Consider the following 72089-nt stretch of genomic DNA (forward strand, 5'->3'; position numbering starts at 1 on the left):
GGCAGCCAGTGCAGGGAGCAGAGAATTACCTTTAAACACGAATGTATCTATAGGACAAAGACATTGTTACACTGAGATATGCAGTGATCGGATGAAAGATTTTTCATAGCTGAACTTTTTCTGTAGTCTGCCATATACTAAGCTAAGTGTAATATTTTTAACACAAGTATAGTCAAACTTCTCATCAGTTGCTTCTTTAATAAGCTGCTTTTTACACACTAAAAGAAAAGGAGTACTTGTGGCACCTTAGAGACTAACAAATTTATTTGACCATAAGCTTTCATGAGCTACAGCTCATTTCATCGGATGTATTCAGTGGAAAATATAGTGGGGAGATTTATATACATAGAGAACATGAAACAATGGGTGTTACCATACACACTGTAACCAGAGTGATCACTTAAGATGAGCTATTACCAGCAGGAGAGCCAGGGTCGGGGGGGGGGGGGGGAAGGAACCTTTTGTAGTGATAATCGAGGTGGGCCATTTCCAGCAGTTGACAAGAACGTCTGAGGAACAGTGGGGGATGAGGGTGGGGGAGGGGAGGAATAAACATGGGGAAATAGTTTTACTTTATGTAATGACCCATCCACTCCCAGTCTCTATTCACGCCTAAGTTAATTGTATCCAGTTTGCAAATTAATTCCAATTCAGCAGTCTCTCGTAAACCACAAGATGGCAGTACAGGAATATGCATCTATATTATTACACCTAACACAAATCTTATATCTCCCTGAATGTATTTTTTTTCTCCTCCTACCAACGGGACATATTGATGGTTAAGAAATATACTTTCTAAGGTGCAATCAGAAGCATCCTCATTAGAACACCACTTGCAATATGAAAATGGATATTGTCCCTTTAAGATGAGAGTGATCCTATGTGGTATCCTACAAGATTGAAGGGGAAGCATAAAGGACAGGGACCTGTGTGGGTGGAGCTCCCTGCCTCTCGAGGGGCAGCACATAGAATAGACTCCTCTGAGAAGTACTTAGCACAGATGTACAAGGGTCAGCTCTAGGGGTGATATTCTCCTAAACCTGGCTCCTATCAGCCAAGCTCTGTCCACTGAAGACACCAAAAAGAGACATGAGCAAAGCTGGTTGAAATTTTTCATCCTAAATTTATTTTGGCCAAAAAAAAATGCCTTTTTAAAACATGATTTTGGTGTTTTTGTAAAAAATTCGTTGACGCTGGCAACAGTTTTAGTTTCTCATGAAAACTGTTGTGACATCACTCATTGTTTGCACTCATTTGACAACCTGTGGCAGGGTAGTCTGTCCCCTGAAGGATAGTGGGGTCTAGGGGTCAGTCCACCCTGACCCACGGTGTGGCCCTTTAAGATTTTGGGAGATATTATGAATGCAAGATCCTAGGAAATAAAAGATACTAGTAAAGAGGAAATGGTTCCAGGAATAAGTAATGTTTAGGACAGTGGTTCCCAAACTTGTTCCGCCGTTTGTTCAGGGAAAGCCCCGGCGGGCCGGGCTGGTTTGTTTACCTTCTGCGTCCGCAGGTTCAGCCAATCGCAGCTCCCACTGGCCACGGTTCGCTGCTCCAGGCCAATGGGAGCTGCTGGAAGCAGCGGCCAGTACGTCCCTCGGCCTGTGCAGCTTCCAGCAGCTCCCATTGGCCTGGAGCAGCAATCTGTGGCCAGTGGGAGCCGCAACTGGTCAAACCTGCGGACGTGGCAGTTAAACAAATCGGCCCGGCCTGCCAGGGGCTTTCCCTGCACAAGCAGCGGAACAAGTTTGGGAACCACTGGTTTAGATGAAAAAAAACATTACTGTGTCTTTAAAGGACCAGGACTAGGAGCCTTGCTGAGTTGGTGGGACAGCCCCATCCCTCTTTCTCAGCCAATTGGGATGAGTTCTGGAAAAGGGATGAGCATATATGCTGCCTCCTCCCTCATAGCATAGCAAGGAGATACCAGCAGGAGGTGGGTCTACCTTGGGGGTGGGCAAACATTTTGGCCTGAGGGCCACATCTGGGTATGGAAATTGTATGGTGGGCCATGAATGATCACGAAATTGGTGGGTTGGGGTGTGGATGTGGGTGAGGGCTCTGGCTGGGGGTGCAGGCTCTGGGGTGGGGCCAGAAATGAGGAGTTCAGGGTGTGGGAGGGGCTCTGGGCATGGCAGGGGATTGGGGTGCTGGAAGAGGTGCAGGATCCCCCTGGGGGTGTGGGCTCTGGGTTGGGGATGAGGGGTAGGGGGTGCAGGAGGGTGCTCCAAGCTGGGACCAAGGGGTTTGGAGGGCAGGAGGGGGATCAGGGCTGGGGTCGGGGCATGGGGAGAGGCTCGGGGTGCAGGCTCCGGGCAATGCTTACTTCAAGCAGCTCCCGGAAGCAGAGGCATGTCCCCCTTCTGGCTCCTACGCAGAGGCTGTAGGTTCCTGGCCAATGGGAACTGCAGAGGCTGCGCTTGGGATGGGGGCAGTGTGCTGAATCCCCTGGCGGTCCCTATACATAGGAGCTGGAGGGGGGGATATGCTACTGCTTCCAGGAGCCGTGTGGAGCCACAGCATGCATGGAGCAGAGCAAACCCCCAACCCTGCTCCCCAGTGGGAGCTCAAGGGTCAGATTAAAATGTCTGAAGGGCTGGATGCAGCCCCTGGGCTGTAGTTTGCCCACCCCTTGTCTACCTGCTAAGCCTCCTGAACCAAAAGGTAAAGACCTTGATTATGGAAAGGGCCTAGCTGGAGGAAAAGCTGGCTGAAGCCTTCCAGGTGGCCTGAAGTACCACCCAGCTCCTGGGGCTTACTAGTGTTCTTATATGGACCCGGAGTGAATGTGAGATACTGAAAGAAGTGCTTTGCACTCTGTGTATATATATATATTAAAAAAAAAAAAGTTAATAAATCAAACCCTACGAAGGGGATATTTTGTCTGAAATAAACTGAGCTGGGTAGTTGGAAGAATCGCAGCAGCTGCAGAGGGCAGTGCACTGAAATGACCATTAGGAACCATGGGGTGTAGTTGAGGGTGGTGCCTGCTCAAACAGCCATAAGGATTGGGTTTTTCCCCCCTCCCACATCATTGTAATTAGAGTTTGGCAAATAATTGTGGGTTTTGTTGTTGTCTCTTTGCCCAGCAACCTGTAAAATCAGGAAAGTATTTGTCTCAGTTCCAGAAATGTTTGGAATTTGTCAGCAAAACTGAAAAAGTCCATTTTCGGCCAGTAAACTGCGTGTGTGTGTGTGTGTAGACATAACCTTTAGCCCAGTGGTTAGGGTACTTGCCTCAGATTGGGAGGTTGGAATCCCTACTCCAAAGTAGAAAAGGAGGACTTGTGGCACCTTAGAGACTAACCAATTTATTTGAGCATAAGCTTTCGTGAGCTACAGCTCACTTCATCGGACTTGCATCCGATGAAGTGAGCTGTAGCTCACGAAAGCTTATGCTCAAATAAATTGGTTAGTCTCTAAGGTGCCACAAGTCCTCCTTTTTCTTTTTGCGAATAGAGACTAACACAGCTGTTACTCTGAAACCTGTACTCCAAAGTAGAGACTGAGACTTGGATTGCTTTCCTTCCTGGGTGAGTGCTTTAACCACCAGGGCTATTGGCTATTTTATTGAGGGAGGGTTTCTCAATCTCTCTTGTTGAAGTTATTCTACTTTGTACAAATATCTAAATATTCATTGGGCCAAAGGGCAAGTGAGTGACTGTATAGCCTGGTGATTAAGGCATTCACCTAGGAGGTATGCCTCTGAGTCAGGCAGAGAGAGGGAGGCTTCCAACTTGCATGAGAATACTCCAGTTAATCACTAGCTGAGTATACACCCTGAGGCACGTGACTTTTGTGGAAATTGCCATTTGGCATCCTTGCACACGCTGAGCCGGAGGAGGATTTATCCCTGCACCAGGACAGGCATGGAAGGCAGGCAGTTTGCCTTTTCTCTCTTCAGAGATAGTCAGAGCCTGCAGGTATGGGCTCCACTTCAGTTTAGGGTAGCCCTGAGGGTGCTCTAAATTGTGCCCTTGCTGCCATGGCCATATGGGACTTTGCTGAGATACAATTACCAAGGTGCTGCTGCAAACCTGCCACACCCCTTGTGAGTTCAGAGCGGCTCCCTCTCTCACCTTTGGCCCATCCCCACTCTGTCCACTTTCAGGAATGCCCCCTGACACTTGAGCTCCTAGGAAGACCGTGCATTCACTGCATATGCAAGTCTATGACCTGGTCCAAAATACAAAGTTTTGCTAACATAGCTATGGCAGCTAGGGATGGGAAAAAATTACATCCCTTAGCTGGCACAGCTGTGCAGGTAAAACCCCCAGTCTAGACATAACTGTGACAGATATTGCAACTGAATGCAATATCTGTGGGGACCATTTTGTGTTAAATGTAGACATGTTTTATCTATGAATAGTGTGAATAACTCCAAGGGGGAGGGTTGCCACAGCTTTACCAGGAAGTAAAACCAGTAAGGTGATTAAGGGGAATTATTAGATTGTAAACACCTTCAGAGAGGTGCCATCCCCTGTGGGCTTGTGTATGCTGGTTCAAACTGTGTTTTCGAGAAAACAGACAAAGAAAGGGCTTTTGATATAAAAAGCTGGGTTTAAACTGACTCAGGGCTTTCTTTCTGATCCTGCAAATGGACAGGCCCTTCTGTCTAATCGCTCCAAACCTTGCAGAACATTTGGAAAGACTTTGGTCTACTCACGCCCCCTAAGGCTGAGGGATGATCTCTGCTAAGCTTTTAGCATGTGCCTAGGGACTTTTGATTTGATACATGTTTTCTGTGTAATGCTTTTATCTTGAGAATAAAGGTGCTTGCTTAGAAAGAACTGTGTGGTAATTTGTAACGGTTGACAATACATTGTTCATTGCCCTCAGAGAAGGAAGCAAAGCACAGACACTGTTTTTTTAGGCAGGCTGGCTGGCTGAGAATATTGTCATGTAAGGCAGAGTGATGTGCAACCTTAAAATCCTAGTCAGGATAGCAAGGGATACAGGTAACCTTAACAGGGAGCCAGAAACCTTAACTGGGTGCTCTCGAGAGATCCTGAAATTGCAACAGCAACATAGCGTAGGTTACTATGCCAGCAGAAAGAAAAAGAGTACTTGTGGCACCTTAGAGACTAACCAATTTATTTGAGCATGAGCTTTCGTAAGCTACAGCTCACTTCATCGGATGCATCCTTCAGTTGGCTTATGCTGCATCTCCACTAGGAGGCTCTGCCAACAAAAGCTTTTGTTGTGTAGAGATGGCCTGTGAGTCTCATTTCTCTCCTCTCTGTGATCTCCTCTTCTTTTTGATTCACTCCCTCCTTCACACATTTCATTTCTACTCCAGTGGAGATAAACTGACCCATCCATTCCTTCCCACCCCCAAAACTTTGGGTTCAGTATAGGGCTAGTCCTTTCAGTATAGTATACTAAGCTACATCATTCTTCTTGTTTTATTTGGTTAGTGTCAGACTTCTTCTTTTGAAACCTCTAGATGGCTAGGGCTTTATTTAAGGTGTTATGTTTGTAAACACCAGACCCACAGGTCAAACTCAACAAAACATTACCACTTCTGTCATATTAGGAGTGTTACCGGTATGACATAAGAGGCTAATCCAGCTGTCCCTGTTGCTGCCCTGATGTGAAGACATTGTCCGGGGGGATTTGGGCTTTGTTTTGGATTTGTTTGGCTCAAGTTTGTTCTGTTTTGTTCACCTGTTTGTATTCTTTTTTTATAACTTCCAATTTCTTACGGGGTGACTCCTCCAGTTGAAAATGATCTGTGTTCATTTTGGTGCCTGCTGTCTGAGAATGATATTTCATGTCTTCATCAGCGTGAATTTGATTGATAACACCATGCCTTGCAAGAGGCAAAGCTAAAACATAAAGGGGTTCTATGCTATCTGACAAAGGAGCAGTCAAGTGAGAACTCATTTGCAAGAGAAGCTGAAATAATATTCACTTTCTCTTTAGCTGAACACCATAATACTGTTGCTGCAACAGATAATTTCAGGTGTCTCCTAGATTTGAAGACTGTAGAAGCTTATGTGTGTGCTCAAACCAAAGCATCCTCTATACACATCCTGCAGTCATCTTATTTTGGAATGAAGTCATTGTTCTTCCGCCTTTTTGTGGGTGGAGGCAATGATCAAGGCACTGAAAAATGAATCCTATTACAGCATGCTCATTTGATGTCAAATAAGTCTGCTACAAGTTTCTAAATGTTCTTAACCAAGGAGAGCATTGCTGCTACTATGTTCACTGCAATGTCAAATACTATAGAAAAGCGTTCTATCCCATGGGGTAAACATTTTAGTGCATCAGTGAATATGGAAAAGCACAAATCAATCTAGGCAAAATACCTTGACAGCAAATGTCTGTTTTATGGGGTTGTCCATGCCCATATGGCGCCCAATGCAGCTTTACGAGCTCCATCTACTTTCTGTATCCAAATTAAGAAATGTGATTTGGAGGAGCTGTTCATAGATGTATTCTTCTGGTGTGATTACTCATCCAAAAGAGAATTTCTATGCTGAATTCTGTAAGTGGATTTTTCTGTGCACCAACCCATGCTGAAGTAATCAGTCCTGTCAGATGGCTTGGGCTGGCAACATATTTGACTTGACTTAGTGTAAAGAATGATGCACTGCATTCCTGTATTTTATCAACATCTGATGGTGATAGAGCCAGCGAAGCCAGGCTGCAGAGATTTATATGAAGCTTTGAGAACATGATGACTAGACTATGTTGCTTTTTTTTTTTGCATGCATCTTTCCTTGCTTTTTTTTAAACTTTCAATCTCTTGCTGCAAAAGGAAGTCCCAGTTATTTGTCTCTGATATGACAGACCCAGTTATTCATGTCTGATATGATGGACCTAGTGGCTTTTCTTCTCAGTAGATTACCTAAAGCTCATGTGTTTCCTTCTTTCAATAAAAACCCAGATGCTAACTTGATAGAGCTGGCACCAAGATGATAGAGACAGGCAATCTCTCTCTCTTTCTCTCCAGGAGATGAGAATTTTTTTTTTCCTGAGCAGTTTGCTGGAGTATGGTATGCTAAAGGTGCTGCCTGTCCAGGATGCAGTTCAGAAGCATGCAAAGGTGTTCAGTATCTTAGAAAAGCAGAGATATATGTACCACAGTAAGCTGTTGAACCTTTCTACCAACAAAAGCAACAAGATTTTTGACATATTGTATTACTGGTTTGGAACAGGAATTTGTCAGTTGTCAAGTAAATGATATCAAAGACACTTCTGCCAAAGGTCAAGAAGCAGCAGCCTTAGAGCAAAGATTGCCAGTGGAGATGTTATCACATCCAGACTAAATGTATTGTTTTCATCTTGAGAAAGAATTGGTTATACATAGTACTCAGAGAAGCAAGTTTAATCTACCTCTGAAGTTTGCCAGGCTTGTGTTCACCTTCCCACACAATAATGCAGAAGAATGGGTGTTTCCCAAGCACAGCTAAGAAGAAATCAGAGTTTTAATGAAGTGTGTCTCGTGATCAGACATTTTCACCAATCCTAACATTCTAGATCAGGGTCGGCACACTTTTTGGCCTGAGGGCCACATCTAGGAATAGAAATGGTATGGCGGGCCATGAATGCTCACAAAATTGGGGTTGGGGTGCAGGAGGGGGTGAGGGCTCTGGAGTAAGGGGGTGGAATGCGGGAGGGTTCAGGGCTCCAGCTGGGGGTGTGGGCTCTGGGGTGGGGCTGGGGATGAGTAGTTTGGGGTGTAGGAGGGTGCTCCGGGCTGCAACCAAGGGGTTTGGAGAGAGATCAGGGCTAGGGCAGGGGGTTGGGAGGCAGGCTCTGGGGCGGGCCTGGGGATGAGAGGCTTGGGGTGCAGGAGGTGCTCGGGGATGGGAGGGGTTTGGAGGGTGGGGGGGATCAGGTTTGGGGCAGGGGGTTGGGACACGGGGAGAGGCTCAGGGGTGCAGACTCCGGGTAATGCTTATGTCAAGCAGCTCCCAAAAACAGTGGCATAGCCCTTCTCCGGCTCCTATATGGAGGCGCGGCCAGACAGCTCTGCACGCTGCCCCGTCTGCAGGCATGCGCCCCTGCAGCTCCCATTGGCCATGGTTCCCGGCCAATGGGAGCTGCGGGGGCGGCGCTTGGGGCAGGGACAGAGTGCAGAGTGGAGCCCCCTAGCTGCCCCTATGCACAGGAGATGGAAGGGGGCAATGCCACTGCTTCCAGGAACAGCCCCTGACCCTGCTCCCTGGCTGGAGCTCAAGGGCCAGATTAAAACGGATGGTGGGCTGGATCCAGCCCGCGGGCTGTAGTTTGTCCACCCCATTCTAAATTAATCAGCCACACATTGAACCCTGTTTATAAGTATGATTCATTGGAGAATGACAAGTAACAAGCTAGAAAAGCGTCTTCGGAGTACAGCAAGACACATAACTAAAACAATGTAGCCATTAATACCTGAGCTTTGTATTTCAGAACATTTAAAATGTGATTGTGCTTTGAAAAGGAACACTATAAATATGGCACCTTCTTCCTCAACAAATCTGCTCCGTGTGTGTATTCAGCATTGTAGCTGCTTACTTTGGAGAACAAAATAAGTTTCCTTTTGTTAGTACTGCAGAGCCAAGACAGCTCTGGGAGAGTGAGTGACTGAGACCCAGGGAACTCTTTGTGCTAGTGTTACAGGGATTCCCTCGGTCTGGGATCAACATACTATTTTGCCAAAGAGTGTCATGTAAGGTCTCTAATGAAGACCTGTTTCAGAGAAGCAGCCGTGTTAGTCTGAATCCGCAAAAAGAAAAGGAGGACTTGTGGCACCTTAGAGACTAACCAATTTATTTGAGCGTAAGCTTTCGTGAGCTACAGCTCACTTCATCCGATGCATACAGCGGAAAATACTGTGGGGAGATTTTATATACACAGAGAACATGAAACAATGGGTATTACCTACAGATTGTAACAAGAGTGATCAGGTAAGGTAAGCTATTACCAGCAGGAGAGTGGGGGGGGGAGGGAAACGGGAACCTTTTGTAGTGATAATCAAGGTGGGCCATTTCCAGCAGTTGACAAGAACATGTGAGGAACAGTGGGGAGGGGAGGATAGTTTTACTTTCTGTAATGACACATCCACTCCCAGTCTCTATTCCAGCCTAAGTTAATTGTATGCCACTTTTAGGTCTGTAATCGAGTGACCAAAGAGATTGAAGTGTTCTCCGACTGGTTTTTGAATGTTATAATTCTTGACGTCTGATTTGTGTCCATTTATTCTTTTACGTAGAGACTGTCCAGTTTGGCCAATGTATATGGCAGAGGGGCATTGCTGGCACATGATGGCATATATCACATTGGTAGATGTGCAGGTGAATGAGCCTCTGATAGTGTGGCTGATGTGATTAGGCCCTGTGATGGTGTCCCCTGAATAGATATGTGGACACAGCTGGCAACGGGCTTTGTTGCAAGGATAGGTTCCTGGGTTAGTGTTTTTTGTTGTGTGGTGTGTGGTTGCTGGTGAGTATTTGCTTCAGGTTGGGGGGTTGTCTGTAAGCAAAGGCCTAATCACATCAGCCACACTATCAGAATAAACCCATCAAAGGCTATCCTGGCTGGGAGTAAAGATCGTGAACTTCTAGAGCTTTATCTGGGGGGCAGAAGAACCCAGAGTTATCGTTCATAAGAGGAGGCAGGCTGCCAGCAAACTCGGCCTGTTGAGAGAGGGGTCTCAGATATCCTGGATGTCTTCCGCAGTTTCCACAGTGTGCATCCGATGAAGTGAGCTGTAGCTCATGAAAGCTCATGCTCAAATAAATTGGTTAGTCTCTAAGGTGCCACAAGTCCTCCTTTTCTTTTTACAGTGTATATATTGTCCCTTGACATTTAGAACTCAGTCTGTGTGAATGGAATCTACTTTGGGGCATGTGACAGGATGAAGAAACCCTGTCCCTAGGCTGGCAGGAAACAGTTAATCCCCTTAATCTGAAAAGGGACCCAACTCTCTCTTTTGTGCAGAGACATTCAGGAGGCAGTGGAAAGAGTACCTCCCCTAAAAGAGTGCATTTGGTGTGGGAGAAGAGATTGAGAAGATGGGAGTTAACTAGCTGAGAGAAGGCAGATCTCCTGTGAACTCTGAGGGCTGAGAGCCCAGGACTGAAACTTTATTTGTTTTCTTTGGGAACTGGCTCCAATACACGACTCTTTATTTTAACCATAGGCTGAGGGGAGTTTTCTTGTTCAGTTTGCGCTTTATAGGGTCCTGTTTTGTTGCAGTTCTTCAGTGATGTTCTAAAACCAACCCTCCCAGCCAGCGCCATGTGTCCTCTCCCTGAGTTGTGATTGGTGTGTCTCTTGTCCCCAGATGAACTGACTGCAGGGTGGATGAGAGCTAAACTATCATTAGATTTAGTAGAAAGCTAAACACCGCCATGCTAAAGTCTGGAGTGAGCTTAACCCTTTACGTTTATGTGTCTTTAGAACACAGGATGCAGTAGATTCAAAGTTGCATCATTTTATGTGAATGAAATATAGCATTTTCATGACGCTTAAAGAGGGTGATTTGCCTTGTGTTAATGGAACCATACAATGCTTCGTGCAAGTGGCTGCTATGCTAAGTGCTGGGTATTTTCTGTGTTTTATTTTTAATGAAAAAGCTACATATATGGCAACAGACTCTTAACAAGAAACTCATAAAAGTTTGCCAGTTCCAGAAGGACTCAAAACAAAGCGAAAATAATAAAAAGCAGACTTTGCTACTAGTAAATGGTTATTCTGCCAATAGTTGTTTATGAAGTTTTGATTTCGCTCCTGTAATGAATCCAGTTTTAAATAGCAATGCTATCAACCCAAAACATTCAAAAATCATGAGCTTTTAAAAATAACTGATGGGCTCTCTCTGCTCCAGTTTCTGAACCTTGAGGGTGCACTTGCTTCACATTTTTAAGATTTTTTTTTTCCCTCTGCATCCATGACAGCTAGAAATGTACTTTTTTAAAAAAATGAAAGATGAGATTCTTGTGCAATCTCTTGAGTCCAACAGTTTGGGCTTTTAGAAAAACATCAAATATTGCAAGAGTTGGCAACCTCTTCATTTCTCCTAAGGAGCCCTCTTGAAAGACTGCAAATTGCATATGGCTGCACAAAGTGAGATCTACTTCACTGCATTGGTGCATAAAGGAAGAGCTTGTGCGCTTGAGCATAAGGACTGTTTGCAGGAATGCCTGCTGCTCTAAAGAGGGAGTGGGGGTAAAGCAGGGAGCAAGGGCGGTGGCGTGTTCTCTCTAAACAGTTTCATTTGCAATAAGCATTGCAGCAGACAGGTAGAACTATAGGAAACATAAACATGCAGAGTGGCCTGTGTTAAACACCCTGGATTAATTGTTGCCTAGTAGCCAAATTGACCAATTGGCCTCAATTTGCTTTCCTGAGTTTCATAGATTCATAGATATTTAGGTCAGAAGGGACCATTATGATCATCTAGTCTGACCTCCTGCACAATGCAGGCCACAGAATTTCACCCACCACTCCTAAAAAAGACCTCACACCTATATCTGTGCTATTGAAGTCCTCAAATTGTAGTTTGAAGACCTCAAGGAGCAGAGAATCCTCCAGCAAGTGACCCGTGCCCCATGCTACAGAGGAAGGCGAAAAACCTCCAGGGCCTTCCAATCTGCCCTGGAGGAAAATTCCTTCCCGACCCCAAATATGGCGATCAGCTAAACCCTGAGCATATGGGCAAGATTCATCAGCCAGATACTACAGAAAATTCTTTCCCGGGTAACTTGGATCTTACCCCATCTAAAAACCCATCACAGGCCATTGGGCCTATTTACCATGAATATTTAATTACCAAAACCATGTTATCCCATCATACCATCTCCTCCATAAACTTATCGAGTTTAATCTTAAAGCAAGATAGATCTTTTGCCCCCACTACTTCCCTCGGAAGGCTATTCCAAAACTTCACTCCTCTGATGGTTAGAAACCTTCGTCTAATTTCTAATCTAAATTTCCTAGTGGCCAGTTTATATCCATTTGTTCTTGTGTCCACATTGGTACTGAGTTTAAATAATTCCTCTCCCTCTCTGGTATTTATCCCTCTGATATATTTATAGAGAGCAATCATATCTCCCCTCAACCTTCTTTTAGTTAGGCTAAACAAGCCAAGCTCCCTGAGTCTCCTTTCATAAGACAAGTTTTCCATTCCTCGGATCATCCTAGTCACCCTTCTCTGTACCTGTTCCAGTTTGAATTCATCCTTCTTAAACATGGGAGACCAGAACTGCACACAGTATTCCAGGTGAGGTCTCACCAGTGCCTTATATAACGGTACTAAAACCTCCTTATCCCTACTGGAAATACCTCTCCTGATGCATCCCAAGACGACATTAGCTTTTTTCACAGCCATATCACATTGGCAGCTCATAGTCATCCTATGATCAACCAATACTCCAAGGTCCTTTTCCTCCTCCGTTACTTCTAGTTGATGCGTCCCTAGCTTATAACTGGTTTCAGAGTAACAGCCGTGTTAGTCTGTATTCGCAAAAAGAAAAGGAGGACTTGTGGCACCTTAGAGACTAACCAATTTATTAGAGCATAAGCTTTCGTGAGCTACAGCTCACTTCCTCAGATGCATATCGTGGAAACTGCAGCAGGCTTTATATATACACAGAGAATATGAAACAATACCTATTCCCACCCCACTGTCCTGCTGGTAATAGCTTATCTAAAGTGATTTCCAGCACAAATCCAGGTTTTCTCACCCTCCACCCCCCCACACAAATTCACTCTCCTGCTGGTGATAGCCCATCCAAAGTGACAACTCTTTACACAATGTGCATGACAATCAAGCTGGGCTATTTCCTGCATAAATCCAGGTTCTCACATCCCCCCCACCCCCATACACACACAAACTCACTCTCCTGCTGGTAATAGCTCATCCAAACTGACCACTCTTCAAGTTAAAATCCAAGTTAAACCAGAACATCTGGGGGGCGGGGGGTAGGAAAAAACAAGAGGAAACAGGCTACCTTGCATAATGACTTAGCCACTCCAAGTCTCTATTTAAGCCTAAATTAATAGTATCCAATTTGCAAATGAATTCCAATTCAGCAGTTTCTCGCTGGAGTCTGGATTTGAAGTTTTTTTGTTTTAAGATAGCGACCTTCATGTCTGTGATCGCGTGACCAGAGAGATTGAAGTGTTCTCCGACTGGTTTATGAATGTTATAATTCTTGACATCTGATTTGTGTCCATTTATTCTTTTACGTAGAGACTGTCCAGTTTGACCAATGTACATGGCAGAGGGGCATTGCTGGCACATGATGGCATATATCACATTGGTGGATGTGCAGGTGAACGAGCCTCTGATGTCAAGAATTATAACATTCTTATAACAAATCAGATGTCAAGAATTATAACATTCATAAACCAGTCGGAGAACACTTCAATCTCTCTGGTCACGCGATCACAGACATGAAGGTCGCTATCTTAAAACAAAAAAACTTCAAATCCAGACTCCAGCGAGAAACTGCTGAATTGGAATTCATTTGCAAATTGGATACTATTAATTTAGGCTTAAATAGAGACTTGGAGTGGCTAAGTCATTATGCAAGGTAGCCTGTTTCCTCTTGTTTTTTCCTACCCCCCCCCCCCAGATGTTCTGGTTTAACTTGGATTTAAACTTGAAGAGTGGTCAGTTTGGATGAGCTATTACCAGCAGGAGAGTGAGTTTGTGTGTGTGTATGGGGGTGGGGGGGATGTGAGAACCTGGATTTATGCAGGAAATAGCCCAGCTTGATTGTCATGCACATTGTGTAAAGAGTTGTCACTTTGGATGGGCTATCACCAGCAGGAGAGTGAATTTGTGTGCGGGGGTGGAGGGTGAGAAAACCTGGATTTGTGCTGGAAATCACTTTAGATAAGCTATTACCAGCAGGACAGTGGGGTGGGAATAGGTATTGTTTCATATTCTCTGTGTATATATAAAGCCTGCTGCAGTTTCCACGATATGCATCTGAGGAAGTGAGCTGTAGCTCACGAAAGCTTATGCTCTAATAAATTGGTTAGTCTCTAAGGTGCCACAAGTCCTCCTTTTCTTTTAGCTTATAACTAAAATTCTTGTTATTAATCCCTAAATGCATGACCTTACACTTCTCACTATTAAATTTCATCCTATTCCTATTACTCCAGTTTACAAGGTCATCCAGATCCTCCTGTAGGGTATCCCTGTCCTTCTCTAAATTAGCAATACCTCCCAGCTTTGTATCATCTGCAAACTTTATTAGCGCACACCCACTTTTTGTGCCCAGGTCAGTAATAAAAAGATTAAATAAGATTGGTCCCAAAACTGATCCTTGAGGAACTCCACTGGTAACCTCCCTCCAACTTGACAGTTCACCTTTCAGTAGGACCCGTTGTAGTCTCCCCTTTAACCAATTCCCTATCCACCTTTCAATTTTCCTATTGATGCCCATCTTATCCAATTTAACTAATAATTCCCCATGTGGCACAGTATCAAACGCCTTACTAAAATCTAAGTAAATTAGATCCACTGCGTTTCCTTTATCTAAAAAATCTGTTACTCTCTCAAAGAAGGAGATCAGGTTGGTTTGGCACGATCTACCTTTTGTAAAACCATGTTGTATTTTGTCCCATTTACCATTGACTTCAATGTCCTTAACTACCTTCTCCTTCAAAATTTTTTCCAAGACCTTGCATACTACAGATGTCAAACTAACAGGCCTATAATTACTTGGATCACTTTTTTTCCCTTTCTTAAAAATAGGAACTATGTTAGCAATTCTCCAATCATACGGTACAACCCCTGAGTTTACAGATTCATTAAAAATTCTTGCTAATGGGCTTGCAATTTCTTGTGCCAATTCTTTTAATATTCTTGGATGAAGATTATCTGGGCCCCCCGATTTAGTCCCATTAAGCTGTTTAAGTTTCGCTTCTACCTCAGATATGGTGATGTCTACCTCCATATCCTCATTCCCATTTATCATGCTACCATTATCCCTAAGATCCTCTTTAGTCTTATTAAAGACTGAGGCAAAGTATTTGTTTAGATATTGGGCCATGCCTAGATTATCCTTGACCTCCACTCCATCCTCAGTTTTTAGCGGTCCCACTTCTTCTTTCTTTGTTTTCTTCCTATTTATATGACTATAGAACCTTTTACTATTGGTTTTAATTCCCTTTGCAAGGTCCAACTCTACTTGACTTTTAGCCTGTCTCGCTTTATCCCTACATATTCTGACCTCAATAAGGTAGCTTTCCTTACTGATCGCTCCCTTCTTCCACTCCCTATATGCTTTCTGCTTTTTCTTAATTACCTCTCTAAGATGCTTGCTCATCCAGCTTGGTCTACAACTCCTGCCTATGAATTTTTTCCCCTTTCTTGGGATGCAGGCTTCCGATAGCTTCTGCAGCTTTAATTTAAAATAATCCCAGGCCTCCTCTACCTTTAAACCCATAAATTCTTCAGTCCAATCCACTTCCCTAACTAATTTCCTTAATTTTTGAAAGTCAGCCCTTTTGAAATCAAAAACCCTAGTTGCAGATTTATTTTTGTTAATCATTCCATTCAGTTTGAACTGAATTAGCTCATGATCACTTGAGCCAAGATTATCCCCTACAACCATTTCCTCTATGAGGTCCTCATTACTCACCAAGACCAAATCTAAAATGGCATCCCCTCTAGTCGGTTCAGCAACTACTTGCTGAAGGAATCCATCAGCTATCGCATCTAGGAAAATCTGAGCCCTATTATTATTACTAGCACTCGTCCTCCAGTCTATATCTGGGAAGTTAAAGTCTCCCATGATCACACAGTTTCCATTAGTATTTACTTTATTAAAAACATTAAAAAGGGCTCTATCCATATCCAAATTAGATCCCGGCGGTCTATAGCACACCCCAAGCACTATCCCAGGGGAGGCTCTAATAGTTTTCTTCCCCAATTTAATTGTTGCCCAGACAGACTCAGTCATATCCATTTCATCGCTTCTTATTTCTTTACATTCTATCTCATCATTGATATAGTTGCTGTTGCCTGCCCAATCTAGGTCACTCCTCAAACCTGACCCTCTTTCTTCTGTTTCACTCATCATAGTACAAGCAGAGCTGGTCCGATTCAGAGACGCTCTGCTCCTCAGGAGCCATTCCGCCTGCCAGTGGAATGCTACTTGGTGAATTTCATGCCTAAATGTTCCTCCTCTAGGGATTAAAAAATAAACTGCTTGCAAATAATATACATCAACTTCAAAGACCCAATAAAAATGTATTCCTCTGTTTTAAAAATAATTAGAATGATTATTATGCTTTTTTCTTTTAACCAAAGTGAACAACCCTTGTAGGACTCTACGTTGCTACTAAGGCAATATCAAAGTGCATTTTTTATCAATCTTTCATTCATTGCTTAGTGCATATTCCTTCCACAGGATCAGCAATAGCATATCCTTACAACAAGCAGTCTGATTTAGGACAGCTGTTGCCTATCATTGCTACATTAGGTAGAGCAATGAAATGTTTATTAACTAATCTATACTGTCCTCCTGAACCATAGATTTTTGGCAATAGAAAGTTCAGTTTAATGCTCTAATAAAGTACAATTTGATATACACTGTGCTAATTAATCTAGAAGGTTAATGTGGGAGTAGGATCTTACATTTTCAGCAACATTTCAGACTTCATTCTAAAGTATAACTTCATGGAGAAAGGAGAATTGTATTTTATAATGCAAGATAAATTAGAAACAGTGGCAGTGTCTTTTCTTCTTTATACATTTAAAGACTTTCTCATATTTCTATATGTCAGTTTTCATGACAAGAGAAGGATGCAGATTTAAAGCTAGAACAGAATGCCCTTAAAATCAGCTGCCTGGAGAAGGGTAGTTTGAACTGGCCATTTTAAAATGTAGGTCTGTTGCAAGAGAAGCTAAACTGCTAAAGTTGTTCTTGTAATGTCAATATAAGTAGCCAATTCAAGCAGCATAGGGTTGCCAACTTTCTAATTGCACAAAACGGAACCTGCCCCTTGTCCAAGGCCCCGCTCCCGCTCACTCTACCCCCCCCCCTCCCTCCGTCACTCTCTCTCCCCCACCCTCACTCACTTGCTCATTTTCATCTGGCTGGGGCAGGAGGTTGGGGTGTGGGAGGGGGTGAAGGCTCCAGCTGGAGGGGGCGGGTTCTGGGGTGGGGCCAGGGATGAGGGTTTTTGGGTGTAGGAGGGGGCTCCAGGCTGGGGAAAGGGGGTACGGTGCAGTAGGGGGTGAGGGCTCTAGCTGGGGGGACGGGCTCTGCAATGAGGCCGGGGACGAGGGAGTTGGAGTGTGGGAGGAGGCTTGTAAAGATGCTGGTTCTGGTGGGACCCAACTGAGAGTGCCAATTCAGGACAAACTGCTTAAAGCAGAAAGAAAAGGAGTACTTGTGGCACCTTAGAGACTAACCAATTTATTAGAGCATAAGCTTTCGTGAGCTACAGCTCACTTCATCAGATGCATATCGTGGAAACTGCAGCAGACTTTATATATACACAGAGAATATGAACCAATACCTCCTCCCACCCCACTGTCCTGCTGGTAATAGCTTATCTAAAGTGATCATCAGGTGGGCCATTTCCAGCACAAATCCAGGTTTTCTCACCCTCCGCCCCCCCACACAAATTCACTCTCCTGCTGGTGATAGCCCATCCAAAGTGACAACCCTTTACACAATGTGCATGACAATCAAGTTGGGCTATTTCCTGCACAAATCCAGGTTTTCTCACATCCCCCCCCACCCCAATACACACACAAACTCACTTTCCTGCTGGTAATAGCTCATCCAAACTGCAGTTTCCACGATATGCATCTGATGAAGTGAGCTGTAGCTCACGAAAGCTTATGCTCTAATAAATTGGTTAGTCTCTAAGGTGCCACAAGTACTCCTTTTCTTTTTGCGAATACAGACTAACACGGCTGTTACTCTGAAACCTGCTTAAAGCAGGGTAGTTACAGCCCAAGGCTGGGGTTTTTCCACCTCTAAGGCAAACCAAACCAGCCAAACAGAGCAGACTTTGGTCTCACCCCACTGGCTAACCACAAGTCACACAAGCAATTCCCTTAGATGCTCCAGTTTCCCAGTATCTCCACCAGTGCCACTCGTTATGGGGATGAATGGTTATGAAAACCAATACCCCAGTAAAGGAAAAAAGGTTCTCTCGATCGTAAAGGACCAAGCCCCAGATCCAGGTCAATATACAAATCAGATCTTACCCACAAATCACGCTGTTGCCCGTCCTTTAGAATCTAAAATCTAAAGGTTTATTCATAAAAGGAAAAAGATATAGATGAGAGCTAGAATTGGTTACATGGAATCAATGACATACAGTAATGGCAAAGTTCTTGGTTCAGGCTTGCAGCAGTGATAGAATAAACTGCAGGTTCAAATCAAGTCTCTGGAGTACATCCACAGCTGGGATGGGTCTTTCAGTCCTTGGTTCAATGCTTCAGTGTAGCAAAGTCCCTCTAGAGGTAAGAAGCAGGACTGAAGACCAGATGGAGGAGCTGCAGCAGCTTTTTATAGTCTCTTGCCATGTGGTCTCTGCTTTCTTTGTCCCAAAGACAAGCTGTCCATCACAGGGCAGGGAAAAACCTCAGAGTACTGTCCATAGGCAGGTCCCTGCATACCTTGCTGAATCACAAGGCCTTCTCTCAATGGGTCAATTGTATAGCTGATGGTCCTTAATGGGCCATCAAGGTGGCTAGGCAGAGCTGACACCAACTTGTCTGGGGTGTCACCCAGAAGCATAGCATAAGTTTGGAATACAGACAGTATAGAGCAAATATTCATAACTTCAACTACAATAACAGTTCATACATATAGACAGCATAATCATAATCCGCAAACCGTAACCTTGTCTTAGACATCTGTTTGACCCCCTTTATATAAGATGTGGTGCCACTACAGGACCTTGGTTGCAACAATGATCTATACGGTCCCAGATTACGTCAATAACATCACAAGGCTCCAGGCTGAGGCAGGGGGTTGGTGTGTGGGAGGGGGTACAGTCTCTGGGCTGGGGGTGTGTGTTCTGGGGTGGGGCCAGAAATGAGGGGCTCAGGGTGCGGGAGGGGGGATCCAGGCTGGGGCCAAGGAGTTCAGAGTGTGGGAGGAGGCTCCGGGCTGGGGCAGGGGGCCTGGGGTGCAGAACAGGGTACAGGCTCTGGGAGGGGGTGCAGGTTCCGGGGTGGGGCCAGAAATGAGGCATTCAGGGCATGGGAGGGGGCTCCAGCTAAGGCAGGGGGTTGGAGTGCGGGAGGGGGTATGGGCTGATAGCCCTTTAACACCTGGCTGGCCGTTGGTCTGTTCTTTGTTCCTGAGAAATTGGTTTGGGCCTGCTTTTCTTAAACTTGGAGCACGTTACAGCAATGTGATACAGTAGCATCCTACACCTTTACATACAATGCTGATACACATATTTAGCAGAACAATAATGTTCAGCAGATTATGCATTTTCAAGTGATATCTCATGAGGCATACTTATTTATTGTAGTCTTGTAAAAGTGGTGACCAAAATGGAATAGACTGTCACAATGGGATCTGTACATCCTGTATCAAGTGGTACACTTATTTTATCTACTCTCTAGAAGTCTTTTATAGACCTCACTATCTGTTTAGATTTTCCTACTCTACCCATTACTGTGGTGTCTGAAGGCCTGACCATTGCATTTAGCTCTGCACACCAGCAATCATTATTTTGCAGGTGAAGTATCACAGGATATTTGTTTCTGGTACTCAGGAGTTAAATGGTCAATGATGGTGAATAATGGAAAGAGAGTTCATTAACATTATATTTAAAACATACAGTGAATTTAATGGTTGCGAGAGGTGTCAGACTGCCAGGATAGGTAGCTTCTTTTCTGCTCATAACATGAGCAAACCCAGGACAAACTTTCCCATCCTGTGTCCCACCCATGTGCCTCTATCTTGATCAGCAGGGACCGCTGTGGAGGTGAGAAGGCAATTCAGTCTCTGTGGCTGTTCAGTCACTGGCCTCTCTCCTGACACTGTCAATTGCAAGTGGTGTTTTTTGTGTTGTCCGCAGGGTGCAAGAATAAGATAGCTTGAGAGGCTTGAATTGGATAACCCACATCCCCAAGAATTCAGAGTCCTTGGTGGTGGGCAAGTGGCTGGCATAGAGGGATTATAAATGTACTTAAATAACCCATCCAAGCTTTAAATCATTTCAATGGCAAGCAAAATGTTTTCCCCTTCTCCAACATATAAAGTACAAGGGCTGGTTGGTGACTTTTGACAACATGATTTTCACTGAAAAGTGTTACTTAGTAAAAACTGAAACCATTTTGGGTCTGTTTTGATGAATCTCTCAATTTGAAAAAATTAAAACATGTAAAAACATGAAGTTTTAAAAATATTGCAATTAAGTTTCAAATTTGAAATGATTTTTTGTTTGTACAATTTAGTTAACTTATGCTAAAAGAGGGTTTAAAAAGGTCAGTCTCAACAAAACATTTTGACACAAAACACTTTCTTTTTTTTTTGCATGTTGGGTTTGTGAAAATTTTCAAAATGTTGACTTTCCAGAGCTCCAAAAGTCTAACAAATTTTCTAAATCCAGACTCCAAAACGGTTTCCAACCCAGCTCTATAAAATACCTCAGGACTTGAACTGATTTACACAAATGGAATGTTACCTATATTATTCTTTGTTCTGTTTGGTAAAATTTTTTCTGCCCATCTCTGTGTGGACCAGGAGCAGTAATGGCAATGATTTCATGCCTGCAACTCATGTTTAAAGAGATATTGCCAAGTTGATTAGACCTCAAAATCCAGGTTTTTGTTTTAAACAGACTTGTTTTTTAAAAAATGCACAGAATCAAAGCCCTGGTTGTAAAACACATATACACGTGTTCATAGGTGGTGGAACTGGGGGTGCTGCAGCAGCCCCTGGCTTGAAGTAGTTTTCATTATGTACAGGTTTCAGAGTAGCAGCTCTGTTAGTCTGTATCCGCAAAAAGAAAAGGAGGACTTGTGGCACCTTAGAGACTAACCAATTTATTTGAGCATAAGCTTTCGTGAGCTACAGCTCACTTCATCGGATATACAGGGTTTACAGTTAGGTTCAATAGTTCTCCCCCACAATAAAAATTGTTCCTGCACTTACTTAACTTTACGTGCACCTCAGTAATACTACTCCCATGTGTTTCTGTTTACAGGATAAGGCCCAAAGTAATTTAAAAAAATAAAATCATCATAATTCTCAAAAAAAGAGAAGAAAAAATTAGATATTTCCCTGGAGTGTTAGAGACCCAAACACACAAGCATTTAGCTACTATAAGAAAATTAGACAGTGAAATACTTTTTTTCACTTCTCTTTCGTGTTATTGTAAGCCAACAGCATACGTGGTGAAAATTAGTTAGATTTTAAGATTTCTTTGGGTTTAATTAAGTTTAGGGGGCTTATTAGGAGAGGAATTGTGTTTAAATGTCTGGTCTTTATTTTTTTTAAAAGCCCTTAGTGCTAGCAGTTCTCTGGAATGACAGGCCCCCAATCCTGTAGTTATAAATAATTTGCCAGAATTTGTCTGAGTCTTTTTTTTTTCCCCCTTGCCTTTTTAGGGCAAAGTTAAATAAAGAAACACTGTCTTTTCTCTCATCAGATGAGCACACGTGAACTGGGTGGCTTCTTCTCTGGTGCATGCAGGAAACTCAGTAAATTACCTGCTGACTGAAGTCTCCATGCAAAAATAATTCAGAGATGAATTTGTCCACGTTGGTCTGCATGTTAAGGGTTTAAATAGAAGTTCTTTCTGAAGACTTAGAAACCAGGCACCTGTCATTTCTCCAGCTGGTTGACATGTTAAGGATTATTGTCACTCTCCACTCCTCCTCCTCCCTGTTGCACCTGCTATCACTTGAATTATAGGCATTTCATACATAGTAACTTAAGACGGTTAAGTCGGACTGTAATAGAACAAGCTGACACTCCGATAGGGGATTAAAGCAGCTTTATGAGTGCCCAAGGAAAAGGAGCTACATTTAAGGGAGAGGCATGCCAATAGCGCAGCAGCTTTTGGATTTAATTACTTTAATTGTCAGTGCTGAGTGTGTGGCCACATACTATAAATGATATGAAGTTAATGTGACTGATCCATTGCCATTAACAGTCCTTGATATGTTTCTGATCACTTGTTCTGTTCACCAATTGATCTCAGGTTGGAGGACCACGTTCCTTCCTCTCTAAATGGTATTTTGGGGCCTACTCATTGACCTCGCCTCTGTTTGTGAGATTACTGTCCCATTATCTTTGTGTCTCTTCTTGGGTCGTGTTGGACATGTCTAGGAGTGAGACTTGGGTGTATGGGCAGGAGGGGGAGGATGAAAAGGTTGGCACGACAGCCGCACCCGTCTACTGTAGACTGGTGAACTGCTCAAAGACTTATATGGATGCCACCATTCAAGGCATTCTGACAATAACCATGACTCTTCTCCAAAGAGTGACTAGGTGCTAACACAGGGGAGTGGCTCTCCAATTGCCCGTCTCCCAGCCCCAAGAGAAAACCGCTTTGATTCAGATGAAGCAAACCAACCCCTGAAGAGAACTATTTTTTCACAACACTTTATTTTATGAAATACAATATACAGAGAAAATAAATTAAGACTTGAGAAGTGTTGTGAATGGGATCTGAACAGCCTGGTAGAAAGGAAAGACTTTATAGCCACAGACTGACCACAGGGATTTATTGTCACATTTTTCAAGGGGATACATTGCTTCATGGCAAACAACATGGAAAGAGAAATAATCGGGCTTGATACCTGTACAATTTATTCCATCTAGCTTGCCTCAATGTTCAATTTATGAAGCATAAGTATGATTGAGAGGGAGACACCTACTGATTAAAAAACATTGCTGTGGTGGGAGGCATATAGTACAGTCCTGTGTGGTTTCTATATTGATGGTGCTGGATGGAAGAAGAATTTTACTGAGGCAAATCTCATTGAGTGAAGTGCATTCTGGTCTTCAGAGTCTAGACTTTTTCTGGGAAGGAGAGAGGGAAGAGTTAGATTCCATGACATCTCTTCTCTTCTAGAAGCAAGCCTTGCAAACTGACATGCCATGCATTTTATTTCTTAGTTTTGGATCTCAAAGTGTCTTGTTATTTGTGGTAATGTTGAAGATTCATGTACTACCTGGAAATGTTTATCTCCAATGATATTATAACCATTGCAATAGTTGTTTTTAAATAACTATTTCATTTAGTTTCAGGAGCTATTATCTGTAATTCATACAGGTATTTAAAGTTCACTGCCCTCTCTTTCATGTTAATCTACAAGTTTGTTGAAAGAAGAGGTAGGATACAGTAAGTCTCAAGGAGCTGTTTTTATATAGTAAGCTCTTGTATATCACAGTGAAGATAAGTAGATGTCACTACTTAAGCCTCAGCAGTTTCATGTTAAGTGATAAGTTTGCTATTTAATCATTTCACAGATTGGGAAACTGAGGCTGAGGTTAGGGGACTTGCCCATGGTCATACCACAAGTCAGTTGTAGAGCTGAGACTGGAACCAGAGAATTCTGACTTCCAGTTCCTTTCCACTGCCACTGGACAACACTCCCTCCCCTTATTTGTATAGCAGGAGACTGGTATTTATCATCACTTGGGAACCACTATCCATTACTGCTGGCTGCATGCAGATGGAAAGCCACTAAACAAAGCGCCTAAGGGAAAGATAAAACATGCAAATCAGAGGGACATACCGTATTTATATTTTGTGAAATCCATTTAAAGAGACATGATGTGTCTTACAAATGCTGTGGAGTAATGCAGATTTGATAGAGAATTAGTGGGGTGGGGGAGTGTTATTTTAAAGGTATTTCACAGATTAAACAGTTTTGAGGAGCTCCAGGCACTAATGCTCTATTTGTTTTAAGATAAAATGTAGTACTAATCAGATTGAGCTGCTGATAATTTTATTACAATCTTAGTCTTCAATGCTGTGCAAGTCAAACTCCCCTCCCACTATACTGTGACACAACTGAATAAGTGCCAAATCAAGAGTTGTCTCGAAGCATTGGCTTTGGTTAACTGTACTTGCAGTCAGAACTCTTCCTAAGTAAGAAACTCTAGGCCAAGTTTAGTGTTGGCCCAAACAGAAGCAATTTATGCCATGGCTGAATTTTAGCCCTTTATTTTCATATCTTGATTTCTGGCTGAGCATGTTGAATGCAACCATTTAGCAATCACTGCTAACAAGCTGTCTTTTGGAGTAATCCTTTTCATTATACCTTGTCTAACTGATGTATCTAGAAGGCTCATTGACTCACTCACTGATTATTGGCATAAAGGATTTCACCATTAAAAACAATCAGTTACGAAGATTTCTGAAAGAAATACCAAATCTACAGCAGAAGAGAGTGCTGAGGTTATTAATTATTAATACCTACCCTCATAGTTGATGCAACCATTAGAGTCTTCCTGTCCTTTTAGCAGTTCTTCTACTTCTTCCTCCGTCATCTTCTCCCCTGAAGCACAGACAGAATTGGGTTGGTTTCCACATTCCATAGACTCTCAGAAATCATGTTAAACTTGCATCTATTCCAGCCTCTTTGGTCAGTTATCATGAGTTCCTTCTATCCTCAAAAATGTTTTGTTTCTCTCCTTCCGCCCCCCCCCCCCAATTGTTGTTCACCTTTCCTTGTAAGGTCTGCCATCCAAACTCCCAGAAAGAGTGTACTCACTATTCAACAAGATGTGGAAGTCTCTGCCATTGGCCGAATAACTTTATGTCCCTGAAAACTACAGCATTGTCTCGTGTCTTTTTTTTTATTTTATTTTTATAATGTCTTAGACTGAGCCTCGAAATAGTAAAAATATTTTTGCCTTAGACTCTAGACTGGGTTGTTAGTCTTTGTCCTTTTATGCTATCATTTCCTGTAGAATACTTGCTAGTCTAGCTGTATAGTCCTATGCCTGTCTCAGCACTGATTGTAACACCCCTTCCCTCTCTGTCTTATGCCCTCTAAACAATTCTAGCTTTTCTGAGTCCCTCGCTGAAATGAAAATCCCTTACCCAGAGTAGCCAGTACATGACGGAGTTCAGCACCCATGACTGTGCCATTGCCCTCCTTGTCAAAGACACGCAGACCTTCAACGAAGTCTTCAAAGGAACCCTGTTCCTTGTTGTTGGCAGCGGCCTGCATCATGGGCAGGAATTCTTCAAATGTAATTTTCTTGGCATTCATCTCTGGAAAGAAAGTGTTTAGTTATTATAACACTACAGGAGACAAAGCCATTCCATAGAATTCTCCTGAATCTGCATGCTGGAATAAGAAAGGCTCTCCCATCTCAAGCATCCCTTCTTTCCGCATTACCTCTATCGGCTTTAATCCTGTTTCTTTCCCCATGCCTTTAACAATCCCACTGCCATATGGATTCTAGTTGTTACTATCATGGAAGTTCCAGTTAAGGTTACAGTCTGGTGTTTGTTAAGACCACTGTTCCACCCTTCTTTTCACTTTTTTAAAAATATTATTCTTTTGGAATGGAAGGTTTCCAGCCAGTGGTGGATTTTGGCATGGCCAGGAAGACTGTTCTGGGAGCAGGGCTGCAGGACTCAGTACTGTGAAGATTCTGGGCAGCGCTGCAGTTGATAGGGCAACTATAATTTACACAGGCCCCACAGGGTTGTCTAAATTATGCCAGAGGCTTCTCCAGTCCCCAGATCCGCCCAAGACTGGGGGGGTGCAAAGGTGCCTTAAAGCCACTTTATACCCCAACCCCAGAGGTGAAAGTAAGCCAGTCCAGTCCGGTGTACCGGTAAGAGCCAGTACGCCGGGCTGCATCGGCTTCCCTGGTGGTGATTTAAAGGGCCCAGTGCTCCTACTACTGCGGGGAACACCGGGCCTTTAAATCCCCGTCAGAGCCCGGCTCCAGCAGCCAGGCTTCGGCAGTGCTTTAAAGGCCCCCGGGGTCCTGCCACTGCGGGGAGCCCTGGGCCCTTTAAAGCACTGCCCAAGCCCCGCTGCCAGAGGTGATTTAAAGGGCCAGGGGCTCCCTGCAGCAGCCAGAGCACCGGGCCCTTTAAATCCTTGCCAGAGCCCGGCTCCGGCAGCAGGGCTCCAGCAGGGATTTAAAGGCCCGGTGCTCCGGCAACTACGGGGAGCCCCCGCCCGAACCCAGCTCCGGTGGCGCTTTAAAGGCCCCCGGGATCCTGCCACTGCGGGGAGCCCCGGGCCCTTTAAAGCACTGCCCAAGACCTGCTGCCAGAGGTGATTAAAAGGGGCCGGGGCTCCCCGCAGCGGCTGGAGCACCGGGCCCTTTAAATCCCTGCTGGAGCCCTGCTGCCCCTACTGGTAGCAGTGGCAGGACTCTGGCACTTTAAAGGGCCTGGGGCTCCCCGCAGCGACCGGAGCACCGGGCCCTTTAAATCCTCGCCAGAGCCTGGCTCTGGCAGCAGGGCTCAGGCGGGGATATTACAGACTCTACTGGCTATTACAGACTCTACAGTCTATATTACAGACTCTACTGGCTTTGCTACCAGAGCTTGTTAATTTAAAAAAGTCTTATGAACATGCACCTACACAGCACATCTACTTAGGTTTATGCTTAAGACATCATTTTAAATTTCTCACGACATTAGCAAATTAAACCCAATCTCTTTTCAAACCAAGCAGAAGCACTAGTCCTCAGTGAGGCCCACATCGAGTGGTTTTTAATTAAAGCATAGCTGCAATATAGAGATTTTTGCCCAAACTTTAAAACATGTGGACTCAGGTGAAACATAGTGGATGGCTGTTATCCAAGAGCTTTGAGCATATGAATGCAGTAGTGTAATAGAAACTGTTCTACTATTTCACTTTAAGTCACTATCTTTTATTGCTAAAGTAATTTAAAAGCACTCCGAGATTTAATGTAACCTAAATGATACCTTAAGCCAGGCTATTAATAAATCGAGACGGCCTTTCATGTTCACTGTTGCCTTTATCTTTGAAGTGAGCAATGCCAACAGAAATGCCTAACAAAAGAAATGTGCCATTTCACTGAGTGCTGGTTAAAATAAGACTCCCCATTTCCATGTTAAACTCTACATGCCAGCTCCTCAGTTGGTGTAAGTCAACCACTGAAATCAGCAGGGTTATGCTGGGGATCTAGCCCTATTCCCCTGTGAGAACCTCCATTTTGGCCGACACACCAGGTACTGAATTGGAGAACCACCAGAGCTAAAAGCATGAGGTAAAGCTTAAGGTAAAGCTCTGTAGCTGGGGCTGTAACAGACTCCTATACTCTGTGATCGGACAGAGAGTGGGGCCTGGAATACATACTCACCAGTGGGTAACACCTACTGTAACCTGGTATCCAAATGATCAAAAATGGATTCTCCTCAAAGCCTAAATCGGAATGCCCAATCCCCCTCTGTAAATCTACTCCCACCTTTCTCCTCAAACAGATCTAGGAACAATTCAAGTTTTTCTGGTGAAGAGGTTTTCTTACCCAACTAGCAGAATGACAGCTGCCACCCCCAGCCATTGTGACCAGTGCCATTCCCTAACTAGCTGGGGAGGCATTTCCTCATTAGGCGCCTACAGACTGTAGGACAGTTACCTTCCTTGCTGGGGTTGCCCAGGATCTTCTTGATCTCATCATTTGTAGGGTTCTGTCCCAGAGCACGGATGATGTCACCAACCTGGCTTAAGACGATCTTGCCTTCACCTGTCCTGTCAAAGAGGAGGAAAGCATCCTTGTAGTCTGCAAGGAGAAAATGAGAGGGTTAGATGAGATGGGCAGCTCAGTATTAACTAGCCAGTATTGACCAAGACATGGGGCCAGATTCTCTGCTAGTGTAACACCACTGAAGTCAATGGAGTTAGGCCACAGAGACTTTGGCCTATGGTCTCAAGCAAAACTTCACATCCTATGACATGTTAGTATCACTATTTTTAACCCTTCATCTCTTTCCTGGTTCTAATAGCCAACAGTAGTTTTGTAATTGTCCCATGTGGTTACCTTAAGTGCCAAGGAAGATAAGCTGGCTATAAATGTCTCCATTCATGAACAAGTTTCTTAACACAGCCAATCACTGGAAGGTAAAAAGTTCTTGAATACTCTATTTGATTTTATTTCACCAAGGGCATGAAAACCTTTGGCAAAAGCTCCTTGCAGTACAAGAGCTCTGTCTGCTTTGAAGAACACTGACTGTGACTCAGCAGAATGGCTGTTAACATGAAATCTGACACATCTGAATTTTACCCCTTGCCTTCTCTCACAATGTTGTATTGCTATGAAATGTCTCTCCACATCTGTCATTTCATATTCTATAGCACCATCCTGGGCGGGTCATTCCCATATAACAGATACCCAAGGAGTCTGTCTTTCTTTCTTTGGCAGCCCTTGTATAGTTTTTCATGCCAGTACATTCTGACTGAATCAAATCTGCCCCGAGATGACAAGTGTCCATTTGACAAGGCCAGTTGACACCTTGGAACACCGACACTTTTCTCAGTCTTCATATTCAACTGCTATACTCCACTTTAATAACCTTTATTTTGTGCTTTAATAGCATTGGGATAAAGAACTTAGCTAAAGATCCATCTCAGTTGACTTTGTTTTGTCAAGAATGCATCTTCTATGCTATAGATCTACTGTAATTTAACAGCAAAAAGTTTGACCATCCTGTGTGTTAAGTGCAATGTGGACTAATTGTGTATTTCACTACAGCAGCTTATTCATTTTGAAAACGCATTTTGGAGGAAGGCATCAACTGCACTGTATATAGGTGGCTGTTCTTTCTGTCTTGGGACAGACTTAGGTCAATAAGCCAAGTGCCAAATTGTCTTCATTCATCTTTCTGGGGGACACGTGAAACTGATGTATTTTGTGCTAACTCCATATACAGTCTGCCTGGAGGAGTCTTGCTACCCAGTAAAACTGCTGATGCAGTATGTGGTTCTGCTAGACTGCAATAGAACACGTCTGGAATTAATCCCCTTCCTGTCTGATGTGTTGAGACCTACAACACATTGCTGCTAGCCCTCTCCCCTCACTCCCCTTTTACAGCAGGCTATACAATTTGGACCTTTTAGAGTTGTACAAAACAGCATCTTGCAATCTACAGACTTTGTATTGGCTGTTTCCGAGAGATGGATGTCAATGGAACTTGACCGATTTATGCCAGCTGATCTGGTCGTTCGTCTTGTGTGTTAAAGATATTTATCCAGAGCTAAGTTTAAAATGTGACTCTTTTTTTCCCATTAGCAAAAACACACTGAGTGTTCCAAGACCGAATTTTTTCCTCTCTTGATATTTTTTTTTTAAATCCAAAAAGGGTTTAATATTCATTGATGCAGCTTCCCAGTTCAGTGAAAAGGGCCCAATTACAGTCTCTCACTGACACTCCCCCACCCCCTGACCCCCGCAGTGTTCCTCCCTTGAATTCTATGGAGCCAGTCCTCATTTATACTGGTGTAAGCAAGTCCAAAATCTGGCCCTGAACAGTGTTATGCTCAGCTGCTGATTCTGTAATATGCCTGAATAGTTGTAATGGGTAGGGTTAATGTATTCTGTTTTCCAAGTGGCCTTTAATTGCTCCATTACTTGGATCAGTCATCACAACTTTGCAACAGCTGGCTACTTTGCAGGACGGAGACTGGAAAAGCAGGATGGAGGCTGGAAAAGCTGTTGCTTTGTTATACACAAGCATTCTAGTTGACACAATTTTTCCATAACCATTCCCAACCACTTTGTGAAAGTACCCTAGTTATAATTAGGGATGAGTCCAGATCAACCCACTTAGTGATCAGGAGTGTTTGGAACCAGGGGGCCTAGTTCTGATTACATGCTGGTGTAACTCATTTGACTTTGATAGTTACTCTCATTTAACTCTGGTTTTACCGAGAGTGGAATCAGACCCTGGAAGTTCAGATTGAGACTTCATGATTTAGGTCTGTCTTTTTAGCTGAAAGCTCTGATGAATTTTCCCTTTCTGTCACTTTTGATTTCTAGTTGATCCTTTGTACCTCACCTCGAAACAGAAGGTATTCACAGCAGGGATCAAATTCATTTTGTACCGGGTTTCGCTGTTTTTAGCCTACATTATACTATGTAACATAACCAAAATGTGTCCATTAGGATATTTAATAAACATTCCTGGAGCAGATTTTAAGCTCTTTAAAGGGGAATTTCTAAAACTTCGGGATTTGAGCCAGACCTGTTTAGGAAGACTACAGGTTTAACTGAATAATCCTGTACCTTGCTAGCTACTGATATAGAAGCAGGAAATATAGCAGCAAGCATAGGATAGCAATACATCCAGATTATTATACGCACCAGTATACATGAATAATTTGCTAACTATTTCCATGCTTCATAAGTATATTTGCAGCAATATAGCTCTCTTTTTTTCCCCCGTATCATCTCCCAGCCAAGAGTGACAAGCAGGTATTTCATAGAGCTTTTTAATCTTCCATTAATGTAAATAACAAATCCAGTGTAACTGCAGCTAAGTTAATTTTTCAGCTTCGCTTTTCCCTTCTCATGGTGTCAGCCTAGTTTCCTATGATTAAAAACTGCTTCTCAGCATCCATTTGACACATCAATGACACACTTTGAAGAAGATGTACCAGGTACAGGAGGCAATATCAGGGGTCCTCTTGGATCCATGTACCTGGCAGATTAGGCAGAATGTAAGCATTCAAATAAGTGACCTGGAAATCTAGGGTCAGATCCTTAGCTGGTATAAGTCAGCATGACTCCTGTGTCATTAGTGGTTCTATACTGATTTATATCAGCTGAAGATCTGTCTTCCTGTCTTCCTTAAGGTTAAACTTTATCAGAATGCATGTGCAGATATATTATTGGCTGTCTTGTGACTTACCATCCTGCTGCTCCTGGGAGAACTCGATCTGTTGGAAAGAAATCAATCACAAAAATAGCTTTTAAAAAAAGGGGGCGGGGGACCTGTTGGATTTTAAAGCATCCAACTACCTCCATGAATCATCTTTCAAAGATCCAAAAAATGAGCTTATCTGTCCAATTCTCAGGAGTAGCTCGAATACCAACAGGGCTAGCAATGGAGAAAGTTCTGGTTAGACTAGGGAACGTCTAGTATTTGGTAGTCTATTACCTCAGTACTACAGCAGTTAAATTCCTGTTCTACTTACCGGCAACCTGGTCAGCACCGAAGGACTGCAGTTGGGAGGGAAAAAAGAGAGAGAAAAAGAGAACTAGTACTGTTGAAAATGCATTGACAGAAGAAAGAAAATAGCACAAGGTAGCGGAGAGTTCTAGCATCCGTGTCCTGCCCAGTGTAACTAAACCATGACAAGTCATATTAGCAAGTGTCTGCTTGGGGTTTTTTGGGTTTTTTTTTTTAAAGCATCTTAAGACTATTTAAAGATTCTGTTGAAATGTATATCTAGGGCTACACCAGGGCTGCAGCTTAAGCAATGAATCAAGTGTCTCTTAACAAACAGAGAAGTTGTTAATGTACTTCCAGGCCATTAATCATTTTACTACAGACACACAACATTAAGATCATTTGAAGTATCATTGCTTAACCAACAGCTCAACATTAGGATAACAAATAAACCTATACATTAAAGCCTCCTTGTTTTTAAATTAGTTGTTTATCAGCACTTTGTTCCTAAGGTAATAATTTATTATATGGTTCCTTTGCAACCACATCAGAGTGCATCATATACAAAAAAATTAGCATAGAATACTGCAATAGTATCTGTTCAGTGTAAAGTTATAGGAACTACACTGCTACCACTAACCAGTGCAAGAGACGAGACCAACTGGACAGCCTAGCAGAATCCATTAAGCTTCATTTTTCCCCCAAGGCCAAACTAAAACTTTAGAGGTTCCTGCTTGCTTGACTTCCTACCTCAAACCAAATGCTTTTTCTGGCCTTCTTTCCTCCTACAACTAACCCAAACTAGAAGCTAGATACACGGATTAAAATGATTGGCTCACTATTAAGAATTATCTTTCCTGTGGACCCACCATGATTGAGATGGTTGGAAAAGAAGAAGAGCAGACGGGCTGGAGGAATTGGCCGAGGGCTTCTTGAGTCCCTGAGAGAGTGGTCCTTCCTCCCTCGCTTTTCTTCTTCTTATATATGTGAAGGGTGTGACATCACAACCAGCTCGAGTGTCAGAATGAAGCGGCCACTCCCCTTGTAGAGTTCTTTAGCTTTCTTAGGGCAAAGAGAGAGATCCATTTCTTGACAGACATTTTACTGGGGCTATTTTTAGGTGGCCAGAAAGGGGCAGGGAGTGACAAGATTCAGTGAGGTTTGAATCTTGTCAGCACTTTCTAGAGCTGTAACGTAAAGAAGGAATATTCCTTCTCAACCTGCTTGGGGCTCCTCTTTCTGAGGAGCTCGTATTTGTTCCACAGGCTATAAAGTCAGCCACAGAGAGGGAGGAGCTCTGTGTCTGTCCATCTGGCTGGTTTTACATTTTCACATACAGATTCTTGACTCCCCAGAAAGCTGTGGGTACTTGAACTGGCTGAGGTTTTCCAGCCAGCAGACTTGGTGCCTGTTCCAAAGCCCATTGAAATCTATGGAAAGACTCCTATTGACTTCAGCTGGCTTTGGATCAGGCCTTTCTTATGCCAGTGTGGTGCTGCAGATGGCCGTTATGATGTGAAGAGGGCTGGTCTGTAGAACAATTATTGGTTTAGTTCTGACGTTAACAATGTAAATGTTGATTCTGAATGACTAGCTGATCCATCCTGTCTTTCCTTTAAAGGTTGACTTGACCTACTGAGCCCAGTATCTCAATACACATTTTTAATGGAAAAATTATCAGAATGTTTAGACCCTCTCTATTGCTGAGGCTGTAATTGAAGTTAATGGTTTGCATGCCAATGAGTAATTCATTTTTGAGGCACTACGGATTTCCCAGTCTCTGCTTCTGTTGAGGTCTGTGTTCCACAGGACTTCTTTATGCACAGCAGAGTGAAGCCAGGTTGGGGCTTGCATGGCTATACTAACTCCTTCCTAATGACATTACAGGATGTGATGGACATATATAGTATGTTGCCTGACCCACTAATATGGAGGGAATGGGCAGACTAGATGGTTTATTTTTCTCTGGGTCGTTGGTATCTGTTGGGCATGAAGAAAACATTAAGTGGTATGTGACCCTAAACCCCTAAAATTATATTTCCCAACTGATTGTTTTATTTCAAAGCTAGATAAGGGTGACATTAGGCCAAAGGTTCTCCCAACGTCTTCGACTATGTGTGGAAAATGATGCTTGAGAGTGTGAGGAAAGAAAAGACAAGGGGGAAAAATCAACCGGGTGAGATTCCACCCATCCACGGCAGCAGTGATGGATTGGAGCCTCCACCACTGAGTGGGGGCAGGAATCCCTCCATCTGTCCAGAAGGAGCACCAGAAAGCAAATTGTATAGTTCCCTTGTGGGGCAAGGGGAGAGGGTCGTCTTCTGATCGGAATGAGGGGAGCTCGGGAAGGTTTTGTTGTACTGCAGGGGGAATTAACACACTTTTCCCAGTGATGGGGATGGGGGTCTGAGTAGAGTGCCTGTAAATGGTGGGATGGAGAATGGACAGGAGAGGAGAGGACCTCATGGCAGGCTAGCCAGTGGAGAAGTCCCAGATGTGTACTGGGAAGGAGTGGTAAGTGGCACAGGTCTAGTCACCCTGGTGACTGCATCCAGTAACCAGAGGAAAGACTAGCCCACACCTCCGAACTCAAGATATGAGGTGTCCTAAAAAGCCCGGGAAATTTAGCTCTGAAGCTTTCCCTTCACCTCATGGGAGGGCCTGTGGGTAAAGTTATTGGACAAATGGGACCCGATGATCTGAGTTCAAATCCTGGCTTTCATTCTAACCTGCTGTATGTCACTGAGCAGGTTCATTGAGCTTTCTCTGCCTCTGCTTCTCCACCTATAAAACGTGGTAAAGGAATTTGCCTTTTTTCACTGGGGACTGAGTTAGTTACATTAATGATGAGTGTGACTTTGTGTCTGAAACGTTTCCTGAACATGAGAAGTGTGTTGTTATGAATTATTATGGTATATTATTTATTTATTTTATATAAGTGAGGGTGGGCAGGGACGTATCCAGGATAGATAGTAGTAGTGTTTGGATTGTGGGGAGCTCATTTGCATGATCTACCCACGGCCAATCAGCTCTGTGAATCCCAAGTGTGGAGGTTGGATTGCCCTCGTACACTGGGCTGAGGCTCTTGTTTAGGAGTCCGATGACACCTTAAAGACTAACAGATTTATTTGAGCATAAGCTTTCGTGGGTAAAAAACCCCACTTCTTCAGATGTTTCGCTTAGCCCAGTTTTCTGATGCATTGAGATGCTGTCAGATCCCCAGTGGTTGTAAACTGGCATATCTCTGAGGTGGAGCTACACTGATTCACACCGGCTGAGGATGTGGCAGAAGAAGTAAGAACGCTGTGAACAGAGCTTAGCTGTAGATTCTGATTGGTTAATGCGGATGGGGCAGTTGTGGGGGGGGAGAATGGGAACTTTTAAAAAATTATTACCACCTCTAAATATTACTCAGTGGGTTACTTCAGCTAGTCTCAATGCAGCGTGTTGCTGCTTATGGAATGTAAAATTCGGTCCCAATCTTAGCCATTCACTGCCTAGCAGAGTTGGCTGGAAAATGTTCCACTGAAAAGATTTTTGCCACGGGAAAACATGGAGTGTTTTTTCAGTGAAAACATTAATGAAAACGTTATTGCATTTTCTGACCTGATCTATGGCTGGCTTAAAAACTTCATCCAAAAATATTTTTGATGAAAACTAAAATATTTTTGGACATAAATTTTCGTATTACATTTTATTTTCAATCTATTCTACTTCCAGAGGCTGGGAGTTATGTGAAGAGGGGATGGATATACATGTAATCATTGATCCTGCAATCAGATCAATGGAGGCATAAGGGAGGCATTTTACAGAACTGACGATGGGATTGGCTTTGATGGACTCTGAAGGATGCTGCTGAATTGCATGGATTGATATATGTCTGAAATAAGGGTCTGATCCAAAGCCCCTTCAAGTCAATGAACAGACTCTCACTGACTTCAATAGGCTTTGGCTCAGAAGGGGAAATATAGGTATGCCAGAGACATTCCCCATATTGTTACAGATTCTAGATTAAAATGAACTAAGCAATATTTTAGATTTAGAAACAGATTCTGATATCTTTACTTATACCGAGTAATGCTAGGGTCAATTCCCCTGACTTTAATCAGACTGCTCCAGGAGTAAGATGCTTCTCCATTTGGGGAAGGGCAATGGAATGTGGCCTTCAGCGTGAAAATATTGCAAGAACATATTAAAACAAATTCAACATTGATTTTTAGTTTATTTCTCTTCATTTAACATGCTCTGTGGTCCTGTTTCAAATTCTGTCAGTGATGTTTGGTAACGTTTGCAAAATGTTCTCTGGCTTTTGATAGATCAGAACTTTCATGAGTAACTCTTTCTGTATTGTCAGACTACGTGATGACTACAGGACCCATGGGAAGATACTCACATTGCAGGGAAATTCAGAAAACAACAACAAAAATAATGAATGGCTGGAGGGATTGCAATGTATGGAGAGATCAAAGGAACTGAATTGTGGTCACTTTAGTCAACAATAATAATAAGTGAATAGATAACTGTCTAGATGCAGTTGAAGGATTTTAACACCAAAAAAGGGAAGGATACTGTTTAGGTCAGGGGTTCTCAACCTGAGGTTTGTGATCACTCGCTCCAATGTGGGATCCTGACTAGATCCCAAATTGAGAGAGTGGGAGTTCAAAGGGGGATGCAGCGTAGAAAAGGTCAAGAATCACTGGTGCAGTGTTCCAAGGGGGTAGGAGGGAGTTACAGTGCATGAAAAAGAACAAAGGGAAGTCCTAACACTGAGGTCTGTTAGATTGGGAAATACCCTCACCAAGGCACAATGGGAGCCCAACCACTTAAATAATTTTAAATCCAGATCGGACAAAGTACTGTAGGAACAAACCTGAACTGGCCAAGGGGTGTGGACAGATGAGCTACACCAATGCAATAGGCCATTTTCATCCCTAATATCTATGATATTCTCTACAGGCACAATGGCTGCTAAGTAGCATATTTGCAGGGTTTGCTTTTTTCTGACTTCCTAAGAATAAAAAATGACTATTGGCATGAAAGCAGGGAACCTGCTACTCTGCAAAGCCATTTACACTAGTGCAAAGTGAGGGAGAAACACTACCATTTTTGATCTGGTAGCACTTGCTTCACATTCACTTTTCACAGGGATAAATGCCTGCACAAGGTGAAAGGCCCTGGAGGATGAGGCTAAGATCTTTATATGTGGAAAGTTCATCTACTCCTCCTGTGTTTCCCCCACTTTTCTGGGCAGGGTCCATCTCTTTGTTATATTGACATACAGTGCCTAGCACAAAGGAGCCCTGATTGAGGCCGCTAGAAACTAATGGCTGGTCTACACTGGAAACACTTCAGCTGCACTGCTGTAGCCCTTTAGTGTAGACACTATCTGCACTGACGGGAGGGGTTTTCCTGATGGCATAGGTAACCCGTCTTCCCAAGAGGCGGTACCTAGGTCAGTGGAAGAATTCTTCTGTCAATTTAACTCTGTCTATATGGGGACTTTGGTCAGCTTAACTATGCTGCTCAAGGGTATGGATTTCACACCTCTGAAATCTAATTTTCTAGTATAGACCAGGCCTAATACAAGACAAATAACAATGAAGTCCAGGGGCCACTGGTGACATTGGTTTTCCACCAGCATGATTTCATTGATTCCAGGAGTGTTAAGGTGTGGAGAAACCAACTCATAAAACTCTTGAGACATTAAAATCACTAGAACAGGACTTGATAGGCGGTCCCTCATTGTAGTTCAAAATGCCATGTGTCTGGCAATGGCTTACCATATACTGGATGTCTCAGAGGAAGTTCTAAAGCCCCCAAAATATATTAATTGTTCAACATCATATATCGGGGGTGGGGGTGGGGGGAAATTTCACTGGACATCAGGTGGCAATCTGCTAATGCCCTGCAGCATGAGAACCGATCACCAGTAAAGTTCGACACTAACTGCAACTAACTGTCCTTTCCACTGCACCTACTTGGCAGAGACACAGAAGTCTACACGCCTTACTGAAGCCACAGTAGCCTCGCTAAAGAGCAGGGATCTGATTCTCCTCGCAGTTAGCCTGGTATCAAACTGGCATAACTCTGTTGACTTCAGTGGAGTTACTTCTCATTTACTTCTCATCACCAGTTCAAGGGAGAGGAGAATTAGGCCCAATGGATTTAACTCTGTCTTTTATCTGGGGAATAAACCTCAGGAGCAGATTAATGCCAAAGTAACAAAGGTTCTGGTTTTATAACAAGTCCCTGGTAATACAATAAAAGAAGGAAATAAAAACGAATTCATCTAATTATATCATCAGGATTGCCTCTATAAATATAAAAGGTCAGATGCATCCTTCAATCTAATGGACCTACGTACAGATGAATTTATTTTTTAAAGTCTTTGCGTGCAAAGTCAGAAATACATTACAATACCGACACGGCTCCAACAACACTGCATATTATCATACTTGGCAGTTATGGAGCAACTTTTGGATGAAGCTAACTGATTAATTCAATTGCAGTCCTAAAATGCCTGAAAGTGAAATGTGGGACAGCTGCAGCGTTGATGGTATCATTTTGCACAGATTCCATTAGCTTTCCAGAGGGAAGTAGCATTCATTTGGCCTAATTTGTAAAAGTGTCCCTTTTCTAATTGCATTTGGCACTGCATGAAAATCTAGAGGATGTGAGTAGGAAATTCAATGCTGTTGACATCTAGTGATAGTCTCAAATGGATTCGTTGTTTTAATATGCCTCCCAGTGGTCATGTTAGTATATTAACGTTACTTGAGCGATTGCTGCTTGACATTAAAGTACTGTGTAATAGAGCTGGCTGGGAATTTGTTGACAAAAAAATTTGTGTCAGAAAATGCTGGTTTGTTGAAACCGAAACTTATCATGGGAAAGGTTCATGTTTGATCTATTTCTTGATTTGTAAACATTTTGAAAAAACAGCTGACATGGTTTGTTTTGACATTTTCAGAATGAAAAATTCCAACTTTCCCAATGGCTTTGTAATTCAAAATGTAAGCTGATTCGAATATAATTTGAGGACTTCAATACCTCAGGCACAGGTGAGGTTTTTCGCAGGAGTCGTGGGTGAGATTCTGTGGCCTGCGTTGTGCAGGAGGTCAGACTAGATGATCATAATGGTCCCTTCTGACCTTAGCATCTATGAATCTATGATTTTTTTTAAAGTCAGATTTGAAACAAATCTTTTTTTCCCCCCCCTCCGGATTTTCAGTCTGTGAAAACTTTTGAGATTTTTGTTTTTTGTCCCCTTTGGGATGTGAAAATCTTTAAAATCTTCACTTTCCCCAGCCAGCTGTCCTGTGTAATGAGCCAGACAGTTGAAAGTTGCTCTTCGGGATCTAGTGTAAGATCCAAATATAACATCAGGGAAGTTGATGGAGAATTTCTAGCTGTGGCTATTTCATATCTCCTTACAGATTACTTGTTTCTTTACTGCTCATTCGCTAAATAAGTAACCTTCCTCTAACTAGCTTATGTGAGCTCAGCTCATTCTTTTAACTTCTCTCACAAAGGGTGTTACAATGATGTTCCAGTGAGTGGAGCAGTTTCAAACTATTGATTTTTTTTCTTCTTTTTTGCTTTAATTGCTATTATCAGCAAAACAGGCTATTCTGAGTTTTGGACAATTTAGCCCGTTGTGTAATTTGCCTTAATTTCCATTATTCCTGGCCAAAAAAAAAAAAATGTGATAAATGCCTTCAGAAGTTCACAATTGGTACTATTCTCTTGTTTTAAACACCACTGAAGTATGCCAGATGTGCATCATGGCACAAACTATTTTTCAAACAGTTTTTCAGGCTAGCAAACACGGGAATGAGAGATTTGCTACAAGTAAAGCCAGGTTTCACCTACGGGAGGCTCCTTGCACAGATGAAATTATGAAAAATCTGAGTTGAACTCGCCCCCCCCCCCCAAAAAAAAAAAAAAAAAGTATTGTCTCATAAACTTTTGTTTTGGCAAAACTAGGTAGACTTCAACACGTCACCAGCGGTGAACTTTGTTTTTCACATGACAGGATTTCAGAATCTATCTGATTCTGGTGTCCAGGTTATCCTCCGCATTAAGGCCACTTTGTCCAGTGCTACTAGTACAAACCAGACTTAAAGCTGGCATAGAGAGTCCTCAGCGGGTATAAAGCAGTTATAGCCTGGTGTGTGGGTGTGGGAAAGGGCATGGCTGAGTCTTCCCTGCCCCACAGTGGTCCCTATGTGCTGCAGCATCCCCTTGGTCAGACTTATATCAGGGGACTGGTTTGGTGTGGAGCCAGCATAGGATTGGGGAGTTCAAAAGTGTCTTAGTCACCTTTGAACATCCCCCTCCCACCCCCCCCCCAAAAATCCCTGCAAGTAGCCACTAGTGCCTGATCCAATATACAACTGAGTCCGTGGCCTTTGTTTTCATAGACTTCAGTGGGCATTGGATCGCGTCTTTGCTGAGGATCTGGACAAAGAGTCCAGAATCTACTAGTTGCAAAGGAAATCCTGAACTATTATTAACATTCCAGTTCCTTAATCTGCAGCACCAAAGGCAGTGAGTCTGCATTGTACTCTTTCACTCCACTGGCATTTGTGATCACACTAACCACGTAGTGGTTGATGTACTGAAGTTCTCCATCCTAGATGCTTTCTGTCAATGCATTTAGCAGTTACCTCTCTTGTTATACCCCTGGCAACGTCCATTCAGAGATGACCTGCTTGAGTAGTGAATGCAACAAGAGATAAAGAAAATTTGAGAACTACTTTATACCATCTTAAGAGTCATCTATAAAAGAAAAAAATTCACAGTTCACATCCATGCAACAGGTTTTCTTATGTATCATGCAGTAACCAGTTACCTAGGAGACTTTTTTTTTTTAAATTTGAAGATGTGTAGTCTAATAATGCTCACCAGGCTGGGGTTTCAGTCCTGATAATGACAGATTTCAGAGTAGCAGCCATGTTAGTCTGTATCCACAAAAAGAAAAGGAGTACTTGTGGCACCTTAGAGACTAACAAATTTATTTGAGCATAAGCTTTCGTAAGCTACAGCTCACTTCATCGGATGCATACAGCGGAAAATACAGTGGGGAGATTTATTCATTCCACTGAATGCATCCGATGAAGTGAGCTGTAGCTCACGAAAGCTTATGCTCAAATAAATTTGTTAGTCTCTAAGGTGCCACAAGTACTCCTAGTCCTGAAAATGTCATCTTTGGGAGGCCATGTTTCCAAAACAGATGTCATTTATAATGCTATAGCAGCAGATAGCCTTATTTTCTGTTGAGACATTGATCCTGGGACTAGTTCTCCATTGCCTTGAACCTTATGTAGGGAGTGCTGGTAGAGAAGGGTAGCAATTTACACTCACTTTGCACAAATGTAAATGATTACATAGGGTGCCAGAAAATGGAGAATCAAGCCCACTGTCTCCAGCACCTGGATACAAAAATATTGACATTGGGAGCTATGCTGGTGGTTCACTGATTGCTGAGGCGCTCTTGGAGGGGCATTTACAATTATAATTAAGTCAGAACACTAAGGCAGGTGAAGGTGAGGCTTCACAAATAGAACTCCCCCTACCTGCAAAGAGGGCCAAAATCTGTCCTGGATAGGAGAGGGTTGCCAAGTTGGGCACAGTGGGTATATCAAACAGCATGTTGGCAGTTCTGCGCTTTCTTGAGGACTAGCTATGATATGTACAGTTTTTCCATTTCTTTGCAGTGTAATAATACACAAGACAAGAATTTGATCTTATCCAGCACCTGTGATACTTTAGATAGCTCAAAATGCCTTTCAAGTAACTTAAGTACCACTACTGCAAAGACTGTAATACCATGCCCATGCGTGTACACAGAAGCAAAGCGTAATGTTATGCTGCACAATTCAAGCCTTTGTTTCCATTGGAATGGCTGGGAAAGAAAGTATTTGATGTAGCAGAAGCCTACTCTTTGTATTTAAGCAGTCTGTCAATGATACAAATGTCTGGTCGGTTGTATCTGTTTTAAGGTGTATATTCTCCTCTTGAGAGAGAGCATGAGTCAGCTAAAGTACCTCTACTCACCCAGGCCCAGATCCACAAAAGGATTTAGGCTTCTAACTTCCGTTGCAGTAATTGACTACTGAATATCTGTCTTCACATCCATGTCTGCAAGGTTACTGGTATTCTTACGGAATTGACAAAACTTGACATTCTTTTCCTTAATCGCTACTGGTTCCTTTTGTGCACACTCTTGTAATTCTCATATGCATGCATCATTCGGTATCTCTGCCTTTGTTTATACATTCCTATTATGTTTGCTGTATCAACCTGTACACCTGATAATAAAATCATAAGTGCGGTAGTAATAAAAAGCTATAATAAAACTCCATCATTGAAAGGTTTGGGGAAACTGGGCTCCTGAATATTTGTTGTTCTCTGCATGGGGACAAAATAGAGCCTCACACATCTGAGCTGGAACAAAGTATGTCCTCATCTTCCTAATCCTATTTCCCCCATTTTTTCCCCAACCTTTCTCCCCTCAGTCATCATACACTAACCTGCTATCAGTCAAGAATGGGGCAGAGTTTAAGGAATATTCCCGTTTTAGACCAGCATCAATGTTAATCAATGTTATAGTCGATAGGTGGTGCTAGAAAGCAGTAAATTTGGCACCAGCCCCAGACAGCTCAAATGAGCTGCTACATATTTGTCTTTAACTGAGTTAATGTAAGATGAAAGGACTGCTGAGGTTAAGGAATGGGGTGAAATGTGTGCCAAGATTTTCAAAAGGGATTTTTGGGTGCCTTAATTTTTAGGTGTCCAGTTTAGGCCATCTTAAAGGGGGCTGGTTTTTAGAGGGTGGGTGCTCAGCACTTTCTGAAAACCAAGCCACTTTGAGGTCTCAGATAAGGTGCCCAACAGTCACTAGTCAGATTTTGAAAATCTTGTCCCGAGGCATTTTAAAATAATACTTACTGTATCTGATACATTTTTAAAGCAATAAACATCTGCCAGCTTCTGCTTCTTGGCCGTATCTCCTGATTTAAGGGCTTAGTTTTACAATAAAATAGGAAGCTCAGGTTGTTCATCAACTCCTGTTAAGAGTCTGGGTGGGAATTCTTAATTCTAGCAGCTTGAACGACAAGGGTGCCACGCTTTTCCTGACATTTCTCCTGTTGAACTAGAAGGAGGCTGAATGTTCTTGTGATTAAGGCACTAGACTGACTCAAAAGACCTGTTTTTAATTCCTGTCTCTGCTACAAACTTCTTGTCACCCTGGCCAAGTCAAGCTCTCTATGCCTCAGTTATAGGGAAATATTTCCCTGCCTCTGTGAGGTTGTTGAGAAGTTAAATACACTAATGATTGAGAAGTTCTTTGGTGATAGGAGTCATAAGTACTTGGCTAGAGGGGAAGAAAAAGAGGGAGACACTTGTAGAAGTGGAGTCTATTGGTCAGAGCACAGAACTGGGGCAAGAAATACATTAAATCCATTTCTATTTTTGTCTCATATTCATTCTGTGGCTTTATGAAAGCCACCTAACGTCTCTGACTCAGTTTCCACATTTGTAGAATGGGAATAATAATATGTACCTACCTCATACATGCTGCCTTATTAGTCTTTTTATTTTAAAAAGGAGGAGGGTCTCTTTTTATAAGCAGTCAGGATTTTTTTTATCCAGGAGGAAAGATAGAATTCTTTTATTCTAAAACATAACTATACCGAATACAAATGAGCCATGCTATGTTACCAATACCAATCAGACAAAACACAGAGCCCTGGCTTTGTTACCAATAACTATTTATCTCCATTTATCTATTTAACTATTTATCTTTATCTCATACAGAGCTGTATGAGCGAAGAACGGGATCATGCTGAACTGCTGTCGTGCCTGAGAGTGCAGCTTCCATGTTTTATATGGCAATGCACGATTGCCTACTTATGCAAAGATAGTTTAGCTGAGATTGCTGGGGTGGAAAATTCTATTTTCTCCTAATGAACTGGACACATGCAGCCATCAAACCAACTTAAATAATTTAGTAGAAAATCCATCCCACGTTCCTCCTCATAACTGGATGTTTGTAAAGTGAAAGGTTTAATCTAGTTTTAGAAAATATTGCCAAAGATGGTGGGTCTATATTCTTATCCTCTATTCTGACCATTCTGAGTATTTTAAAAAGGCTTTCAATTTTTGTTTCATTAATCAGCTCAGACTCAATATTTTGAGGAATGTAGTAGGTGTGTATTATTTTATCCTCGAACTTTTTTATTGTTTTAAATAAAATATTGACTTAACATTTAAGGTCAGGCTGTGAAAATTAAAGAAAACTTAAAAGATTTCAATAAACAAATTGAAAGTGTCTGAATAGTCAAATGTCAGGGAAACACCAAGCTGTATGTGTGGACTTAACCTAAACATAATTCATTATGGGGTTTTGTGGCTAAAATGAAAAGGGTTCTCAGAATTGTTTCTGTATCTTCTACACTTCAGTTCTCCATATTAGGCAGGACTTCTTATGTAGAGATTCCCAAATTGGTAATCTGACAAGAAGCTTCCCAGGTAGGTGGGGAATGACTATTTATAATGTTGCTCAGAGATATAGGTTGATCTATCTCCTTCCTCTTCCCCATCTCCCCTTTCCCAAATACAGAATTCCTCCTTGCAGACAGTTCTCTTTAGAGTGTCACGTAAAGAATCGACAACATTCAATTTAGCTTAATATTAGCATGCAAAAGCCAAAGAAAATGTGAGTTCAGATTAATCTGCAATCTAAGAAAAACCTCTGAAAGGCTTTTCCTGTTTGTTAGTTTCACTTTGGAGCAACTAGCAAATTCTGAACAAAAACATGTAGATGAGAAATATAGTCACTGAAACGTTTTCCTTAAAGGTTTTCCACCTCATGATCTCATTTACTATAGGATCAATATTTGTAGGAGCAAAGCTAAAAGGAAATTGATGGAATTGCCAAAGTTATCTTTTATGGAGGATAAGCAAAGCAGCTGTCAAATAAATGCACCCAGGACTAAAGAGACAACAGCTGCTTCCTAAAATTTGGAAAGGAGTTCAGAGTGAAAGTTGCAAAGTAATGAGTCACTTTGAAACAGTGGGAATGAAGGAGTGGAGTTTGTAGTCTTACTAATTCAGTTTTCATGCATCTAATTGTGTGTGTCTTTTACCATTAAAAATTTCTTACATGGAGCTCCACCGAATAGACAATGACTCAGAGCCAGGCTGATGTTGACAAGATAAAAGCTATACTGGCCACTAGGTTAAAAATTTTTTGAACTTGCCAGGCTTTGCTTTTGCATTAAATTGCGTGCCATGCCTTCGATATTTCCAGCAATGTAAATACATAAAAAGCTCAGATAAATCAGAAAATCCATTCCGGTTACTCATTCATTTCACTGCTGTCTCACACCCACAAACAAATGCAAATGTTTACTGCAGGGATCTGCTAAATTTTCCAGCTTGTGTTCTGGGAGCTCTTTCAGTGACCACACAAGTTCAGCCATTTACCTTGATGCTCTTCAGATCAATGACTGGTTCTTTGGGTTTAGCTGGTTCTGGGGCAGGTGCTGGGGCGGGAGCCGGAGCCAGAGCCGGTGCTGGTGCTGATGCTGGTGCAGCTTTCTTAACGTCCTTCTTTGGTGCCATTTTGTTTGTTTTTAAAAAGTAAAGGACCCCAAAAAACCCTTAAGTGATTCCTGGGTCAGGAGCAGTGGTCGAGATGATCTACAGCCCAGAGCCTTGGAGGAGGACCCAATGTGTAAAACACTAAAAGGTCATATATATATTTCACTTAGTGCCTAATACAATCTTGACACATGCAGCTGGATTGGACAGTTTGCTAGTAAGGGGGATGTCATTCTCACTCAGACTATAAATGGCATATAAAGGGTCAGGGCTACGTCAGATCAGGGGACTTCAGTGGCCTTTTTTTAAAAGCCTCCCCTGCATTTTTTTTTTTGATACATGAAAAGGAGAGAGAAATATGACAAAGACAGTTCCAGATCACTTGTTGACATTCAAATACAGATTGACTTGTACTCTTTCTTGGTAGAATTTCAGTTCTCCTGAAGTAATAAATCTGATTCCCCCCGCCCTCCCCACCTCTGCCCATGCCTATGTGTCACTATGAGAGGATTGTGTTTCAAGCTGGAATTTTTAATTTAAGTGTTGGAAAGATCACCAATTTCCATCCTCCTTGACCTCCTTCCTACAGCCTCCTTTACTCCTCCTCCGCTTCCTTCTTCTGCCAGAAAGTCCTGATCAAGCAAAGACTGGGGCGGGGGGGGGGGGAGAGGAGTGTTTTAAAAATAAATCAGACGTATATGGAAAACCCCTCATGCTTTCAGCCACAGTCTCTCCCGCAGAGAGAACAACCCCTAAGCTCTCCTGCTGTTCTGCCTCTTCCTGCTTATCCTAAAAAGCTATGATAAAGTTGTGTCTAAAATTCAAAATCTCTTCCTTTAATCCAGTGTCATGTTTTAGCTGATGAACTGAGCCTCAGATAAAAAAAGATTCTCTACATGATATGTTTTCCCTTGCTGATGCTTTTTCCCCTATTTATAATCACAAGGATTATTAATCAAAGGAAGCATTTATGTTTTCTCTTCTAATTTAACTGCCCATCTTAAGTCTCCTATTTATTTTTCCACACTTCAGTCTCCGTAGAGACCTTTCCTCTTCCCATGCTCTCCGGTTTCTTTCACTATGGAGAAGACAACTGAGTTTTTGTTGGATCCCTGATATTTTATGCAGCAAAGCAAAAAGGCTTCCATTTCTGCTTAATTCAATTACTTCACCTCCAAGTCCATAGGATTTAGAATTCCTGCAGCCACCTCAAGGGTAGAATATTTTTCTTCTTGCCTAGAAAACTCCTGCTGATACAGGCTTCAGACTCCTGCAGTTTTATACTAATAAGTGCAAGGCTATTAACAGAGCCATTATTTATGTCCTTGAGGATTCCAGGTTGGAGAGTGTTTATAATTAGAAATCATCCAAGGCTCTTACAGAACCCTTCCAGCTCCTCGTCTCATCTTGTCAGCCATGCAAGGACTTGAATTATTTTAAAATTGGACTTTCAGAAAGATAAACTTACAGAAACACCAACAAGAAGAAAACCAACAAAGAGCTGGAGAAGGCTGGCAGTAGACCGGGACTCAGGAAATCCGGGGTCAGTTCCTGGCTCTGCCATTGATCTCTGGTGTGATCCAGGGCAAGTGACTTTTTTGGATCAGTTCCTTTTAGTCAATAGAACTAGGCTGATGTACACCAGTTGAGGGTGTGGCCCTTCACTTCTGTGCCTTAGGTCCCCGTCTGTAAAATGGAGATCAAGCTTCCTCTCTCCTGACTTTATCATTATAGTCTGTAAACTTTTAGGAGCAGAAAATGTTGTATTTAGATGAAATATATGGGCCCAAGGTGTTAACATAACCCAGTCACCACAGCAAACACACTATTAAACATCCTTTTAACCTTTTATTAAAAATATGGAAAAGAAGGAAACATAGTTAAAGCTTTTGAAATGTAAATTGTTAAAAAAGGCTTTCATTGTAACAGCACTGCATGTTGCCTTTCCCTTTAGCTGTAGAGTTTTAGAAGGAAACCCCTCCTCTATTCCCCCCCCCTGTTTCACAGTCTATTAGATGGTACCAAAGATGGTGGTAACTGTCCTTTTCGGGGAAAAGAGAAGTTAGTTGAGATGGGCTGGAGCTGCTGCTGTTGTTGGTCTGATCCAATTTCATCCCATGCAGTAGTTGGAATTCAGCTGGAGCCAGTAGAGGTGGTGATGTCATCAGGGTCCCTCTCTCAGGCCTGGTCTGTTCAGGACATTTCTCAGCATCAGGATGATGAAGCCTTGGGGTTCCAGGAAACAGTGGGGGTGGCAGACAATGATGGACCTTACTCCAGTAGCCTCCATCTGTTCTTCTGTATTTCCCTCCACTCTCCTCTCTGAAGTCTCTTCCTTTAAGGACCCACAAAGCGAATGATGGGTGGAATAGCCCATCTCCTTATTATTTTGTCCACCAATTAGGTCTAATATCCAACACACCAAATTTGGTTCTGATGGGTTTTTTATTTTTTGTTTTTACCAAGTGTGATTTCAGCATAGTTTTTGAATCAGCTCACCGTGGCCTTTTTTGGGGGGAGAGAGGGCTAATTTAGTGTGTCTCTGGTTCTGTTGCACCTGTTTATAGCCTTCATTGTTGAAAACAACTTGAGTATTTCCCATCAGCATTTGTTGTTATTGGTTATTGTGTTATCTTGTAAACTTTTACATGCTTTTTATAATTGTACTCACAATTAGGGTAAATTTTTTGGCCCAGTTATCACAACAGGACAAGGGATGGATCACTCAATGACTGCCTGGTCTGTGCATTCCCTCTGAAATTCCTGGCATTGGTCACTGTCGGAAGACAGGATACTGGGCTGGATGGACCCTTGGTCTGACCTAGTGTGGCCGTTCTTATGTTCTCTCTCACTATGTGTAAGTGCAGCCGGCACAGTGGAGCCCTGGTCTTGGTTTATACTGACAGGCACTACTGTAATACTTCTGTTGTAACTACTAACAGCCATGTATATAGATGCGTGTATCCTTCATCTATACACACACACGTGTGTAGTAAGGGTGACGGCCACCCTTTTGGTTGACACACCCAGGGTTGAACAGGCAATCTCCAGAGCTAAAAGTATGAGATGCTCAAGTTTGAGCTAAAGAGTCAGGCGTTTGGAGGCAAGGGCTGTAACAGCTCTTATCCTCTGTGGCTTGGGCACAGCGGGGGACCTGTAACACAGCAGTGGGTTACATAAGCAGTGTCTGCATTTCTGGTGTATGCACCATAGTGTATCCCCACAGTATAAAATAATACCGTAAGATTTTCTGTACGGCTTAACATGCCGAAGGGCAAGAGTCTCCATTGACTAAGCTACCTTTGATGTGGAAGCACAGCTGCAGTGAAAGCCACTCACTGCCCTGAACCAAGGCACCATCACTTGTTTCTGTGGGAACAATTTAAAACACAGAAACACACCCACTCAGATGGACACACATTTCTAGGACTGTTAGAATTCACTCCATGAGGTCTGTGGCAATCAGATATTCATAAGGGCCCCAGCACTGCTACAAGCCCATAGACTTTAGAACAAAATGAGAAGAAAACTAAACACATTTAAAAAGAAAAGCTAAACTTTGGAATGTGGTAACATTTTGAATCCAATTCCACAGATCAGGGTGTATGTGGGAAAAAAGGATTGATCTAGAGATGTTTCATATTTCCTCAGTGCCTCCCACCCCCGAAAAAACAGTTAGCTTTAGTCAGGAGTTCATGCAAAATAAGCCTATAGATAGAACGTAAGAAGATAAACAGCTATAACTAATAAAGAGGAAGGGTGGTCTAGTGGTTAAGAAGACCTGGGTTGAAGTCCTTGCTCTGCCACAGATTTCTTGAGTGACCCTGGGCAATTCACTGAGTGTCTCAGTTCCTCATGTGTAAAGTGGGGATAATAGTAGGGTAACGATAATGTGACCTCCTTGGGTGTTGTGAGGATAAACATGTTAAAGAGGTGCTCAGTTAGTTTGGTCATGAAGGCTATATCAGTACCAAAGATACCCCGATGTCATGGAGGAAAAGTCTGAGAGACAATTAGGAACTGCATTTCGCGAACATTTGGCTGAGCGATGAGTCTGTACACTCTGACAGCATTGTTTCATGCTACCCTTAAGTCAATAGTGGCAGACGCAGCTCCACTTCCAGGTATTACAGCAACAAGGCTCCTCTTCTGCTTTTGACCGTGAATAACCTGATGTGGTTGCCAGTGTCAAAGTGCTCTTTCTCCCGCTGCTCCCTAGCACTAGGTTGACAAGGGCCACTTGTGAGGGAAAGCAACAGTAGCAGCTGAAGATTTTTGCTCTTAGTGGCAGCTGTCGCTTTACAGGTTCAGCTCCTAGACCGTGTTCAGTTAGTTCCTTACACTTCCTGTCCTGCTTGCTGCAAGCCACTTAGGTGAGTTTGGGGAGGAATTTTACCTCAGGTTCTGAATATTTACTCGAATTCATTCACCTGAGGTTTAGTCTGCCCTCTTAAGAGGGCTGTTTTCACCACATATTAAGACTTGCAGAATATTAAGCTACATTCTCCTAATTGAAGGTTGCCTATCTCAGCTCTCTAATGCGCTTCCTTCCCCTCCCGGAGGATGCATCCTCTCTTTCCCCAGCTGAGCTCTGAAGATTCTAACATTTTCCTCCATTAACCTCACCCCTACTCCTACCCCAAAACTTGATCCATCCAGCTAGCAAGGACTAGCTAGGGGTCCCTTCAGAGCCCAGCTCCAGCCAGAGGGGCCACTGTAGAACAATACAAAATGCTCTTTATCCCTGAGCAACTGACTGTCTGGGGAAGAGAAACCAGGAACCCACCTAGCTCCCACTGTAGTTAATGGGGAATTTGCGACTGACTTCAGCGTGAGCAGGATCAGGCTCCAGGATTTACAATCAAGGCTCCTGAAAAGTGTAGAGCATAAACATTAGGCCTGTGTGTATAGTATAATAATATTATTCTCTTTCTCAGTTAAAAATAATAAAATGACTGGAATGCATTTGCTAGATCTTCATGCCTTCCCCTCTTTCTGTTGCCTTTTACCAAGCACTTATCACCCTGATATCCAAGTGCTTTATACGGACTAAAAGCACACTGAGAGTTGCCCAAGTTGGTGGGTGGAAAATGGTTCTCTGTCCTATTCTGGATGCAGTCCAGTAATTTGACCATGATGTCCGTTCTGGTGTCATTTTGAATGTGCATTGAGAAGGTGATCCACCTGGCTCTAGGTGCGGTTGCTTCTGAGTGAGCCAATCCAATTTTCTTTGGCCTAATGCTTTGGGGAATGCTGTGACAAAGAGGTATGTCTGAGAGTGTCACCGCAAGACTTGAGATTGAGGGAAGAACTCTTCCTGGTCTCTTTGGAAGGATGTTCTAAAGCCTTGGGCTCCAACTTCCTTGAGTCTATATCTCTAGCTCTTTTGATAAGCAATTTTCCGCATTTGCATGGGTTGGCATTGCTTAATTGAAGTTACTTGACCTTTCTTTAAACCATATACATTCTTTTAATCCAAAGTGCTTCCCCAGTAGAGTGGGAAGAGATGGGTGGGTGTATTTAGCCACAGAACTGATCGAGAAACCTTTGCTTTCATCTCTTGAACTGAGATTTGAAAAACTTCGTTAGTCTTTTTTGTTAGTGTCCCAGAATAGCTTCAGTCAGAGTTGGCAACCCTAGGTTCAGAGAAGGAAATCATATGGTCCTGTTGATTTATAAGCCAGATTTTTATAAGGCCTATAGCTTGACTATGAGGAAGACTTCCCCATAATACTTTGGGAGTCATGCTGAGAAAAACAATTTGCTACGAATTATCAATAAAAGATTTAACAATTTTTATAATAATGGTTAAGTAAGGGATATAACTTTTAGAGAGGTCCAAACCAATAAATAGCCGACCCTTATGCTAGCAAAAATCAGATGTACCAGACAGATAAACAGATATTCAAATATATTGGGAATTTATGGGTACAAATAAGATTTCTGTCTGTGAAAAAGAGGAAATGGGTGAAGGTGAAACTGTTTGCAGCCGTATAATTGTACCAAACTGTAAACTAACCTTAGAACCAAAAGAGACAACAGTGCAAAGAGCATATGAATATGCTTTTCTGTTACGCATCCAATAAAAATATTTTAAATGACAGGTTTCAGAGTAGCAGCCGTGTTAGTCTGTATTCGAAAAAAGAAAAGGAGGACTTGTGGCACCTTAGAGACTAACAAATTTATTTGAGCATAAGCTTTCGTGAGCTACAGCTCACTTCATTGGAGGCATTCAGTGGAAAGTACAGTGGGGAGATTTATATACATAGAGAACATGAAACAATGGGTGTTACCATACACACTGTAACAAGAGTGCTCACTTAAGGTGAGCTATTACTAGCAGGAGAGCGGGGGGGGGGACTTTTGTAGTGATAATCAAGGTGCCCCCCCTCCCCCGCTGTTAATAGCTCACCTTAAGTGATCACTCTTGTTACAGTGTGTATGGTAACACCCATTGTTTCCTGTTCTCTGTGTATATAGATCTCCCCACTGTATTTTCCACTGAATGCCTCCAATGAAGTGAGCTGTAGCTCACGAAAGCTTATGCTCAGATAAATTTGTTAATCTGTAAGGTGCCACAAGTCCTCCTTTTCTTTTTGCGAATATTTTAAATGAAATCGATGGAGCTGGCTGATTTGAGGTCTCTAATTATTAAATAAAACCCTTGTTTGTTACAATCCAAATGTCGGGCAATGAAGACGACATTAGCAGGAACATTTTGGATACACTGAAGGGGGCAATGTGTATGTGTTCTTTAGGGAATATTTGCTCAATAGCTCTATCCACTCTTATATGTTTCCCGCTAGCTGGTCTCCAGCCATGGCAGGAAACTAGCAATGTCTACACCCAAGGGTTAAAGTGCCAGAAAGAGAAGGGGAGGAGGAATTATTCTTTAAACAAGGAAAGAGAAATAAAATCAACCTTGCGAGTTTATGAAAAACAAAAGTGAGAGAGGACTGGCTTTAATTCCAAAGGAGAGATTTAAGGAGTGTTAGAAAAAGTGCACGCAGCGTGTCCAGCAGTGCGGAAGAAGGGCACCAACTGTCACGCCACATATAGCCTACGGCTGACTTTGCACTTGTGGCTTATTGCCCTCCTGTTCAAGGCTTTCTAATTCTGTCGCAGAGCGATATCAGTGTCTCCAGGCAACCACTAGTGAGGCATGCGAGACTTTCCTCTGAGAACTCTCCTGCACCTTAGCTTCTTTCCCCTTGTGAGGGGGACCTGCCGGGGAAAAAATAGCCTCCTAAAGTTGCATTTGCCTCTTGACACTCACAGAACAATCAAGAGGCCATTTCCCCTGATCTTCAGGCCTCTCTGAAAAAGAAATCCAGTGGTTCACATGCTTTTCAGTTAATTTTCCACCCTCCTATGTGGCTTTTCATATCCCTCTGATGGAGATTGAAGAATATCTTTTATGCTCACTCAAACTAGAGCTTGTAGGAAACAACCCCACCAAGAGTACAAAATACAAGTGACTGGTAAAATGTGGCTGAAAAATTAGTGACAGCAACTTCCCCCAGCACCTGTTCATAGCTCCTTCAGCGAGCTCTGTAGTTAAGGCAAGACACATGTATCAATTCTCATCAGGCAGGATTCTTTACAGGGGAAAATGTGAGCTGACAGGGCCGGTGGGGATAGTTCTCACTACTTGGTTTTAAATATAAAGATTAAGCACCACACAAGATGCTATTCCCAGCACAGTCACTCGTAGTGTACATATTAAAATCCCCTTGGTGCTACTTTGGGCAATTAGAATTCTTGTAGCATCAATGCCCCACAACCTGTGCACCAGCTGTAGAGATTCACTGCCTCTCCTTTCTTGTCTCATTGCTGGAATGTGTAATGAAAGAATGATATTACTGTTCATTTAAATGAGCTGTGTCTTTCTCGAGTCCCGTTTCAATAATCTGCTACAAAACAAAATGACTTCAGAATTGGAAAGGGCATTAAAGGATGGCTAAGTAAATAGCACCAAGTCCCCAAATACCGGTATAGTCTAGTTTCAATGTGACTTATGGCACAGCAAACAAAACAAAACCCAGAAAGGTTTTGAACCAATTCAGAATGGAAGGGCCAGACCCTCAGCTGGCATAAATCACCAGTCATTTGAAGTCAATGGAGCTCTGCTAATTTACACCAGCTGACGATCTGGCCCGAAGACTTGAAAAATTCAGGAAATGTGTCCTTTTCTACTGTGCTGTAGTCTATGGAGCTTTGGGAAAATCTAGGATCATTACCATCTAAACCTGTTTCCTCTCCAGCACTTCGCAAGTCTTCTTTCCAGTGACTTGTGGTACTGACAACTTTTCGAACCCAAAGCTAAGAGATACATATCTCAGACTTTGCCAATGTACTTTTCTCCGTCTGTTCCAGTGAAAACTCCTAGTTCTGCCAAACGTAGGATGTACATTGCTTAAGTATAGTGGCACATATGGGACGCTCAAAATATATTGGAATAACCAAGTACAACATGGTGAGTTACAGCCTGAACCCCATATTTTCCAGCAGTATGCCTGATTCCTGGTGTTATATTGGATCATTTATTTAAGTATGCCTATAGCTACAGTTGTTCACATAAATTAGAACCTGCTTGCAGGAACAAGGCGATGGAGGTTGGAATTCTTCAGCTATTTCTATGCATTGACATTCTGGTTATAGCAAACATCTGCTTATAAGACTTTAATTGACTTCACGGTATTTTGGAGCAGGTCCATCGGGAAGATATTCTAAAAATACCTACATAAGGCTCCTTTGTAACACCTTGCTATTCAGAACGCTCTACCCTTGTAAATTATCTGTTGTGTTCTGCACAGCTCAGCTGCTCCCTCTAATAGTCTAGGTGGCATAAACAGTGTTTGGCATTAGCACCCCCAACAAAAAATTGAATAAAATGAATAAATGAATAAAAGTCTATTTGGGTATTTTGAACACATCCACTATCATGGCATCTGAGTACACACAAATGTATATAAAGCACAGATTTAGTCTGTTAACATTATTGTCCGCCTCTTCCTTGTGTAACACAGTGACAGTGTGCTTGAGAACATTTTTTGTATCTTCTGAATGTATGTATTTGGTACCAATAGACAGGGTATTTATTGGAGGAGTGTAAATGGAAGAGATGGGTCTGAGCGACTTTTGCAAGTTGCACCATGTGAAGCTTCTTCATGGAATACACTTTCAGCCCCAGGTACACTCTCCTGCAGGGGCAATGCTTGGGTGTCCACTTCCAACAGGAAGTTTCCTGGTTAAAGGCATTTCTGGCTTCTGATACCACTTGAGCATTTGCGAACAGTGATGAGTTTGTAAAGGCCTTGAGACTACCTAGCTTGGCGTGGAGAATCCTGGTCCCTAATATCTATATTCATGTTCACTGTGCTGGTCAAGCCATTGAGCCTGAGCTGTTCTGCCAGTCTGGCTGTGCCCCTGGCCTGCCCCCTGGACCAGTCTCCTGGTTTCTGGTTCAGGCTGTGCTCCCGCTAATAGCGGCAGCGTGGGCTCACTGACCAACCCACCTCGTCTTCTTCCAGCATGGTCCCTATGCCAGCTGACTGGCCCAGAGCCAATCAGATGGCCTGAAACCAATTGCCTGTTCCCATGTGGGCAGGTCTGAGCACCCCCTCTGGAGCGTCATTCCTCTTCTCCAATGAGAGGTGGGCTGGCAGCAAGAAGTCAAGGGTGGGATTTCCCCCCAGTCCTCTATCCAACTAGGGCTCTGGTGGCAGAAGGACCTGTCCCTAATCAGTGAGGTCTCAGGGAAAAATAACTGTCTCTTTCACACTACTGACATAGGGAGTGGAGGCTCTGCAGCCTTGATCAAGAATGGGGCCCCATTGTCCTGGGGGACTAAAGGATCCTGCCCTAGGATCTGAGGAAGTGAGCTGTAGCTCACGAAAGCTTATGCTCTAATAAATTGGTTAGTCTCTAAGGTGCCACAAGTCCTCCTTTTCTTTTTGCGAATACAGACTAACACGGCTGCTACTCTGAAACCTGCCCTAGGAGTGTTACCTGGTGCTTAGGGCAGGAAACTGGAAGGAAGAACTACTGGGTTCAGATCCCAGCTGTGCCGTTGACTCATTTTGTGGCATTGGCCAATCCACTTTAATTTGTTGTGGCATAGTTTACCCATTTGTAAATGTTTTTAACAACACTCGTGCTTCACGTGTACGTTTGGAGAATTAACATCTGTCAAGCACTTCGAAACCCTCAGATGGAAGGCTTTATGCAAGTTCAGTGTTCTGCTTTTGGAGGAGTATCAATACATTATATTTTAATATTTTTCCTCCTCCCTCTTTTTTTACTTCTTCCCGTCTCCTTCAAGAAGACCTGTTAACTTTCTTTAAACGGCCAGAAGGCCCTGAGACCCTTATTTAGAATTAGGGAGTCAAGTGACAGGATGTAGCTTAAGAATGTCGTTCTGTGTCTCATATGACCTATGAGATCAGAGGTTGTTATAGAGACATCTAACTGCTCTGATAGAAAGTACTGTTGAAGCAGAGATGCATACATCTTGGTGAATCAGGCAGTATTTCAAAGCACGGGTGGTGAGAGACTCCAGAGTCAGGGATCATATGAAGTGTTTCATATATCTCTCCTCTTGTACCCTTTGCATAGGGGTAATTTCAAGCTGCAGCTTTCGTCATGTGGAACATTTTTAATAATTAAAATGAAAGTGACTATTTCCCACACTATATCCACGATTGGGGGCTTTGGGGGAATGCTGAAGGAAGTGACATAGGCCAAGCCAATTACACAATCCAAGAACTTCATTTTGTGCTTAAATATTCAACACTGAAATCTTTTCTTCTGCTTGTCAAACCAAAGTACAAAATGCTTTCCAATGTCTTATGGCTCCAAAGTTGCCAATTTCAGAGGCTGATGATATTCGGTATGAAGATGGCTACCACCGAAGGGGTGTTCAGAAGTGTCTATTTATTATTATTATTATTATTATTATTTATTAAATACTTTGGGCCAAATTCATCCTGGGGGCAACTCCACTGAAGTCAACAGAGCTACAACAGGGGTGAATTTTGCCCTTTATATTTAAATTGTGTTTCAGGTATTTTTGACAAGTGCTTTCTACCTGGTGAAATTTTAGACTAATGAACTGGGCAAAACAAATACAGTTGCCCTGCATGTGTGGAGAGATAATTTGGGTGAATGTATATGGAAAGGGGAGTTTGAGATCACAGTGGTATTTCCCATCGCTTCTATCATTTTGAAAACTTCATTATAAAAAGGTTACAGGACAGTACACAACAGATCTGAATTTCTTCCAAGACAACACCAAAACAAACCCAAAATTCCTAACCCTGTTATAGAACTGGGTGAATAATTAATTCAGAAGTAATAACTTATTTAATGAAGTGTGCCTCTTTTTCTATTTAAGAATTATCCTAGTCAAAGTTTATTTGCCCAGTAATGATTTTTAGCCTGTAGATATGTCATGAGTGGTTTATTGCAATTATTCAGTATTTGCAATTCAGGCTGTTTTGATTGGACACATGAGCCACTGAATTCATTGCCCAGAGAAAATTCTTGTGATTACAGATTCATAATTTGCTTTCAGCAAATATTCTGCAATATTCACTGAAAGTGAGCTCTTTTGGCAAACATACCTGCCAATAAACTCATTTGCTCTACTGTTCATGAACGGCAAAGACAGAGGGATTTCAATAAAGCTGAAGTGAACTTGTTTAAAAATTCATATGAGTATTTGCAGTATTCACTCGGCTCTCTTACCGAAAAGGGAGGGAATCCAGTGCTATTTGCATAATTTTGAATTATTTTTACTTGTTACTGTTATTTGCCTGCTATTTCAGCTTTCAGCTGTGATTCCTATGTCAGCCCAATGTACCAGAATTAGGCTAACGTTTTCCAGGTAACCATGCAATAAAATCAAATGAAGGTCATCCTTCTACAGGGGAAACATACCAGAGAAGCTTACTCTGTCTGCATAATCTCCATGGCATTATCTTAGTTTATAGTATCATGTCAGCTACAAGGCAGGAGAGAAGATATGCGTAGTTCCTCTGCTTACATCAGGGATATCAGAGCTGGAATCAATAGTGCTACTTAGTGCTCATGATTTATCATAGAAATTTAGGACTGGAAGGAATCTTGAAGTCATCAAGTCCAGCCCCCTATGTTGAAGCAGGACCAAGTAATCCTACACCATCCCCGACAGGTATTTTGTCTAACCTGTTTTTAAAAACCTCCAGTGATGGGGATTTCACAACCTCCCATACAAGCCTATTTCAGAATTTAACTACCCTTATCGTTAGAAAGTTTTTCCTAATACCTAACCTAAATCTCCCTTGCTGCAGATTGAGCCCATTATTTTGTCTCCTATCTTCAGTGGACACAGAGAATAATTGATACCCATCCTCTTTATAACAGCTCTTCACATATTTGAAGACTTGTTATCAGGTTCCCCATCAGTCTGTTTTCCTCAAGACTAAACAAAACCCCTTTAGTCATAGATCAGGATTTCTAAACCTTTTATCATTTCTGTTGCTGTCCTCTGGATGCTCTCCAGTTTGTCCACATCTTTCCTAAAATGTAGTGCCCCAAATTGGACACATTACTGCAGCTGAGGCCTCAGCAGTGCTAAGTAGCGTAGGACAGTTACCTCCCGTGTCTTACATCTGACGCTCCTGTTCATACACCCTAGAATGATATTAGCCTTTTTTGCAACTATGATCCACTGTATCCCCCAGAGGCTTTACAGTAGTACTACCCCCTACCCAGCTATTTCCCATTTTGTTGTTGTGCACCTGAGTTTTCCTTCCTAAGTGAAGTACTTTGCACTTGTCTTTATTGAATTTCATCTTGTTGATTTCAGACCAATTCTTCAATCTGTCAAAGTCATTTTGAATTCTAATCCTGTCCTCCAAAGTGCCTGCAACCTCTCCCAATTTAGTGTAATCTGCAGATTTTATACGCATACTCTCCACTCCAGTATCTGAGTTATTTGTGATAATATTGTCTAGTACTGAATCCAGGACTGACATCTGTGTGATCCCACTAGATATGTCCTCCCAATTTGACAGCAAACCATTGATAACTATTATTTGATTAAGGTCTTTTAACCAGTTGTGCATCCACCTTAGAGGAATTTCATCTAGACTACATTTCCCTAGTTTGCTTATGAGACTATCATGTGGGAATGTGTCAAACCCCTTACTAGAATCAAGATATATCACATCTACTGCTCCTGCCCCCATACACATGATGTATTTGTTGTTTGTGGAAATTTGCTGAATAGTTTGGACAAATAATTTTCAGCCTACGGGTTATTGAACAGAGCATTTTGGCTATTCATTTTTCATGTTGTATTGTTGATCACCTGTGTCACACGGTATTGGTTCAGATTCCCCATTGGGCAACTTTCAGAATTGGCAAACAATTTCACAAACACTCATCAGTTGCTTGAATATTAGTAAATAATGACTAACGTGAAACCCCATGAAGCATAGTGAACCCAACTTAGTGTTTTTCTTTATGAAAATACAGTAGAACCTCAGAGTTATGAACACCAGAGTTATGAACTGACTGGTCAGCCATACATCTCATTTGGAACTGGAAGTACGCAATCAGGAAGCAGCAGAGAGTAGGGTGACCAGATGTTCTGATTTTAAAGGGACAGTCCCGATTTTTGGGTCTTTTTCGTATATAGGCTCCTATTACCCCCCTACCCCGGTCCCGATTTTTCAAATTTGCTGTCTGGTCACCCTAGCAGAGAGAGAGAGAGAGAAAGCAAATACAGAACAGTACTGTGTTAAACATAAACTACTAAAAAAGTAAAGGGAAAGTTTTTAAAAAAGTTTTGACAGTGTAAGGAAATTGTTTCTGTGTTTGTTTCATTTAAACTAAGATTGTTAAAAGCAGCATTTTTCTTCTGCAAAGCAAAGTTTCAAAGCTGTGTTAAGTCAATGTTCAGTTGTAAGCTTTTGAAAGAACAACCATGATGTTTTTTTCAGAGTTACAAACATTTCAGAGTTATGGACAACTTCCATTCCCAAGGTGTTCGTAACTCTGAGGTTCTACTGTATTTTCCAGTCATATTTTGGTGGGTTTTTTGTTTGATTCACTCTCTTGAAGATAATAGATGGTGCTGCGTAAAGCGGGCGAAGACTAGTTGAACTAGAATATGTTCAACAGCACATGTCCCAGTACAGATGCTTGGGGGACACTAGTATTTACCACTCTCCATTCTGAAAACTGACCATTTATTGTTACCCTTTGTTTCCTATCTTTTAACCACTCACTGATGAATGAGAGGACCTTCCCTCTTATCCCATAGCTCTTTTCTTTGCTTAAGATCCTTTTTCAAAGTCTTTCTGAAATCCAAGTACCACCATATCCACTGAATCACCCTTGTCCATGTGTTTGTTGACCCCCTCAAAGAATTCTAATAGATTGGTGAGGCATGATTTCCTTTACAAAAGCTACGTTGACTCTTTCCCAACATACTGTGTTCACCTGTGTGTCTAATAATTCTGTTCTTTACTATAGTTTCAACCATTTTGCCTGGTACTGAAGTTAGGCTTACTGGCCTGTAATTGCCAGGATCATCTTTCACATAGAGTGCCACTCCCTCACCAGTGCGACCTACGCTGTCATTCCTATATATTTTATACCCTGGTGTTCCATGTCCCATTGATTGTCATCATTCCACCAAGTTTATGTGATGTCTAGTATATCATCATCCTCATGTAATACCAGGCACTCAAGGTCACCTATCTTAGTATTTAGACTTCTAGCCCAGTGGAGAATCGGCCACTATTTCAAAAAGAGGGCAAAGGGAACATAAGGGGAACTAAAAAGAAGATTTAGTGAAAAGGGAGATGTTTGTTCAGGCCCCAGTTCGCCAAAGCACTGAGGCAAGAGAGTTTAAATCCCATAGAAGTAGATAGGCCTTAAGCACATGACTAAAGCTGAGCTTTTGAAAGCTTCGTAAGGGATTTGGAAGCCCAATTCCCATCTAAATGAATATACTGCCTTGAAAATCTCAGCCAAAGGGTAAAATTTTCAGAAGCACCTCAGTGACTTGGGATAGATTTTCAGAGGCACAAAGGGCGGTTAGGTGCCCCACGCCTAAAAAAGTCAGCGGGAGTTAGGCTTCAAGGATTGTCAAAGACACAGACAGGCATTAGGTGGCTAAGATCCCATTTTTCATGTGCCTAAGTCACTTCAGAGTCTTTGGGTATGGCTACAGTGGATGTGTCATTTCTGGCCGGAGGAGACGTACCGGTGCTAACTCTGATTGAGCTAGCATGCTAAAAAAAGAAGCCGTGTTGGTGTGAGCAATGGGAGGGGCTAGCTGCCCTAGTCCGGTCCTGTCAGAGACACTTGACACGTACTCAGTGTAGCAAACAAAATGTTCCCCAAATCTTTTTTATATTATTTTTATTATTTTATTTTAATGATATTTAACAGATGAAATGTAAAGTCTGACAGCCCTGCTGTGGGGTATTGAGATTAAATACGCAGTATGAAGCTTTTCCTGTCATGTGCATTCGCTTCTCTACCTGAGGGCAATAAATGCTGAAGAGTACCTTTAAAAAAAAAACCTGCCCAATATGCTCTAATTTAGCAGAAGATTTGCTTTATTTCACAAGAGTTTAAAACTGACATTTCTGTAATTAACTGTAAAAGTATCCTACTGTACGGTGTCTTCAAAGGAAACAACAAAAGCTGCTTGTCTGGGTATTAAAGCATAAAATGGCAGAATAGTTTTGAACCACGGTTTTCTCAGTCTGTTTGTTCTCTCTGCTCTGGGATCAGATGAGCTGTGCCCTTTCTGCAGCAGCGGCTTAGAATTAGACAGATGAAGGAAACAGTCAAACATAACACTGGTGTGAGCTCTCAGGATAAGAAGACATCTGTCAGGAGGAACGTGTCGCTGGAACGTTTGTTGGTTTAGGATTGCTTTTCCCCTTTGTACACTTCAGTTTGGAGTATAGCAACTGCCTGGGTTCTCTGTCCTCCTTTGCATCAGTAATGAAGATGGTAATTCTTATTTATTGGCCGAGGACTTCACAAATGATTTTGAGCACCCAACTAGAGCCCACTTATCAGAAAGTGTCCAGTACTCATGCACTGAAAATCAGGCCTCTTTAATGTATATGAAGCTGAACACCAAAAAGTAGAGGGGACACAAATCATGTCACTTTTGAAAATCTCTGCTCTTATGGATGGGATTTTCAAAAGCAGCCACTGTTGGACCAACTTTGCTTCCATTTGAAGTCCATGAAACTACTTACCTGTGAAGTTACTTGTGTGTGTGATGTGGTTATATGATCAGGGCTTAAGACAAGAAGCAATGGAAAGCAAGAAAATGGAGATGATAGAGGCAAAAAAACATGGGGGCAGGCATGACAAGGGAGGGAGTTCAAGACGAAGGGGATAATGTGAAAAAACATGCAGAGGCAGTTGTGGTACTTAGCTCTGGGGGGTGTCATCACTGTCTGTGATCAGACACTGAACTAACAGGAACTAATTAATGAGACCTCGCAGATTCTAAGCCCTGATGGGCAGGGATTATCTGTATTTTATGTCTGTTTAGCACCCAGCACAATGGGGCCCTGATCCCAATTTGGGGCTTTGAATGCTACCATAAATATTTGTTATTGCTAATAGCCCGGCAAGAGAGGTAGGGAAATATTGCAATTCCCACAGTAACACATAGGAAGACTTGCTCATGGCCACATAGGGAGTCAGTGGCAGATCCAGGGTTACAATTTAGGAGGTTCACGTTCATTCGCTTAGACGGCACTGGATCACAATTCAGAGCGTACTTGCTAACTCTCTGTTTCAGGATCCAAGGGGATTGCGGGCACATGGCTTATTTCTTCTTTTTTCACATTCCGTTTGCTGTAGCTTTTTGCCTAGCCAGAGGCCCTGCAACTACCAATCTGATTTTCCTCTCTCTATTATCTTATCTCCTGCCTGGGATGCTTGAGGACCCACATACATTGGGCACCAAGCTTTGTGTTCATACCTAATCGTTACTTCCTTCTAGTGATTTCGTTGGATCTGAAGGAAAGTGTGCACGTCTCCCAGGGCATCTGGCCTGGGGCTGGGTTGGATGGCCAACAAGATCTTGCGGCTTTAATACCTCCACTGCAGTCCAGCCAATAAATAGAGTGTATTTATTACAATTCAGTTTCCATGCAGGCAAATGATCATAGAATATCAGGGTTGGAAGGGACCTCAAGAGGTCATCTAGTCCAACCCCCTGCTCAAAGCAGGACCAATCCCCAATTTTTGCCCCAGATCTCTAAATGACTCCCTCAAGGATTGAACTCACAACCCTGGGTTTAGCAGGCCAATGCACAAACCACTGAGCTATCCCTCTCCCTAATGTTTTACTTGCTGCAGAGTTTCAGAGTCATTTCTCCTTTTAAAAGGCTGACTGCCCACCCCAGATCAGTGGATTGTATGTTCTTCATGGCACCAGCTGTGTTTGCAAAGCACTTAGCACAAGGTGGGCATTGTTACCATCTAAATAGTAGCTAATCATACTTAGCACATGTGTGATTTTCTGGGTTTCACCTGGTTTACCTTAGCGTGCTGCCAAGTGGCTTTTACTACTCTCTCACAACTGAGAGAATTCAGACATTGGTACTGTGCAAATTAAAGGCTCAATTTTGAGCCTGGCCACACAGAGCTTTCTTACTTCCCTCTGTGGGCTACCTGGATCTCCAGAGCTTGCACGAGGGAGCAAGAGCAAGCACTGCCAGGCTGTTACTTCCCCTCCTGTGTGGGGGGCACCGAGAGGATGGCTAGAGGGAGGAACATTTGATCTGCTCCAACAACAGACCACCCACTAGCGCATCAAAGATGAGGTAGAGGGTGATCTGCAGTAGCAAAAAGGACAGAACAGATTACTTCCCCACTGAAGCAGGGAGGAAGCAGATTCTGGTTTTTGGAGTTTGCAGATATTCAGTTCTTGGTTGGTTGTGCAGAGTAGCAGTGAGCCAAAGTTGACCTAGTCATAGCAGTGGGCCTATCTTTTTAACGTTTTATAGAGCAGGGAGAACTGAGTGGAAAGCTGGCCACTTTTCCCCCTTATCATTAGGAATTCCCTTTGTTCCCTAACTGATATCTCCTGGCACAATGCAAGGATATTGCAAGTAAGGCAAATATTATTGCCCCTCTGTTTTACAAGGTAATAACTCAATACTTGAGTGCACAGACATGGCAGTAGAAGGCCAAATAATTTATCAGAATGAATGAATCAGTTAATTGCTGATGAAAGCCAAGAGAAGCTATTATTTTTGCTATTGTAATACAAGCTAGAAATCGAATGCCTTGTTTTTAAACAGGGCCCAGACCAAAATTCTCTGATCCATTCACCTTGGAAACCTGGGTATGTTTGTCTCCAAATCTGTACCTGGCCTTTATGCCTGGCCTCTTGTAAAGGGCTGAGCCAAACCCACTGGAAGAAGACATTTCCAAACTTTCCTGATTGCTTAATAACTTAGATTGGTTAATAATTAAATCACTCAGTGTTTTTAATATGTGTTGATTCTTCTTTCACTTGCGCTGGTTTTACCCAGCTGTAATGCTACTGACTTCAGTGGAGTTACTCCTGTTTTCCACTGAAGTAACTGGGATCAGAATCAGGTCTCTAGCTTTTAATTCCTAATAGGGCACTCGGGGACACTTGTAATTGCAGAAATTGATTTTTGCTGTGATCTTATCACAGAATTTAGGCTCAGATCCTCAAAGGTATTTAGGTGCCTAACTCTCATTGATTTAAACAGAAGTTAGGTGCCTAAATATCTTTGAGCAGTGATACTCAGACCTCAGTGGTTTAGGAGTCAAATTAGCAATCAACGTTAGCGAAAAGAGACACAGTCGTGTGAATTCATTGTTTCATTTACTATTTTATGTATAATATATAAATTCTCACAGCAAAATGACTGACCAAGTATTATTATTTTATCAACTACATTTGGTTAATAACATAGTAAAAGCCTCCTGATTGGCTAATAACTTAGATTGGTTTTAATATGCGCCGCAAAGAGCGGCAGGAGACACACGAAAGAGCCATTTGTGGCTTGTGAGCCTCAGTCTGAGTATCACTGCCTTTGAGGATCTGGGCCTAAACGACTATTCTTTGATTTGAGGCTTCAGTCTCTCATTTTGTATAAGTGTCTTGTTTTTCTGTCACCCATAACAGTTGACAAACTGTCACCACCTTTTTCTTCCAAGTATCACTAATCTCAGGGAGCATGAAAACATATCATCCAAGCGATTATAGCAGATTGTTGTAAAACTACACTGTTAGGCTGCTGTAAATGGTGAATCAATCCATCACAACTGCATGCTCCTCACCAGTGGAAAAGCATGCTTTATGGAAAGGGGCTCCGGGACTATAATAAAACTAAGCCGAATGCTGGAAATACGATCAACTCCTCAATTAATCTGATTAGAGCAACAGCCTCTGCGTGGAACATTTATTCCTGTTCTGCATGCTGTTGTATATTGCAGTGGAACTATTTACGGGCCCGGCTCCAACTGGATTTATGGACAATGATGAACCAACGGTGGATTCAATTACAGTCTGGGATCACAGCAAAAATTGTGGCAACTGCAATCACTGCAAAACAGCCTTAGCATGAGAGCCATGCAATTAGAGTTTACCCTGCCAGCCGGAAATTCTTGAGCCATGAGGAAACATATTGCGGGAGTTAACGGCATCCTTACCCAGCTTCATATTTTTCCCTCTTAAGACTTTCATAGTTGCCTTTGCTCTATAGCTGCAGGGCTCCTGCACCATTGCGGGCTCCTTCTCCACCACTTCATTAGCTTCAGTGCAATAAGAGAAGCAGAATCACACCATTGCCATCCACAAGCTGCACTGATGGCTCATTTATATCAGGATCCAGTTCTCATTTGCCCATCTCTGGCCAGATTGCCCCCTCCCATAAAAATAAATCCATTGGGCAAAACATCTTGAGGTTCATCTTGCAGGACATTCATGGATTCCTAGGCCAGAAGGGACCACAGTGATCACCTAGCCTAATCTACATAACCCAGATCGTTCCAACAGTAAGGGTTTTCTAAGGGGCATTCCTTCTAGTGATGGACTTGGCAAAGGGGGATAACTCCTGACCCCGTGGAGCAAGTTGCTATGTAGAGAAAGGTCTTCTTCCTCCCTCTCTGATTGGAAGCTTGTTTTATAGCTGAGAGATTGTGATTGAGTGAAGGGTTTGTTCCAGGTTGTTTGCCTGTGTTTTTTAAATGTGCTGGGGATGGGTGCTCCTTTATATTGAATGTGCACAGAAGCTCACTCTGAGGGAACGTTAGCGGGAGTAAAGATGCGCTTGCACCAGTGTTTGTGAATTAGAAGGGTTGTGAAAGAGGTCAAAGCAAGCTCTATTTTGAGCTGGAAGGAATGTTGGCAGAGTCTTTGTTCTGCCTTTTCCTTAGGTGTATCTAGGACCCAGCTATGTTTTTGTTTTGTTTTTTACCCATGAAGGAAGCTGTTGAAAATGAAGTGTACTATAATGCAGTGGTGCTCTTTGACCATAGGTGTTTGCCACAGACCTGAGCTATACTACCCTCAGGGGAGAGAAAGACAGTACTGGACTTGCATGCCGATTCTCAAGGGCCCATTCTGCTAATCAACTGAGCCATCCTGGGAAGGGCTCTTCCTTGATGTAATTTTCCTGCCCCTCCTTTACCTCTGACAACAATCAACACGTGTTCTGTGTTCGGGACACTGCCACCCTCTGCTCTTCAGTTAATGGGAGAGGATGCTGGATGCAAACATGTTCCTTCCCCCACCAAAACTGTCACACAGGTTTGCTACCACTCTCTCAGCCAATCTGCCTTTGCTATGACAGTGAATCTAATCAAGATTTCCTACATGGACTTGCACAGCATCAGCCCCGGCTGACTGCAATGATGCAAGTTGTATGGTAATATATTTCCCCTTTTTAGTGGAAGGCAATGCTGTGAAATGGGCTAGCACTCCCTAGGCAATTAAACTAGCTACTGTAGGGTCTTTCACAAAATCGCTTGTTTTAAATCAGTTCTAAAGTCAGACTGTGGTCAGGCCTGAATTCCCTTATCTTGGTAACTTAAGAAGGCAAAGGAGCCTCAAACTAATTATAAATCCATATATTTTAGATGGATGCGCTTCTACCAACCTTCCAAATTGTTGTCAGAGAACACAGATGTGGTCCTCTAAGAGAAGGTGCTAAATGGGGATATGTCCTATTGTTTCAGTGGTAAAAAATTTGCCCGTTTTTCCCAAAGTAAAATACTGTCATGTCCTAGTTAGTGGAAGCCTTTAATTAATATACCAAGAAACTTGTTAAGGTCAAACACAACCAGATTTAATAGATAGTGTTGGACTTTGATCATCCACTCAGAGTTAATTAAACTCCCACTGACTCCTACTTTCAGCTGTTGCAAAGGGGCCAGATGCTACACTGCTGTAAATCAGCATACATCCATTGATTTTACACCAGCTGAGAATCTGGGCTCTGTAAGTAATCTTTCTAGAACATCTCCCCTCCAAAAAAAGCTAATGCAAGGTACAGGCTAGATGCAGAAACAAAGGGGTGAAAAACAAACAAATAATTCTTGTTTAAGAGGTTTAAATGAGAAACATTTGGGATTAGCCGATAACGTCAACCCCCAGATTTGTTTTCACTTTCTACAATTTAAATGAGCTGCAGTTGGAGAGCTAAATAGACAGAGTCATAAACCAGCAACACTACACACAACTACTATCCACCTTAGTGATGAATATAGCCCTACCAAATTCACAGGCATGAAGAATGCGTCACGGACCGTGAAATCTGGTCTCCCCCACATGCAATCTGATCTTGTGTGTGCTTTTACCCTATCCTATACAGATTTCACAGGGGAGACCAGCGTTTCTCAAATTGGGGGTCCTGACCCAAAAGGGAGTTGCAGGGGGGTCCAAGGTTGTTTTAGGGGGGTTGCGATATTGCCACCCTCACTTCTGAGCTGCCTTCAGAGCTGGGCAACTGCAGAGCGGTGGCTGTTGGCCGGGCACCCAGCTCCGAAGGCAGCGCCCCGCCAGGACCAGCGCAGAAGTAAGGGTGGCAAGACCAGACCACGCCACCCTGAGTTCTGCGCTGCTGCTGGCAGAGCTGGGTGGCCGGAGAGTGGTGGCTGCGGACTGAGGGCCCAGCTCTGCAGGCAGCAGCACAGAAGTCAGGGTGGCGATCCCGTACCAGGCCGTCCTGACTTCTGCGCTGCTGCTGACGGCGGCTCTGCCTTCAGAGCAGGGTTCCCGGCCAGCCGCCGCCGCTCTCCAGCTGCCCAGCCCTGAAGGCAGCGCCGCCGCCAGCAGCAGCCCAGAAGTCAGAGTCGAAGTACGGCAAGCTCCGTACAATCACCTTGTGACAACCCCCACAACTTCTTTGTGGGTCAGGACCCCTACAGTTACAACCCCATGAAACTTCAGATTTAAATAGCTGAAATCATGAAATTAACGATTTTTTTAAATCCTATGACCATGAAATTGACCAAAATGGACTGTGAATTTGGTAGGGCCCTAGTGATGAAGCTCAGCTGTAATAGTGTACAGTCCTGAACCTACGCTGCCTTCTGCAGTCATTCGCACGAGAGCGAAGTGAGTCAGAATTTTGCACCGCTAGAGATGATTGCACAAGGTGCAATGGAGAAGCAGGCATTATGATTCCCATCTATTCTGGGGTCTAAACTAGGATCAAAGGTGTTCTGTGACACCATGTCAGGTAACATTTAAAAACCTTTCTATAGACAGAGTAGGTTGTATTTTAATACATGTTAATTCAGAGTTGGGCAAACTTTTTGGCCTGAGGGCCACATCAGAGTTCTGAAACTGTATGTAGGGCTGGGTAGGGAAGGCTGTGCCTCCCCGAACAGCCTGGCCCCCGCCCCCTATCCGCCCCCTCCCACTTCCCGTCCCCTGACTACCCCCTTCAAAACCCCCATCCCATGACTGCTCCCGCTGCTCCTTGTCCCCTGACCGCCCCCTCCCAGGACCCCCCACCCGGTACCCCATCCCCTATCCAACCCCCCCCTGCTCCCTGTCCCCTGACTGGCCTGACCCCTATCCACACCGCCGCCCCTGACAGCCCCCCGGGAATCCCATGCCTATTCAACCCTCCCTGTTCCCCATCCCCTGACCGCCCCCTGCAGAAGCTCTACCCCATCCAACCATCCCCTGCTCCCTGTCTCCTGACTGCCCCCCGGGACTCCCTGTCCCCTATCTAACCCCCCTCTCCCCGCCCCTTTACCATGCCGCTCAGAGCAGCAGGACTGGTAGCTGTGCTGCCCAGAGTGCTGGCGACACAGCGATCTGAGGCTGCGGAGGAGGGGGGACAGCGGGGGAGGGGCTGGGAGCTAGCTTCCCCGGCCGGGAGCTCAAGGGCCGGGCAGGACGGTTCCGCGGGCCGGATGTGGCCCGTGGGCCATACTTTGCCCACCTCTGTGTTAATTGGTTAAGGCAGACCCTAGGCTGCTGTAAGCAATTACCTCAAACAGCCCTCACAGGTTAAATACGACGTGCCCTGTCCACACCAGGACTTTAAAAAGCAAAAAAAAAAAAAAAAAAAAAATACCCCAACACCTTTTATTCTAGTTTAGGTACAATGTATTGCTAGGATATCTTCCACTATCCTTTTCTGTCAGCTCTGGTGCACTGGGCTTTTGATTAGATACACATTGGTGTTAATTGCACTCCTGCCCACCCTCGCAGGCCACATTCCCTTGCGCCTTATGCAGTCCTTCACACCGGTGCCCCGTGGGTGTCAAGCACTCCCAGAATGATCTCACCAGGGGCAGCAGAATGGAGAATCAGCTTCTGATGTCACTCAGACTTCAGGCTTTGTCCTGTCCCTTCAAGGGACAGGCACTAGGAGCTGCTGGGCTTTTCCAAAGGCAGCTGCAACCCTGGATTGTGCCTTTACCTTATTCTTAATTTTAAACCTTATTAGGGAGAAACTTTTCCACCTTCCCACATGGATCTGTCTGGGTCTTCTAGAAGCTCTTGCTCTTTGCAGTCCACTCTCCAGGGACATCCGGGAATGACTTGTGTCTGAGTGGAGTCTGCTCGGCAATGAAATTCCTTACAAACAACTGGTCAGCCTGCAGTTTCTCTAGTAGTTGCTGTGAAGGAAGCGTGGCTTGCAGATATGTTTGCTTTTTTGTTTAAACCATCTCCGTTATTTTTGCTAGAGAAAGTGGTTACGTTTTACACAGGGCAGAACATGGAGAATTTTGTTGAAAATCTGTTTTCATGCATGCAGGTAACTGTGAACATTCTGCCCTTTTTGTAGGCTTTCTCAGTGTTAAGGGGTGCGGATTGGCTGTGGTGGACTAAGGCAGAACTGAATAGACTGGGAAAGGTGGTCTAAGCCTCCCCCGAGCTGAGGCTTCCAGATCTTGTGATTGCACTCCCATTGATATACATGAGTACTTTTGGAGGTCATGCACTTCTAAAGGGCCTCCATATTTTCACAACTCCAACATCCCAGGAAATATATAAGTAAGGCTCAGTCCCTGATTTAATCTGGGCCATGTCTGATGTTAATCCATCCCTGAAAATTAGGGGCCTGATTTTTCAACTGACCTGACTATGTGTAGTCATGTACTCTGATGCAAAGGGAGTGCAAAACAGTACCAGGGTAACCTGGCAGCCTATGGCACCTGCAGCACTGTAGTGTGAATTGCTACACAGACTTCAGGGCAATGGAGAATCAGGCCCTTGGAGTTCATATTGAGAGTATACCAAGATCTGGAGCTTTACGTGGGGGAAGGCAGCTCATCTTTTTGCTACAACTCTTATCTCCTAAATCATACAGATAAGTAGAGAGATTATATGTGGGACTGCAAAGGCCAGAGAAGGTTTCACACTGGAGCTTCTAAAACTAAGGACTCTAGCAAAATAGACGGTGTCTAGTACCAGTTAATTGATTTAACGTCCTAAACTGAGACTCCGCCTCTCCCTAGGAATGGTCCCCTGTCTCTGTAAAGTGGGCTCCAGGCAGGATTCCATTTGTGGTCATCACAGCTTCTGCACCCTTCTGAATACTCCTTGCTCTGAATAACGGACATTGGCCATCCGCTTTAAATCAGTGCTGTTTCCTTCTGCCCTGCTTTTATTTGCTTGTCCGATAAAATCTCACTACTAAGGTCAGAAGCAGTAACAAGGCATTGTCTCACAACCTTCCTTCCAAGGAGCCCCAGTTATTGTTTTACTCTCATGCATTTGGAACCTTAACCCAGACCATGTAAGAGAGGTTATGTGGCTATTCTCTAGGCTGCGATGGAGAAGGGCAATGGTGGAAACACTGACTAGCTGATAAAATGGTACTGTGTATCTGGAACATTATTATTTGGAGGTTTGGCAGAATTCAGTTTTTTAAAAAAATAATTTCAACATGCATCAATGTTTGTTTTTAAGCATTTCTTTTATTTTTATCGATTTTAAATTTTCAGAGTTGTGGGATATCATAGGGGGTCAGACAATGGTGCCCGTTGGACAGTAATTATTTAATGACTGTAGATATTGAGACTCAAAAAGTTGAAGCTTTACAACCATTAAAACACAAATTGTCAAAATCCTATGTCAAAGTGTACAAAGTAAATAGCCTTAAATCAAACTCTAATAAGTTCTCAAGCCCCATTTTCCCTACTTGGCCTCGGTGTAAATTTTGCTTATTGATGGAAATATTTTTAGTTAGTTTGTGTCTGTACAGTGAAATCAACATTTATCTGTATTTGCCATTAAAAATCTAATCCGTCCAAGCCTAATTATTTATAATACAGCCATGCCTAGGGACTCTAACTGAGATCAGGGAGCCACTGTGCTAAGAGCAGTACAAACACATACTATGAGGCAGTCCCTACCTCGAAGAGCGAACAATGTAAGTAGAGAGAGGAAATATAACTAACTCTCCCCATTTTACAAATAGAGAAGTAAAGCACATGGCGATGAAATGGCTTGCTTGAAGTTACTCAGGAAGCCTGTAGCAAAGTGGGGTATTATATCACCCAGATTGCCTGAGGCTCATTCTAGTGCCATAACCACAAGATCATCCTTTCTCAGTTTCTGGAAATGCTGCTGCTATCTTGGCAACACACTGAATCACCCTTTGTCACCCGGCTAATTTATCTGAGGTTTCTCTAGTACCAGAGGAGTATGTTGTATCTGCCAACTAATTGCTAGACACTAGCCGTGTTTGGTGGTTACATAGAGCTGTATGGCCATGCTCGGTGTATGCATCTGACTTGTTGTTTGTCTGTATAAGACAGTTGCCTTAGCCAAGGCTTAGGTGGGGACCCCTATGTGTTTTAAAGGCACAAGCCCCACCACCTAACCCAAAAAGGAACCATCCTTTAGCTAAGGTAGCCGCAGCAGGGCTGAGCTTGTCTCACCTGGAAATGGCTTCGGCATATCTCACGTTTGCCTCCCCTTTGGCAGTAGCAAGTGGGAGCTAATCCTGTCCTCGCTAGGTATGGTGCCTGTCACCTCATGGACAGACACTTCAGCAGATTTAGCCAGTTAGTGGAGGCGCCTGTCTGGTGACTGGACTCAGTCCATGTGTGTTCTGTATATTACTGCAGCTAAGACTCAAAGACAGACTATGGTCTGTAGTAGGCAATAGCTAGCAGGTAAGCCACCAAGCTTTCCCTCAGTCAGGTCAGCAGGAACAGTGAGAAGCTCATCTCACCTGGAAGTGGCTCTCTGCATATCTTAGAGACCACGGCTTCATGAGACATGTCAATGGCACATTTATGAAAGGCATTGGCTCGACAGACTGAATCTCTGCTTACTGATCAGCAACAGCGGAGGGAATAGCTGTTCAAGCTTCCCCCAGATCATCCCACTCGATGGGCCTGTATCTCCTCTGGAGAGACAACCCCTGGCCCAAAGAAGCCATTCAGGCTCTGTTTCCTTGTTTGAATCTTTGGCCTCTTTGCTGAGGTTACTGACATGGATGCTAACTGTGACAGTAGTTTCTGTGATGTCCATTAGGAAGTGAACTAAGCCCTGCAACACCTTACACCTGGGCTACCATTGGACAATATACCTATTTTTCCTGGCAGTTCTAGGAACATCAATCTACCCAGAGCCAATGGCAGAGCTAGATTTGGGTCCTCTTGGGGTGACTGATTAACTCAATTCCTTATCCCATAATAATCTAATAAAGGAAAATCATGTCACAGACCCATTTGAAACCATTAATAACTATCAATGCCTACCAGGGCTCTGCTCATTAATTCATTGAAGTCAATTCTCCCATCTTGTTATCTCTGAGAGCATAATACCCAAGCAAAGTAGGGACAACAACACTACCGTTCTGTTTTACAACCACTTTCAGTGCTGTCCACTCTTCTGGCTTTCTTGTGCGTCTTGTGATAGTATTTTT

At 43.0% G+C, this 72089-nt stretch overlaps 1 protein-coding gene across 3 annotated transcripts; it reads right to left on the bottom strand.

Moving 5' to 3' along the window:
• Positions 1 to 22595: 22595 nt before the first annotated feature.
• Positions 22596 to 44815, bottom strand: MYL1 (myosin light chain 1). Of its 3 annotated transcripts, none has more exons than XM_084643150.1 (7): positions 44554 to 44815; positions 30799 to 30826; positions 27531 to 27674; positions 25000 to 25173; positions 24374 to 24451; positions 23687 to 23740; positions 22596 to 22967 (listed from the first exon to the last, which is right to left on the bottom strand). In XM_084643150.1, the coding sequence occupies exons 1-6, from the start codon at positions 44689 to 44691 to the stop codon at positions 23712 to 23714; spliced, it is 591 nt and encodes a 196-aa protein (XP_084499276.1). In that variant the 5' UTR covers positions 44692 to 44815; the 3' UTR covers positions 22596 to 22967; positions 23687 to 23711. The 3 variants fall into 3 exon arrangements, with proteins under 3 accessions (XP_084499276.1, XP_084499277.1, XP_084499278.1); XM_084643151.1 differs by lacking the exon at positions 30799 to 30826 and adding an exon at positions 31085 to 31109; XM_084643152.1 differs by lacking the exons at positions 30799 to 30826; positions 44554 to 44815 and adding exons at positions 31085 to 31109; positions 31929 to 31998.
• Positions 44816 to 72089: the final 27274 nt, after the last annotated feature.

Source organism: Lepidochelys olivacea, assembly GCF_965140295.1.
Source record: "Lepidochelys olivacea isolate rLepOli2 genome assembly, chromosome: 11".
In the NCBI taxonomy this organism is placed as follows: domain Eukaryota; kingdom Metazoa; phylum Chordata; order Testudines; family Cheloniidae; genus Lepidochelys; species Lepidochelys olivacea.

Bases quoted from the DNA above. Each gene is read 5' to 3' on its own strand.
- MYL1 (XM_084643150.1), bottom strand. From the start codon at position 44,691: ATGGCACCAAAGAAGGACGTTAAGAAAGCTGCACCAGCATCAGCACCA. The intron at 30,827-44,553 runs GTAAATGGCTGA...TCTTTCCAACAG, and splicing joins TTGATCTGAAGAGCATCAAG to ATCGAGTTCTCCCAGGAGCA. The intron at 25,174-27,530 runs GTAACTGTCCTA...CTTTCTTTCCAG, and splicing joins GGGCAACCCCAGCAAGGAAG to AGATGAATGCCAAGAAAATT.